The sequence below is a fragment of the Balearica regulorum genome, chromosome 1 (genome assembly GCF_011004875.1).
Source record: "Balearica regulorum gibbericeps isolate bBalReg1 chromosome 1, bBalReg1.pri, whole genome shotgun sequence".
Lineage (NCBI taxonomy): Eukaryota > Metazoa > Chordata > Aves > Gruiformes > Gruidae > Balearica > Balearica regulorum.
The window spans coordinates 49,475,073-49,547,161 of NC_046184.1; the positions used below are offsets into that span (position 1 = coordinate 49,475,073).

The 72,089-nt window shown below is 37.8% G+C and overlaps 1 protein-coding gene and 1 long non-coding RNA gene across 2 annotated transcripts; one reads left to right on the forward strand and one right to left on the reverse strand.

Annotated features, from left to right (window-relative positions):
- Nucleotides 1-3,325: 3,325 nt before the first annotated feature.
- On the reverse strand, nt 3,326-43,744 carry DCN (decorin). Its single transcript, XM_075748502.1, has 8 exons — nt 43,357-43,744; nt 39,046-39,278; nt 22,449-22,561; nt 12,301-12,514; nt 12,001-12,114; nt 10,700-10,793; nt 5,929-6,067; nt 3,326-4,835 (listed from the first exon to the last, which is right to left on the reverse strand). Exons 2-8 carry the CDS (start codon nt 39,248-39,250, stop codon nt 4,641-4,643), a joined length of 1,074 nt encoding a protein of 357 aa, XP_075604617.1. The 5' UTR covers nt 39,251-39,278; nt 43,357-43,744; the 3' UTR covers nt 3,326-4,640.
- A 2,427-nt stretch (nt 43,745-46,171) lies between these two features.
- On the forward strand, nt 46,172-50,851 carry LOC142600052 (uncharacterized). The gene is made up of 3 exons (XR_012833517.1): nt 46,172-46,243; nt 46,588-46,689; nt 49,770-50,851. It is a non-coding gene; the product is annotated as an uncharacterized LOC142600052 (long non-coding RNA).
- The last annotated feature ends 21,238 nt before the right edge of the window (nt 50,852-72,089 follow it).

Genomic DNA, 72,089 nt, shown 5'->3' on the forward strand with positions numbered 1-72,089 from the left:
TTCAGTTTGAAGATGATGCACTTAATATTGAACATCTCACAGCCTGCATTGGCCCTTCAGTGCTGTGCAAACTTGTCACTAACATGGTCCTTAATTTTTTTTTTCTTTTTATTGAATAAACTACTTCCAACTAAATTAGCACCAACTAAACCCAGTGTTTTCAAATTTGAAATGGAAAAAAACCCAACCACCTAGAAATAGCTTAGTAATGACCATGGAAAATAAGGCCACTTTTGAAAAAAAATTACAGAGATGCAGGCCAATCCCTGTAACAAAACTGACTTCAGACCAATGTGTATATTCAGAGAAGATGAGCGAAAACACATCCATGTGTAAAGCAAGAATATTTGATTGTGGACATACAAAAAGGCTATTGATTTCAAAGCTATGCAGACTGACTAAAAAAAAAAAAAATCAAGAAAAAAGAAAAGAGCAAAGCAAACCAGCATTTTCTGAATTTGGGTAGCCTCTTTTCATAAAACCTCATAAACATCTCTCAACCTGGTTTTCACAATTAGTGAACAGTAACTTTGTTATTGTCCTTCAGTGACACTAGATGGCACTTCAGAGTAGTGGTGGGATCAGAAAGTCTTTTGTAGCCTTTTCTAGTTGTTCTGCATATGATATTGTAGATGAAGGAAATTAATGTTTGCCTCAAACAAAAGCAATTTCTCAGCTTTCTGCTAATTTGTATGTATGAATGTGAGGTAGATAATGCTACCTCTTTAAAAAAGTAACAAACATCAGCAGAAAGAGATTGTAACAGAGTGGTTCACTAGTAGGTCAAAAAAACAGGTTATGGGCCAAAGAGCTGTTGCCAGACATTGTGTTTAGAGGATTTGAGAAGCAGTTTGTAGAGGAAACTAAAACAAAATCTTTAAGTCTGGAAATCAGAGCAACACTTTGATGCCAGGGATTTAAGAGTTGATCCTTTCCTGGAAATGAAATTAGGTTTTATGTCATTTATATATCAGAAATCAAGTATATGATGACTGTCCATAACCTGGTGCACTTTAGGAGAAACAAGCCAGATCCCTTCTGGCCTTAAAAGACAAGCATATATGAAGGGGCTAATTGATTTTCAGTCAAGTTTTGAAAAATAACATTCTGTATCAATATATGGTTTTGCTAACAAAAAATGTGTATGTACTTTTGGAAAGCCTAAACCTGAGTGTTATCATTAATTAAAAAAAAAAAAAAAAATTAAAAAACGGGAGGATAGTACAAAAGCAAAATAGTCATTTTACAGTATTCCCATCAAACTGTACTAAAAACTTAAAGAAGTATTGCTTCTTCAAGATATAATTTTTATTTCCAACTTATTTACTCAATTCAGTAGAAAACAGAAAGGGCTACTTCCTTTAGTTAAAAACCTCTTATAGGGATTTTAATTAACACTTTAATAAGATTCATGACTTAAAAAAGTCTTTAAAAAGATACATTTAGATATCAAAAACTAGCAGAAAATATTGGCTATAAATTCTGAAAATCTCTTTAAATAAAAAAAAGGGAAGTTCAAATATTTACTCAGCCATATTCCTAGTAGTGGGATGAATCATAGGCATTATTAAAGACAGCAGAAAATGCATTATTGTCTCTAATTTTATTATTTTATCTTCTTTATCACAAAAAGATAGAATTTTAGAAATATTATTAGAAAATTGGTTTTAAAAGCAAAAAGACATGCAAGTGCTATTATTTTAGTTTGGATTATTTATAATTTTATATTCAGTGGAAGAAATAAGAAGCCTTTGTATGTCAGTTAAATTCTTCCATCATTCTTACAGCTGAGGATCCGTCACTGCACCTTTTTATTCTCATATGTCATGTTTCCATCAGTTTGAATTTGCCGATATTAGGATATGATTTGTTTCAGGCTCCCAAGGAGAGTCTATTCTCACACCTGAGAGACAGTCACTCCCTTGCCTGCAGGGACCCCTCTGTGGCCCAGGGATGCAGGAAGGGATAAGATGTCTTAGACTGCACCAGGAAACAAAGAGTTTATTCCTTTACGTTTTGAGTCCTACAGTTGTGACTGTTTACCATCTTCATATTTTATGCAGGGATTGGAGATGCACTGTTGGACCTAATGGCTTTCTACTTTAGCTGTCTCATTTCTTTCCACACAACTGTTTATCGTTTGTTTGGGTTTGTTCTTTTTTTCTTTATTTTCTTTTTATTTGTTTTGTTTTTAAGTGGAAGAGCCATCTGTTCTGCATTTCTATGAAAAGCAGTTTTAAAAGTATTGGACTTCCTGCTGCTTTGAAGTCTTTGCAGATGCTGTGGGTGGATAGGGTCCCATCAGTCAGACATTGAAGGTGTGGCTGCACGATTTTTAGAAAACCAACAGTGTGTTTACCTTTTGGATTTGTCATGATCTTGCTGAGGTCTCATGTTAGGAGATTTGCTTGTTCTGTTTTATTGCACAGGATTGGGAAGCAGGAAAGTCCTGTTATCTTCGCAGCCCTTGGTTGTTAGCGGGGAATGTATTTTAGGAGGAATGGTTTGTGCTTTAGCACAGAGCGCAGCAAGCTTGGTATGGGATATACCATGGGTATTACAGAGGAGGACCAGGCTCAGATATTTTCTTCTGGATTTAAAAGTGGCTTCTGGTTTGAAAGAAAAGCCTTAGTATGGAGAGATTTTAAAGCCATGGAGGGAGAAATGGGAAGATTGTGTATGTTTATATTTGTTATTATTTATTGTAAATATCTCTTCCTTCAAGTTGTATCTGTGTCTGCTAATCTGCACCATGTACACACAAACTTTGTGGAGTTGTTCAAGCTAAGACAATGTCTGTATTGTCTACTTAGCTTTCTGCATGAAGTCTGTCTCAGAATAATAGCAGATATCCAACCAAGAACCAAAAGGAAAAAATTTAACTGCTGATTTTCTGGAGGGTTTTTCCTCCAGTGACAGAAGGACATCATGTACTCTTAGTTTTATTTAAAAATAACACTCAGAAAATGTGAAACCCAGAAGAAAAAACAGATGTAAAGGGGGGAAATTGTCTACTATATGAAGAGAGCTAACAAGGGTGCAAACACGCTTTTTCTGTGTAATGGCTTTAGTGATTCATAATTGTTTCCAATTATTTACCACCTGAATAAATGACAGCTATAAAGAGAATATATTAATTTTCTAGAAAAAGTACCTATGAGTGTTAGGTATGAAAATGTTTCTTGAGGCAAGAGAATTTCACACTTGCTCTTGCTTTAGTTATCACCATGCCAAAATGTTTAATTTTCAAGACTTAATCATAATTAAAGTTCTGACACATTATATTATGCTATCAAAACAGAAAATAAAGACGAACACTTTGGAGTTTGCCTGTATTACATTATTCTTTAATATAAATGACATATAAGTTTTACAAATTAGAGAGATTGACCTTGGAGTATTAAGAGGCTGCAGAAGATTCTTTTAAGGTGACATTTTTATTGAGTATAAGTTTAGCTTTGTAGATTGACAGTAGAAATGTGCAGCCTACCTTTGATGTGCTTGCTACCCACTGGTACGGGCTGAAGACTCCCAATTTGCAGAGGGCTTCAAATCACTCTAAGATACTTCTATGAATGATGTCCCAGCAATGTCCAGCTAGGCCTTGCAGTTATTTCACTTCATATTCTGCTATACTTATGATTTGTCTTATAATCTAAATTCCACAAATTCATCAGATGGAGAGCTTGCATATCTCTACTTGACAATTAAAAACATTGTTTAAAAGACAAAACCAGTAAAAGATGCTGACAAATGTACAATGCAGAACAAGTGAACAGTGAACTGCTACTATTTTTGGTTTAGATATATACATGGATTGATACCAATGACTAAACCCTAATATCATACTCTGCAAGGCAGTCTCACTGAAGTCATTAAAACTGCTCTCGTGACTAAGGTGAGAAGGATTTGCCCTAGAGAAATTTAGTTATTGAGCTCCAGACATAGGTTACAGGTTTTGTACTGCAGACTACTCATTATTTTGTTCAATAGGATTATGTTAGGCTAATCCTGAATAGCATTGCTCTAGAAGAATGGCAGACTTTAAAGAACTATGTGTACAATATGAATTAATTTTATTTTTTCCAAAAGAATTACATTAGCAACAACTTTATTTGCTGAATAGATACATTCAGAATTAGCTTAGTGTTATAGTGGATATTTTTAAACCTCCAGGGCTTGAAATAAATTTAAAGGAGGTAACTCTCACCTTCTCAAGTCTCAAGATGATTTGAGAGTCTTTTTCCCTCTACTATTTTGTGTGTGTGTGGCTATAAAAATAACCTCAATTGCTATCTTTTTTTTTTTTTATATCATAGCTTGACAAATATTTACCCCGAATCTCATATACAGTGGAATCTGAAAACCTGTAGCATTCAGCAAACTGAAAAATACCACAGAAAGCATGCTGATAAAGAAGGCTGAAATAAGTCAGTTTAAAGCACAGGTGGCAATTCTTTTTGATGGTATACCTGATCTTGTAAATATGTAATGATTCATTTATTCTACATCAATGGATCATCTCCACTTTAAAGTGAAGTTTCTGGTATTTGGCATTAATTGTTAGCAACAATTTTTTGAACAGGCCTATTACAACAGGTACTTTAGCTGAAACACAACCGAACCCCATCTTTAGACATCTATTTGTAATTTCCAATCTGTACTGCAGAGCGTTCATGGATACATCGGAAAGCAGAGGGCTGGATTTCCCAGTACTGCACAGGATTGCTGAAGAGACTCACGCCGGAATAGCTAGCCTTTTTGGTGTTGTAGCCAAGAGGGCAAAAGTCGTTGATACCAATTGAAGCAATTTTGTTGTTATGAAGATAGACCACCTGAAAAGCAAAGAAGTAGAGAAGTGAGAAATACAGCTACTGTGGCAAATAAATGATTTAAAGTCAAATACTTGGTATGCATTGTGCAAAGTTATACAGAGTAACAATACATCCTTTTTTCCAAACAAATGTTTGATTCCGCTTATTTTTTGAAATACCTACAGTATACCCAATTGAAATAATTTCTACAGAAAGAGCAGAAACCGTGCAAGGCAATCTAATAACATTACTATCATTTAATCACACCGTAACCAAAACAGGAGTCAAAGATGTGGAATTATTAATACAGTGCTATGGTTCATAAGCATGTGCAGTATATAAAGAATGTATTTGGTGCTAATTGGTTTCTCTCCAGCTCTGATGCTTTCACTCTCATGAGTGCAACTGTGCAGGACTCAGAGCCAAAGTAATCACTAATGATGATTTAAAATAGCTGATGAATATTACTTTGCTCCAGAGTCACCATTTTTGATTAATTTTGCCAGGCTACATGCAAGTGGCGATTTACATTTGGGAGTCTTCATTCTTTGGGAGCTTTATTTCCCATAAAATCTTAGTCCAAGTGAAGACAGATTTTAATTGGTTCCAAGAGGCCATATTTCTAGCTATCCAGCCACACAGACCTCAAAAATACTGCTGATGTGAAACGCATATTGTGTCTCTTTGCCCTCCTGAAGGCACAGCTTTGTGAGATACCAAAGGGAAGGTTCTTGGGAAAGGCTGCAAAATGTCACTGAGTAGAATTGAAAAAAGTTCAACAGAAGACATGTTCTCTGAAAGCATTTTTTGAGTAAAGAGGAAATCAAAGTACACAAATAATCCCATATTTGTTGCATCCCCTCAGACACACAGAGATAACAAATACACACCTCCAGATCTATACACCTCCATAGCCACATCCACACAAAAATCAGAGTAAGAGTCTTCCTGTTGTATGTAATTTTTCCATGCCTACTCAACAGTTTATGAAACTTGCATCAAGCTATCTTTTGCACAAATACTGTATAAGCTTTTGTTCAAGACAGAATAACCACACAAATACCATTCAGAATCCTTCAACAATTGCTCTCTGAGGGAATATGATAAACTTTACCTGGATATATTTGTGTTCACCCAGCCCACCAGGTACTCTGACAAGTTCATTGTTGTTCAAATGGAGCTCTCTCAGATGAGGTACATTGTTAAGAGAGCCATTTTCAACTGAAGAAATGCTGTTGAAGCTGAGACCCAATCTGAAAAAAACCAAAACAAAATAAAAAGAAAAATGTTAAACTTGCTCACAGAACCATCTTTCTTGGTTCGATTATTTCCCTACACTGCTGTTGAAGAACAGACCAGGCTAATATTCAGAACTATGCGTGAGGTACAGAGTCACCATGAAGAAATAGTTTAGATAAACATATTTAAAAAATTTAACATCTTATGTGAACTGTCATAATTATCATGATATCATTTAACTTGTGCTCATGGTACTGCATGCTTTCATGAGTTATATGATGTGGTGGGTTGACCGTGGCTGGGGGCCAGGTGCCCACCAGAGCTGCTCCATCACTCCCCTCATTCACTAGACAGGGGAGAAAAAGTTCAACGAAAAGCTTGTGGGTCGAGATAAGGACAGGGAGAGATCACTCACTAATTATCGTCACGAGCAAAACAGACCTAACTTAGAGAGGGAATTCATCTAATTTATTACTAGGCAAAACAGAGTAGAGGAGTGAGAAATAAAATCAAATCTTAAAACACCTCCCCCCACCCCTCCCATCTTCCCGGGCTCAACTTCACTCCCAGCTTCAACCTCCTCCCCCCTCAGCGGCACAGGGGGACGGGGAATGGGGGTTATGGTCAGTTCATCACGCGGTGTTTCTGCCGCTTTCATCCTCAGGGGGAGGACTCCTCTCATCGTTCCCCTGCTCCAGCGTGGGGTCCCTCTCATGGGAGACAGTCCTTCATGAACTTCTCCAACGTGAGTCTCTCCCACTGGCTACAGTCCTTCATGAAGTCCTCCAGAGTGGGTCTCTCCCACGGGGTCACAAGTCCTGTCAGCAAACCTGCTCTGGCGTGGGCTCCTCTCTCCACGGATCCACAGGTCCTGCCAGGAGCTTGCTCCAGCCTGGGCTTCCCACGGGCCACAGCCTCCTTCAGGTGCCTCCACCTGCTCCGGCGTGGGGTCCTCCACAGGCTGCAGGTGGAATCTCTACACCCCCTCATCCTCCCTCCATGGGCTGCAGGGGGACAGCCTGCTTCATCATGGTCTTCACCACGGGCTGCAGGGGGATCTCTGCTCCGGTGCCTGGAGCACCTCCTCCCCCTCCTTCTTCACTGACCTTGGTGTCTGCAGATGCTCTTACATCTTCTCACTCCTCTCTCTGGCTGCAAAAGCTCTCTCTAACTGGTTTTCTCTTTCTTAAATATGTTATCACAGAGGCGCTGATTGGCTTGGCCTTGGCCAGCGGTGGGTCCGTCTTGGAGCCGGCTGGCATTGGCTCTATCAGACACAGGGGAAGCTTCTAGCAGCTTCTCACAGAAGCCACCCCTGTAGCCCCCACCCGCTACCAAAACCTTGCCACGCAAACCCAACACATATGACTAATCCCACTGTAAATACTTACTGTGTACCTCCATAGGCACAGGTCTTTCTTTAAAAGCTGAATCAGAGTTTCTTGCATGACTTTAGGAGCACTGGATGTAACTTTATTTGTCAAACTACATAACCCAGCGTGACCAGAACTTTTAAGTTTAAATCTTCACCACATACTTTTAAGATATTTATGTAGTTAGAACCATGTTACAGACTGGAAAGAGCAGATGAGTCATACATAATAATCTGTTCAGCAGGACACAGAAGTGGGATGTACACATTTCTCCTAGGTTCCAGTGTAAAGATTTCACCATAAATTAACCTTCCTGCTCTATATATACATTCCGGGTTTACTAGCACAATTTATGTCCAGTTTGGAAAATCTAGTCCTATATGTGTATTTCTGTCAATATTATTTTGGTTTGCAGTTACCAAACTACAGAATTTTTTCAAGAGAGTCTCCTAAATTACAATGCTCTGTGTTGCAGTAAGGAATTCAGTGGTAATTCTGCAGGAGTTATCATCATCAGGAGTGTTGTCCTTTGAGAAAACTACTTAATCTAGTCTGCTTTATCTTTCTTCCTTTAGCAACCTATTTTTTTTTTATTTTGAGGGAAAAAATGCTCTGAGATTTATTAATAAAAGAATCTATTAAAGAAAATAATATAGGTAATCAGAATCCTTGTGATTAAATAATTTGCTGTGGATGAGTACTTTTAAAGAAAGTTTATTCACAGTAATCTACTACCTGTAATTCATTGTGGCTTGTGCCAGCTTCAAACGTCAGAATCTAGACCTAGTATAAAATAATAGAACTAAAAATTCTTGTTTGATATTTATGGTAGAGATGTTTCCAGAAATAGTGCTTTCCAAGAATGGAAGTGCATTTTATAATTTTTCTTTTAAAATAAACAGTCAAAGAAATATCTTGTTAACTAGTATTATATATAATACAAATAGTCCTATCATATTCATTTAAACATTGCAATGTTGTTGAACTATTAAATGACAAAGGAGAGCTTAGTGAGATCTCCCACTGACATCAACAGGGATTTATTTCACTCAGAAATCAGTTCATAGTATCCCACATCTTTGCTAGAATTTGGTCAGGAAGAATTATCATTTAAAAATTATTGGAACAAAATTCCTTTGAGCAGAGTACATCAAGATTTAGGAAAGCATGGGGGATTTGATCCTACAGAACAATATGGTCTGAAGACCCACAAAATGTCTACAAAGGACTTCAGTGATGGGTGCTCACAGTGAATGTCTTTAAAAGGATTGGGAAAAAAAAAAATTGACAGAAGGCTATAAATTCTTGGTTGACACATATCTAAATATATGCTTGCTACATATGCAGGTCTACCAGCAGATATGCCACATCTAGGGAGACCAGCACCAAAAAAAAGCAGGTCTGACTTTCATATTGGTTTGTTGAAGCAAAAGTAATCCCTTTACACACCATAGGGATGGACAAGATCCAGCTCTGCATTAGCTCATGCAGGGAAAGTCTTTTAGGGAAAGGGTAAAATTGGAGGAGTCTGTAAAAAAGTGGATATAACTCCCACAAGCATTGAAATTATATGTAATTACATCTCATCTAAATGTGTTACAAACAAACTCTCAGTCACTCAGGGCTATGTTTACAAATGAAGTAAGTCAATATTAGTGTGTAAAATACAGGGCGATTAAGAGTGTTAGGAAAGAATATGGTCTTCATCTCTCTTCTTTTTCCCATGGTGAAAAAAAAGAAAAAAAAAAAAAAAAGGAAGAATTTGAAAAATCACTCTTGCTTAATATATTGACATTTGTATTAATGAATAGGTTACATTTTTCCAGTGTTTTAGCTGACCTAGTTCAATGTTCTAAATCATTGAAGAGCACCATCAAAATCATATCTAAAAATTGAAGAAATTCTCAAATATTTTTTCACTTTCTTTTGTCTCCAACATCCTTGCTGGCCAATTTCCACTTTTTTTTTACCAAACTTCATGCTGCTAAACATCATTGTTATTCTAGGCTTGATGCAACTGCCACTGTATGGAGCTAGATCTTTTCAGTATACTTTAATAGGATATAGACATTAGTAACATCAGTTGTGTAAGGTGTATATCCTCTTCTGGAGCTCCTTCCTGCATGTAACCAGCAAAGTCTTTGGTGCCTGCTCCACATTTCCACACCATGATCAACAGAGTATCTTGTTTCTCTGTACAATACAGCCACAATAGCAGCAGCCCAAGGTTAGATATTTTTAGTAGTCCATCAGCACTTGCTGCATAAAACTTTTTTTTTTAATGTCTTTAGAAGGACTGCCAACAATATTGTCCACATGATGTTGCCTGTAGTGTTTTCCAAGTGTGAATGTGAAAAAGCAGAAAAACTCTGTCACCTGCAGGACAGCTGACACACCCCACACCTCCCTCTTCCAGTAAAGGAAATTACTCTCTACTTGAGTATATATGATCTTGTTTTGGTTTTGGAAGTTTTCTTTATCATTTCTTGGAGGATGTTACATTTTATATTAAGCCTCTAACATAAACAATAACTGCTTCATAGTCCCCTAACCTATAATTATGGTATTTTTATTTTTTCATTAAAATCCAGGAGCAGACATTTTTTTGAGCAGGGATAAATTTGTGATCAAATATGGACTTCAAACATGAGTTAAACATCTTATTTTTACAAGCCCTGGAAAGCTATTCTAAGCTTTATCGCTTAGAATTGCCAGACTCGAAATACGTGTTAAGTTACTACATACTTCACTGCACTAAATTGCTGTCCAAGTTACTATAAACAGTGGTAAACTTAAATCTTTCTTTTATTTCTGTTTTCTGCCTTCATTATGACAAGCACAATGATTAAGATGAAGATCCAGGAATTAGATCCAGTAATCTAATTAATGGTCTTTTAGATCAATTACACTTCTATTTTCATACAAAAGTTGTAAAGTATCATAGTATTAAAATACCTTGCAGAAAAGGCTCATTTTACTATTTTAGCATGTTATCTAATGTGAACCAATTCACATATAATTCTGTATGTCTGTAAATGCTCTTTGGGAATTCTCCTTACATTTTCCTATAATTAGAGAAACTTAGTCAACAGCATATTCACAGATTAGCAAGGTGCAATCATTCTGAAAAAAAAATGACACTTTTTCATTTATATTGTATGATTAGTTTTTTTGATAATGCTTATGAAGCCCAGAATGATGTTTTCTAATTGTGTGTGTGGTGGTTACAATTTCAACTAAAATTTTATTTGAAAAGAAGACATGAAATCTTACTTCGCCAAGTTGGTGAGTCCGGACAGACCTTCAGCATCAATTTTGCTGATTTTGTTGCCATCGAGGTGAAGTTCAGTAAGGGATGGAGGAAGGCCTGAAAGAGAGAACACCATCAAATTACCTTTGATTAAACTGGAATATTATCTTTTTTTTAAAAGACTTGTGTTATACTGAGACTTTTTTACAATAACAAAAAGATTTTTACTAAACATGGCCAAGAACAATTCATTGAATGAAACAAGGAACTTTCACAATCAGGGAAATTGAAAACAGCTAGTAACAAATTATTTGGCATGAAATAAGGCCAAGCTCCTAAGGTCATCATAGAACAGTTAATTCTTTAAAAATAGCTAAATTAAATTCTTCTTAGATATGAATTCTAGTATTCATGATTATATAAATGGGACATGTCTAATAGTGTAAGAGAAAGAGTCTTCATTTTGACCAGACGATCAACATACATAAATCTACAAACATTTGGCACCTAGATATTTAAAAAGTAACAGCAGCAGAAAATGAGATTATAAAGATGAGGTAAAATATTTTTAATGTTATTTTAGGTAGGGCACATACTAGTTTGCAAATTCTGTTTATCAGGAAAAAAAAAATTGGAACCAAATATTTTAACTATCTGAGGTCCCTCAAAGGAACATCCAAAACAGGAAATGTGGGAAGAAAGAAATAACAACTAGTTTTAACTTTCAAAAAGTTTTCAACTATTTCAAACCACTCTGCTGGCTGAAGTATGAATAAATCGAATATAATTTCCTCTGGACTGGAACCATTCTGTTTTGTTTTGGTTTAATAGGTTATATTGAAGTTGTTCTTATTTTGTAGAAATTTGCAATCAAGTACTTTTAAAAATAGCAGATGTTTCTGGTTTGTATGGGAATAGTATTTTTTACTTCAAACACACAGACTTGTGGAAGGCGGATTTTATGCTTGTAGAACTTTAGTCATTTCTACATGAGTTTACATCTGTGTAATGTTGATCAAGCTCACCAACCAGAGCTGGAGGGTGAAAACACTCTTCCACTTTATATTTCAGCTATGACACAAGAAAAGCAAAATAACATAAAATGGCTTACTTTAGACAGTGCACCTCTTGTGGAGCTTCTCATAATAGAAAAACAAAATTTTCCAAACCAATAAAAGTTAACTAACCAAAAAATGAAGTAGTCAAGTAGTGGATATTCTAAGGACTGACTCAAAAGTCTTCCATAATCCTTTTTTTCCCAACTGACTAGAAGTCACTATATTAAACCTGTGTAAATCTCTGAAATATTAATTGAATTTCTTACCTTTTGGGATGCTAGTAATGTTGGTGTCTGCGATACGGATGTAGGAGAGCCTCTTCATCCCCTGAAAAGCTCCATTTTCAATGCCTGAACTCTTGATTGGATTGGTGCCTAGTTCTGCCAACAAAACATGGTCGTGAGCTGTGCTGCACTGTAGGTACCTATCCTTCAGGTCAAAGCTAATTTGGAGGTACAATTTATTGGAGCATTTCTTGGCTTTCTACATAAAATCACTGATTGAACCTAAAACAACATCTTGACAAAACACTGAGTTGATTTTCTTATAATTTCTCATGCTCATACCTAAGACAATCACTTGATTCAGTCCGTTAAAGACAGCTTTCCTCAACTTGGAGATCTCATTCTCATGAGCCCGTATCTCCTGAAGAGACTTCGGCATGTTTTCTGGGAGTTCCTTCAGGTTGTTCTTGGACAGGTAAAGTCTTTCCAGCTTCTTCAGAGGAGCAAAAGCTAACGGGCTTATTTTGCTGATTTTGTTGTTAACAAGGATCAATGCCTGTGGAGTAATAATGAAGGAGATCTCAGATGATCACTAGGGAAATTATTTCAGGAATGAAATATTTAAAAATAATTATTCTTTTCTAATGTCTTTTGACATCTTTTGATGACCAGTCTAGTGAGCTGAAGAAAATGCAATGCAGAACTAAAACAAATTGATTAAGAACTTCTGAAACAGTGAAAGATAAACAAGACCTACATAACAAATACAAGTGTTATTTCACTGCTGAAGTATATGCAGCTTCTGTTAACATCCATAATTTAAACCCAATAAGTATAACCTTTTCACTTGAAAACTGTGAAAAACAAGACATTTACATAAAACCAACATTATCAGTTTAATTTGGGGTTTTTTTTCTGATTTTGTTTATTCTGAAGATACTTTTATACCTTACCCATCATCAGACAACCATCCTAACCAGATTTTTCCTGAAGAGAAAATTCTGACTCAATACAGTGAAGGCACAGCCCAGCATAGTAAAAACATGCATATCATCACCTCTTTCCTGCTAGTCTTATAGACCGAACTTACTAGATTTCTGTCTGAGAATAACCTCATTTTTACAGACATATAAGCTAATTTTTTGTAAGCGTAACTTGGTATGGAAGGGGAGCAATTTGAAGTATCATACTCAAGTCCCGCAGTTAGGGATCACGGACCATGTTCATTCTGCCTACTATGTAGGTGCCTAATCCAGTTCTCACAACAATTGTGATATCTAGAGCCAGGGTAACTCTAGGCAAATTATCTCTCTATACAGTCAGGGGACAAAGCCCTCCATGAAAGCTCTTTTACCTGTAATAGGTGGTCTCTTTATGCCTCTGAAATTTTATATTATTGTTAAGTGTCTTATTGATTAACCAACCATGACATAAAAAGGGAGAAGAAGGAAGTCTTATTACTGTCATAACAGTAATGCAGCTAAACGGAAAGGATTTCAGGTATGATACATATCAGAACGAAGTTTATTATTCCGTCTGTTTGCTCTCTACATATGAGACTTACAGTGCTGCATGTTTGTGTAGTGAATTAGGTAGAATGGGCTGTATAAATACAGATACAGTATCTACTTATATTTATTACTAGAGAATAGCTATAGAGCATCTTTGTTCACCAACTCCATTATGCTATTTTCAGAAACAGAAGACAACAGTTACTGCTAAATCACAATTTTTATATTGCATACACTATAGCTAACATTCAGTGCATTTTAATACACTTTTAATATGTTCAGAATTACACTTAAATCTGTTTCTTGGAGGAAAATAGAGCACTCAACTCTTCCCACAATCAGTTAAGCATTAAAACAGTGCCAAGTGTATCAGCATCTACGACAGCACCTCTCCATCATGAAAACTGAGAGGTGAGAAGAGTTTAAAACGATATTTGATGTGTGTTTTCTCCTTTATGGACTCTTCTTGCAGATCATCCTGAGCAAAGCAAGCAGTCTGTTCTGTACATGGTTTCACTGAGTACACGTAAAGCTGAGCATATCTGGTTTTAATTTTGTATGCTAGCTAGCAATAACACATTTGCAAGAGGAGGTAGAAAAGGTCACTCACAGTTCAGCAGAATATTTCCCTAACAATAAGCCTCTCCCAAAATAAATATATTGGTCAGTGGAAGCCATGGCCCCAACTCTCTTTTATTTGAGCCTGAGCTATATGATCTGCCATGAGAACACATGGGGTACACATGGGGTGTAGTTTCCTGAGTTATTGCCAGAATTGTGATACAGATGCTGATTCTGCCCATAGTGTAATACAGCTACCTGCACAGTATTAGGACATGGGAAACAATCCAGTTATTATGAGGGGTACAGCTCGAATTATGCAGATGAGTCTCATTGTTTTTATCATCATAACTGAATAACTGAATGTGCTACTGTTAATCACATTATTTTTTTTTCTTCTTAATTTTACCATGGATTTCTTTTCCACTGATCTCTAAGTCAACATTCAATGAGTTTAGACTCATCTTATCAGCACTTGAAATTTTTATCTTTCATCCTGCTTTGTACTGCTTGGTCATTTATTTCAGCTAAAAGTCTGCCTTATCTTCTTTTTCTTTTTTATTTGATTTGTTTCAGCTTTGTTGCCTTTTAGATAAAGAATGTTTGCACTATGATTATCACAGCTGATGATCTGATGTGAAATATTTCTTGCTGGAAATAGATAGGTATACATTCAGCTAAGCATTGCAATGTAAATATTCTCTGAGTAGTGGATGTTATGAGGATTGTTACAGGTCTTCAGAGCAAAACTGATAGTCCTGACCAAAACCAGAAATTATCTAGGTATCTAGGATTAATCTGTTCTGCTTTGCCAACGCTTTCTCCTGAATATGATCATATTATCTTGGGGAAACACATAGAACTGTTGTTTTATTCAAACATTCAGAAAGTCTCGCACTTAGAGATGATGGCATCCATCAAAGGCATGTTTACAAATACTGATTTCACAGTGGAAATGTAGATATGGTCATATAAGGTGGGAAGGTATTTTTCAACTTTTTTGTACCAGAATATAATTTCCCACTTTTCTGCTCTGCAAGTCCCTGCTCCTGGTATTTTAAACCTGCATTATTTTTCCACACAGTTGTCCCCACTGTAAAGAAGAAAAAATAAACCCACACATCAGAATTTGCAAGAGAAGTTTTACTGTCTCCCAGAGCAACAGCAAATGATGAGGATAACACACCAGCATAGCACCTGGCAAGCCATACCCATGGGTTTCTTTCCCACTTCACAATAACTCTATTATATGCAACACTTAAAGAACTAAGTTCTTTCCTTGGAGCAATCCTGTTTACTCTCCTCAGAATGTGCCCCGTATGGTTTGCATGTAACAAAAGTTTAAACAAAATAAAATAAAATTGAAAACTCGGGGGAATTTAGAGGTCAGTGAAAACAGGAACTAGACAAGAAAAACCTAGGGAAAACATCTGCAGGCAGTGCTATTGAGGAAGGGATGTTAGGCAAAAAACATGCCACATGGACTAGCTATCCTGAATAAAGCCCAGATGGCATGATGGGGTAGTATATTCATCTTGTTAAAGGACATATAAAAAATTTGTACAGGGCAAGTACTTGGAGGGAAAAATAAGGGTCAACCTGAAAATGCTGCACGTGCTGCAGCCCTTGGCCACAGATAGCAATGCTGCTAATATGGAATAGTTTCGCAGAAATCTGACAGCTTAGAACAGAGCCACAGGAATTGACACTTTTATTCAAAAATCGGTTTTCTGCCATGCTTCCATTTTTAGTGGAGGGAAAAAGATATTTCTTTAAAAATAAATGTACTGCCCCCCAAATTAAAAAAAAAAAATTAAAAAAATAAATGGTTGAAGCATAGCACCAATTCCCAATATAAAAAGCTGAGCACATGAATATACAGCTTTCAGCATGGCCTGGTGTAGATGAGAAGATTTTTAGATATAGGTAATTAAAGAGGCAAGAAAGAGAGAGAAAATGAAGAGGCACAAATACATCAAGTATTAAAGACATCACTTAGGCTTAAAGGCAATTTCCTATGGATAAGAGCAAAATTAGCTCCCATCCTCATTTTCCTGAGATAAAGTCTTTTTCCCCTGTCATATATGGCATGTAAACATTGCACGGTAAACATTGACTCTGTTATAATATTGCACTGTGGTTATACCTACAGACCATTTTATCACGACCAGCAGTTTCAGTGGTGCTCAGAGAGGAAAAAAAATCCAAGCTTTGCTTCAAAGATAACTTACTTTTTACTGAAACACCTCTGGTATTAGTGTAGTCAGAAAAAAAAATAAAAAAAATCACTGTATGACAGGAATAGATGCTGGCTCCGTTAAAGTCAGTGGGAGTCTGGCCATTTAGTTCCCTCTGGCCTGGTTTCTACCTCAAATATTTATTCCCAAAACAAAAAGGAGGATTCACAATTCAGGAAAATTTTGGAACACTAGTTGGTAGGCTTTTGTCAAAATACACCCTGCCAAACTGCAGAGGGAGCGTGTGGCAATCATGTAGGAGCTAGCATAGGGTTGTTCTTCTTGGGGTTACCAACCCTTAGAATTTTTGCCCTGTCCAGGTGTAGGGAGCAGGGGATTGTATTTTTTGGTGTAATTTCATTATGTGAGGGGATTGTTCTGAGGGGTTTTCACCCCTTCTTCTGTTCTTCTTAGTTTAGAATAATTTGAAGCGAGAGCCTTGCCAAAATCAGAAGTGAACCGTAAAATGACCAGTAAATTGTTATCAGCCATAATAAGTGGTGATACATCTGTTTTGCCAGCTGGGGATGGTACTCTTACCTAACATCAAATCTTTAATGATGCATGCGTCCTTCAGGGTTTAAACTGAAAAGTCAATCCGCTGACCAGATGGAATTTCTTTAATTTCCTGGGTTATGTATTACATTATTACCTGGTTTTTATTACAGTTCTGCTAGGCACAGTAGTGCCTTAAGAACTGTAAGCTCAGGAGTCAGGCATCCAAATAAAAATAATAATAAATTTTGTCCTTTTCATTTGCCTTATGTTTTTCGTTGCTCAGTCATACTCATAACCTGGACATATAGTCAAGCTTTTCTGTCAAATTATTAGGAGTGGATGTACACTTAGAAAAAAACCTGAAACAACAAAGAACACAAAAAAATATAAAACAGAACTTTACTTCCTTCTATAATTGTGTTATACCAGGAGACAGAATTCTATAAAATAAATATTCATTTAAAATTACTTTTAAAAAATCATAAACATTGGTAAATTTGAAGGAACCAATACCCCTGAATCTAAGGAGGTCTCTGAACAGAATTCCAGGTGTTATGTCTCCTGAAGGGCGCATGATCTACAGTTAAGGCAGAAAAACGAAAAAGATATAAAAACCCCATGATGGTACAATTATTCTTTATTCGTTGTTACTTAAATTCTTTGGTAGGGTTTGATAGTAACCCCACCAAACCTAGGATCAGGTGGACATAGCTAAGAAAGGCAAGGAAAAAAGGATGACATAGAAACAATAGGGAAGAGATGAATGAACTGTGAGGGAAGGAGATGGCGAGGCATTGAAACAGCAGCCAGTTAGTATAAAGAAAAGATGACTGTGGAAAGCAGTTTGATCACATCCACAGTAGCTTGTTGAATAACCTCACAAAGCCAAGGAGCCTGCTGCAGATCTAGTTTTCATGGTGTTTGAGCTCTCACTGGTAACTCTTGTGTAACATGACTTGCACGGATGACCAAGGAGCAGCTGGCTCTACACCTTCATGCTCCAACAAAATATAATCCTAATGTTTTGAAGTTCTAGAGAATCTTTCAACTCTGTCATTGTCTACTGAAGCAAGCACTTTGGTTAATTTATTTTATTGTAATTTACTTGTTTATTTTATTGTTGTATTCCATGAAATTTCCTTTTTTTTTTTTTTATTAGCTTAGTATGCTGACTCCAGAATTTTAAGGACCTCAAAGCATTTTCTTCTGTTGTTTTCCTCACATGAAATAATCTTTACCCTCTGTACATTAAAAATGTTATGCTTGCATGTGGTGTGTTGCATGCTTGTTTCAGTGGAAAATCTCATCATGTGTTAAGCACAATGCAAAGGAGAGTCTGAGGAAATGACAGCTCTCTCAGGGAGAGCTGCATTTCGGAAAGATTAAGATTTTTCATTTTCCTCAGAACATTTGTTAGACATCTACAGCTGCACCAAGTGGAAAAAAAAAATAATAAAATAACAAAGGTATCTCTCAGTCCTGTTAAGAATGTCTGCCATTGATGATAGTGGGAATTGAGTTCAGAGGTAGAAACTGAACAGAAGTAGCTGGGTTTTGTTTTTTACAGTTTGCTGGTGGTTACTGATTCTTCATTCTGTGATTTGCAGAGCATTATGTTTACTTAATTTTTCTTTTAATTATGCCTGGGAAAAGGGAACTGAAGCTGTTATGAGTCATCAGAAGACTGTTCTTTCATTAATATTTTTTGATCTGTTAGGAGCTTTTCTGTAACCCTGGAAGATGTTCTTAGACTTTTCTTCAGTTAATCTGGGCTCCTGTCCTTCCATAGGGAGCCTTCTTTTGATTAAAAAAAAATAAAGTTTTCAAGTGCATGAAACTTTTCTACATTGTTTTTCCACTTGATACTACTACAAAGAGTGTTTCAGTTTATTTGCCTGTACATTTAATGTTTAATCCCTTAGTATGGATATGGTCATAACCTTAAGTCCCAAGTTAAAATCTTTTATCTCTTTTGTGCAAGTCTTTTCTTTCAGTATAAATACAACTGGTTTTAGTGCTGTTGTATGCACAACCATGGCTTTGCATAGTTCTGCCAGCTTAAATTAAGCAATGTTCCATTTGATTTAGGGCCAATAGCGCATTCGTCTTCTTTTGCTGTACTAACACTGTGCCATTGAAAAATTCCTGTTGGAAAAGCATGCAGTCACTATTCTGTTGTTTGTGCTGTTCTCATAGTGATCTAATACAGAGCAGTTTCTTTTACCTCTTTTTCCAAGTGCCAGGCGTTATGCTGTTTTGCTTTGGCTTTGCCACACAGGATGCAACTCCATGTGCTGTTTTTGTAGACTCCTCCTTCACTCTGCATGAGGGCTTACTCATGTAGTATTTTGGATTCTTTATTGTGTCCATGGGGTCAAAGTACTGTACTCTATCCAGAAGTGTCAGTCTGCCTGGAAAATTCTGACAGTTTCATAGAAGACTTTTTTCCTGGTTTTTCCAATAGCACCTCTCTGATTGTTTTGCCACAGGTTTAAATCATAAGCAAGTTTTTTACATCATATCAGACAGTTTTCTGAAACTGCAAAACTCAGTCCTCAGCCCTAAAAAAAGACTGTCTTCAATTTTTTTCCTATTCTCTCAAGTCCTCTGGTAAACAATATATCTTATCTTTCATTTTTAAGTAGTATGAAGTCTCACTGAGTTTTTATATACAACATTAATAGTTTAGCCACTTTTTCCTGGATAAATTTAAAATTGTAGAAATACCAAGTGCACCAAAACTGTTGACTCTGGTGTTTTCTGGCAGGCATCTATTATTTGCAGATAAATATTCCCTTAGTCGCACCCTTTTCTAATTGCTTGCCATATTTCCATAGCTGCAAATTTTAACTGCTTTTCTACCTACTCAGGAAAATTTTTCTGGTACAAAGAGTATTTTTGTACATACTAATTTCTCTTTAATTTCTACTTTTATGTATTGTGCAGTCAGAGCATAAAGAGTTACATTTGTGCTGAAAGAGAAGTCGTGGGCAGGTTATAGGTATATCCTTTCTTTTCTCCTTACTTCATCTGGTTTTAGTAGAAGTTTAACTTTAAGTTCAACCCAACTTGTTCATGCAAATCTCTTCTAAAACTATTACATCTATGTTTGGTGATGTCTATAGGAATTAGGAAGGAATTTAAAAGGAATATGCAAAAGAAATAAACAGAATGTACTGTTCATTTTTTTTCAAGATCTATGAAAACTGGGATTTAAGGAATTGTTCCCTTAAGCAATTACTTCATGCAAGAGGTTAACTGTAGTTGCAGATAATTTTAGATTTTGGAACAATAATACTGATACTTCATGTAAATCTTCCTGGTTTGGTAGAGTATAAGAAGGTTTAGTAAAGAAACTTTTGAACATCACACTGTCAAGTGTAACACTAACACCAGCCATGTTTATCAGGGAATATGATTAAAAAGTATATACATGATATATCACACACACACACACGTATCTCCTTAAAACAAAAGTGACAATGGAGCTCTGTCAACAACAAAGCTTTTGAGTTATATTTATCTAAAAACAATATTCCCCTGTCACTATGACTTCAAAGAATATTTAATTGCAAGGTGGGGAATGGAATCATTCACAGATATTGCACAAGAAGAATGATGCCTGCTGAGAGCAAAGATGGTGCCTAGTTACATAAATGTACTGCATGACTCAATTATTATTTTGGGGACGAGATGAGAGGATCGATTTTTGTTCTTGAGTAAATCCAGGAAAACTGCATTGTTCTGAAGGCTTTATGTTAAAACTTGTGTTACTGTTGTCATTCTTGTGTATCATTTACACTGGTCCCTAAGCATGTACTGGGTACTTTTGGGAGTAAGACAATCAAATAATCTCTTTCCTGAAGAGTCACCTATTTAATTCACTATTAAATTATATCTGCTGTAATAAAAGAAAGAAAAAAATCCATAGAGTTAACCCCAATGAGATGACATAGTTCACAACAGCTTAACTCACAGCAGGGTGTATAACAGAGACCTGTGCTGAGTGCCAAGTAGACAGAAGTTACTAGGGGCAGTGCTTTTCATCTGCAATACCATGCTCTGATTTATTTCATGCAGTGTCATGAAGAAGGACTGTGAAAAGTTAATTTCAGAGACAAGACTTTTCTCTTTTTTAGCACCTTGCAGATGATCTTCTCTGAAAACACAGGACTTCTCTCCAAGGTGAAAGAAAACCAAAACAAGTGGGCAGGATTTAGGGTGTTAAATCTGTTCAGTAGCCAAGTGGAGGAATTGGAAAAAAAATCAGGGGCACAAGTCATCTCATTCTAAAACCAAGTCTAATGAAATGTGATGTAGAAGGACCCACTTTTCTTTGTTGACTGTAGAAGTAATCTATGTAACTAGCTCAAGTATAGACACCTACACTAAAATTAGATGACATAAGCCTCATCATGATTTACTCATGCAACTCCCTCCGCTATGGACAGACTGGCATTGTGCCTATTCCTAGATTTTTTAAAAAACTTTTTTTCTTGATGTTGCATTAAAACAAAAGTTTAAGAGGAAATTTGGAAGTAATTAAGGAGATAAATATTTATAGGAATTATTTTCCCCAAGTATGAGTGGCTGAATACAGATTCTTATTTGAAACTGTGCTTGTTTGGGTGATGGCATTGGCATCATGAATGGATAAAAAGTGGGAGTTGGCTTCTTGGTTGTGAATAAAAACAATAGAATAGAACGAGGCTGTGGAGAGCCAGGAAAGCAGTCAAGTAGTTTATATTGGTTATAATCTAAAAGGATCAAATCGAATAACACACAGAATAAATTGAGTTGGTGAAAGGCTAGAAAAATAATATTTTCAGAAATCTGCCTGAGTTGGGGTATTACTTTCAAAGGCAGAGAAGTAATAACCTTTTTCTGATCTGGAAAGAAAGAGATATTTCAACAAAATTGAGGCAAGACTATGAGGTATGAATTTTAAGATGTTGATAAAAAGTATAGAAATAAGGGAGGAGGACCTCAGACAGAGAAACAGAAATTTGGAAACAGGAAGGTAGTTGTCTGATGGAAACTTGGAAAAGAAGACGTGAACCAGAAAAAAAGGCAGTCAGAGAATCCAGGGAAGGAAAATATTTCAGCAAAGAGGAAAACAGACAGCAGTGTTGGAAGAGACTGGCAGGTAAAGGAGGATGAGGATGGAATTTTGCTAGGAGAAAGTTATTGCAAAACCACAATTTCATTGTAGTGCAGGGGGCAGAAGATTGATTTGAAAAGATTCTTGAAGTACAATAAGTACAGAAGAACTGCTGACAAACATGGTGCATACAAATCTCTGTGAGCTCAGAGGTGGGAGGGGAAGGAATACAGTAATAAGTGAGAGAGGTGGCAGGGTTGAGATCGATCTGCTTTTTAGATAGAAATAACCAAATCACCATGCCAAAGGGACTCAAAACATGAATTAATAGGTGAGAGAAGTTGTGATGGCAATAAGGAGACTGAATGGACAGGAGACAGGTATGGAGAGCTGAAAAGAGATGAGAAACTTCTGTAGTATGAGAAGAGAGCTTGCAGGAGAAGAATGGGAAAAGAAACAAATGGGCTGGGCTGGTGGAGAAATATCACAGAGTATTTCATCATTTTTCCTTAAAAACCTGAGTACCAGGCCAAAACTATTTTTTTTTTTTCCCTCCCAATGCTAATTCATTTATGCACTTACATGAAGATTCTTTAAGTTCTTGAAATCTCCTTCTTTGATTTCAGTGATTTTGTTGTTCTGTAAGTCCAGCAGAGTTGTGTCGGGAGGAAGGTCTCTTGGCACTTTTTCCAGACCTAGGGACAGTGAAAAGAATAAACAATTGACTTTGAAATAAACTTTAAATAGGGGTCAGTACTTTTCTTAGCAGTGTTTACCTTTCAGTAAACACCATTTCTAGAACTCATTTCCTGAATAAGCTTATGAAGACTTATCTGAAAGTATTTCTGTCTCCAGCCAGTCAAAGGGAGTTTTATTTTGCTATGCCAAACCAAAATTTATTTATTCACATTTCCATTCTGCCCTTTTCTGAGAATGCATCTGAGTTATAGCTTGAAGGAAAGGATTGAGTTTGGGGAAATTGTTTCTAACACATTCAATTCCACTGAATTGCGTGAATAAAAATTGCTTTCAGAAAGAGGTATGGTATTTATTAATTTCACTGTGTGTTAGCTTTTGTGGACAGAGAACATTTCCTGCTATTTAAAAGGTAGTAGGCTTTTTTTGAAAGAAGTACAATAGTTAATTATAATAATTTCAAGAAAAAATACTGTTTGTTTGACAGCAACTGAATAACTTGCAGTGAAGTCCACCTTAAAAAAAAAATAAAAAAATCCACCTCCCCCCTTTTCTTTCATCTGAAACTATGTCCAAGTTTTCTGGAGAACAAATCTCTTGGTTTCACTACAACTGCCAAAAGAACATCAGACAGTTTAAATTAAAGACTCTCTTTGGGACTATTTTCTGAATAGCTGATATGTAACTCCGATGAAGTCATGGAAATGAAATTATTTAGTGTTAAATAACACTTGCTTTACCCAGCTTTCCTTTCATACTGTGACTTGGAATAGAGCAAGTCTTCTATAGTCATTCTAATTTACCACAAAATTAAAATGTTCTCTCCTAACTAGCCTTTTTTTTTTTTTTTTAGCAGAATGTAAAATGCTAAATGAATGGTTGGTAGGAAAAATTTATAGACACTAATAAAATCTCTATATGGGCATCAAACAGAAGTGGACTTCTCTGGATAGAACAGTCTTTTTACCAGTAAAGTTTTAAACAAATGTTTCTGAAGCTATATTTGAACTCTCCTGGGAAAGATCTCTCTGCAGGTATCGCCAGTGTCTCCCCAGTATGACAGTGGATTGCATGATATTGTTTTCAGATGAAAGATATATGCCTATATGTATTATCTTTTTAAACCTATTTATTTTAATCTACAGCATGGTATTGCAAACACAGTGAGATATGCTTGCACAGAGATAAGATATACTTTGCCCACAAAAGCTGTGGAGTCTCCATCCTAGGAGACATTCAAAAGTTGTCTGGGTGCAGCCCTAAGCAACCTGACCTAGCTGACAGCAGCTTTAGCGGGGGGGGTGGACTAGGCAATCTCAAGAGGTGGCCTCCAAACTACCAGTTCTGTGATTCTGTGATGTTTAATGTTCATCACAAACATAAGTGTTTTCACACCTGGAATGTAGGTTTCTCTGTCAAAATCCAACGTTAAGCAAAACCCCTTCCCTTTCAATGCTTTTTTAGAATATATATATATATTTAGAGTATAAAAATGGTTGGCTCTTATTTGGAAGGATTATGGCAAACCATGAAAAGAAGTGTATATTTGGTACTATATTTAATCCTTTTAGCCTACATAAAGAGCATTATTCTATAGTTACTACTATAAAACTTTACCATAAACTCCAGAGAGGCCACAGTGATGCGTATTGGAGCTTTTTGCTGCAATTAGTGATGCACTAAGAATTCATTATAGATTTAGCTATATTCTTAAAAATATCTGTGTGCAGATGAAGCCTCCAATTCATCTTTAGATGCCTGGTCTGAATCTTCCACACTGTTGAGCATCTCACAGATCCCACTGGTGTCTCTTACTGCTGTTTGGTGCTTGGCAAATTCTGGAAACAAGATTGCTTTTTAGTTATCTAAATAAGGGTGCAGGAGACCTAAACTTTTGAAAAGTGTTTGCTTCTTTTAATCTTACTTTTGAATTGATAATATTAGGATGTATAGAACATATTCCATTGTCCCACCATTACAAAAGTTTGGTTTCTGATTTTAAAAAACATCCTAGCCACTCTTTCATATTTATTTCTCATCCATAAGTTCTCTAATATTAGCTAAAAAAAAATTTAAAATAATTAGATTTGATATTTATTAAAACTGAGTACATTATAGATTAATATCTGGGTGAGTTTTAATCACACCAGCATCCAAAAATTTTAAAAAGAACAATCATCCAGTCTGGGATGAATGAGTAAAATCTTCTACCATATGTAAAATGACAAGACCCAAAGCTCACATCTTATCCTGTTTACCTTACTGATATTCAGTGCATGAATATATGATACAGATTAAGATTCTTCATGTTACTAAAATAACCTTTCCTCATTCAGGCGTGGACTTCATTTTTACTGAAAGCAGTTGCAAAACCCTCATTACTTTCAGAAGTGTAGGACTAGAGTTCCAAATATATAAAAATGTGCTACCGTATAATTTGTATGTTGGTTGTCTTTGGACAGTTTCTGTCCTCAGTGGACAGGAATGATGTCAGCAACTAAAAATTCTTTCCCAAAAATCACTACTTTTTCAAGATCATAATTTTGTTATAAGAAGTTCTTGCAGTCTAGCAACTTGTATAGCATTTTTCACATATAAATACAGAAAAAGTTTTAATTATTTGTATTCAAAGTAATATTACTGTGTTCTGGTTGTCAGTACATTTATATTAGTAGACTGCTATCTGTAAATAAGTGCTTATGGCAGAAACCAGGGCACAGGAGAGCTGTACAGCTACCATTTGTGTGACGCCCTTGGAACATACTTTGTAAGAACACTTGGATTACCACTGAAGGTATAACTTGCCAGAGACTAAACTTCAAACTAAATTTCCAACTGTACACTTCAAGCTTCGCATGTCAGCTTCTAAAAGCTCGTTATCCCTCAATAAGGTAGAACTGATAATTTCTGAGACCAATGAAGTTAACTTTAAATGTTTCATATAATAACAAGACAAATTTAATAATCAGATATCCATTTGTGAAAAGTGATTTATAAAAGCTTCCTATCTTGCACTAGAAACTAGAAGGATGTACAATACAATAATTAGCTTTGCATGCAAAGAATATAATTGCCACCCCTTAAAGTGTTAAACTTGCTGTATTACCTATCATCTCATGTATATTCTGTTATGCATTTCCTGAAGCTGTTTTTTAAAAATTTCAGAAAACAGCTATAGAAATTTTTTTTTTTTCCTGACTTGTCTGAGTGTTGAAGAGCAAACCATAGAGGAGTACAGGATGCACCCTGGGCACTGGAGAGACATTGCATTACCATTAAGCAGTTTAGTACATCCTCCAGCTGCAAGCTACATCAACCGGAGCTCTCCAGTGGAGGAAGAGTTTATAAATGGGTGGATCTGGACACCGCCTTGTAAAATCAGCAGCTAAATAATTCAGGACTAAACTGTGTTTGAGGTGTGGACTGGATCCTAGCGTTTCACCACTTGTCACATCTCCATTGGCTTCAAGAGCTGTGCTTCAGCTTGCAGGTCTGGGTCTCTATACAGGTAAATGTATCTCCAGATAGATACAAGTAGGAGGAGCATTGGTGTAGTGCAAACTGTTCCCTGTGATGGAGATTCCCTGCCTGGAGAGCAAACCTTCAAACCTTTCTGGTCAGGACAGGTCAATAGACAGCCAGTTCAGACGAATGAAGGAGCCTGAACTAACATGACAGCATGACAGAATTTGAGCGGAATCGAGAAAATGGTAATCCCACTAGAAGCTGAAATGGCTCTTGGCTCCTGGGACAGTGTTACTATTTCCCAGGAGCATTTTTTGATTCCTCTGTCTGGGAGACTGAGAAGTTTAGAGGGGAGTTGTGGGGTGTCCTTACTACTCATTTCTGCAAAACTGAAATGATGCCCATATACTTCTGAAGCCATGTGGTATAGTATGACTGCATGTCCATCTACAAGTGCCTTCCAGTTAAATTTATGTAATACCACCTGAAAGGGGAACTGGTGTCAGAAAATGTCACCTGAGTCACCTCTCAATCATTTTAAGAACAATTTACATAAGTATTCCAGCTCTTGGCTGTGACTTTTTATACATTAAAGCTTCCTTCTTGAAAAGCCAGATGAAAATCTCTCATAACAGTCTGACTTTTTACGTGAATAATCAGTGCTACACAGTTTGGTATTCAGTTCCTTGGAAATATCTCAGGCCTCTGGTTCCTATGGTTAACTTATAACTGATTAAAGATTTAGATTCTTCTGCCTTTCCCACTGCACGTTAAATTGAAAAGACACATGTCCTTATTTATTTTGGTGGAATAAAAAGTCAGTTATTTAAGTTGGTAAATACATTTTTTAAAATTCTACTTGTTCACAAATAAGTAGAAATGGTATAGCTCCACCCTTCCAAAATCCTTGTTTAGACTGAAATTAAGAACCTAAAGATTCTGGAAATATAAGGGATTTAATAATCCAGTTCATGTATCTTTAGTCATAAAGACTACTTCTATTTGTAGTGAAATATTTCTTTGGGAGAAAACGTTACTTCCTTCTACAAACTGAACAGTCATCAGTTCCTGCAGCACAGGTCAGATCTGTGTTCTCTGCAGATTTCTATAAGTAGAAATTTTCTTCTGTTCTCCATTATCAATCTATAGCACTCAACTATTCCCACCAGCGTACATGTATGCATGTAAAAATGCATGCATATGAAAACACATAAAAAGCAGAATATGCCGTAGAGTACAAAATGGGGAAAAAAGTGTGTAAGTAAGCTTGAAATATTTCCTTTGGTTAGTCAGGATCAGCTGAACTTTTATTGTCCCTGGCAGAAGTTTTCAGTTTTCTTAACTTTTTCTTACACTAGTCGCTACACCACAGATTTTTGGAATAACAAACACAATCAAAATGTATTCATCAAAATCCAGCAGAACTGGATGATCAACAGATTTCCTTCATGCAGACAACAAGGGCCTACACTTACTTTTGGAAGCACTGAAAGGCTCATCTACAGTCACCTAGAAGATGTTTGGTGGGGAGAGGTTAACAGGACCAGGGATCCCTCCTCAGTGGGAGGATGGAGAAGAAGTAACTTTGCAGAAGTCAGGCTTGTCTCTGTGGGATCCTGTCTGTGTGGGGTGTAGTTTTTCCTCATAATTTTTTGAGCAAATTACAGTGTCTGGCTGTTTACCTGTGATTGTCTCACCTGCTGGAGAGGACAGAAGGCTGATGGGTCTGGAGATTTTATGAGACCAGAAATTAGGCAAAGAGCCAAGGCTGGTATAATTCAGCCCTTATCCAGTCCCTGGGAGAGCAGCAATCAGTGGCTGGCCATCTCCTGCGTAGCACTGCACCAGCCCGACTAGCATTTGCTGCCATTTAGCCAGCCAAACAGGTGTAGGAGATGTAGCGAGGATTTGGGAATAGTGCGAGGACTAAGGGAGATGAGGGGTTTTGGTATACAAGACAGGCTTTATTACTTTTGCAGCTGAGGAAATAACCTGCTCAGCTACAGGAGCTGGGATCAAGCGGCCGTGGAATTGTTTAACCCACAAAAGCAGAAGGGTGGCTTTTGAATCCTCCTCGCTATGAAGGGGTTTCAGTCCGCTGCTCCAGTTTCTCAGAAGTGAAAGCCACAAGTTAGTCTGCAACTTGGCATGGAGTCACGTTTCTGCTGAAGCCATACGACTACGCAGAAAAGGAATGCAAGATTTATGGGGCCAGAGAGGGAGACTAAGCAAATGGCAGTCTGAGTCTGTAGCCCAGAGATGAGGACACTTCCCTGAGAACTGCATCCTTGCAACACTGAGACCACATAGTCAAAATAAAAAATACGAAAACTGTGCCAATTATAAACTTTTAACAATGCAACAGAGCTTGTGGTTTGATTTTTTTGTTTGTTTGTTTGTGGTATTTTGGGGGTTTTTCCTTCACCTATGCATTTTACAACAAGCAGGGATAAAGCTTATTCCCCTGAATAAACCTTCCCTTCCCCAGCTGAAGAAAAGGGGCCAAAAGGCAGAGAGACATCTGAACGCTGTAGCTCAGATACACGTGCTGTTACATTGCAACACTCACGATTATTATCACAGGGGCCATAAAATGGGGCTCTTTTCAAGACTCCTTCGGTTTCCACAAACAGCTGCTGCCAGCTGAGGAATTTGGGCTGAGCTACATGTAATTCCCAACCGTGATCATCAGCGGCTGCTCCCCCGGCGGAGGCAGCCTCTCCGGCAGCTGCCTGCTCTGCCTGTGCACGCTGCTGTGTGCTCTCCCCTGCTCCAAGTCCGGCTCTGTCACATCCCACTAACGGGCAGCAACCCTCCCGGGGGGGGGGGGGGGGGGGGTCGGTGAATGCCCTCAGTAATGCCCTGAGTGGACTCTGGGATGAATGAGGTGAATGGCAAGCTGACGGGGTCAGGATACTTAGTCATGGAAAATAACGGGACTCAAGTACTGCTTTCTGGAGGGACGGCAAGGACCTTAGCACAGCTTTGAATGCTTTGACTTAGAAATGGTCACTGATGCTTTCCCAGGCTATGCACTTCAGTATTTACTGGAAATTTGTTCTCTGTTGTGCGGGATTTGCAAATAGGAGTAATTTCATCATTTGCATCCTACCATCCATAAAATAAGAAACAATTGTCTGTCTTTACAGAGAAGTGCCTACAGCCTCCTTCTCTCTCCTGCTTTCAAAGTAAAAGTTTGTTGTCCACCTTCCCCTCACTTTCTATGAAATCAGCAGTAATAATTAAAAATATAAAATTAAAAAAGACTGAAAAAATAGCAAATTATTTATCTCAAGTGATTTTTCTAAGAGATGAAAAAAGCAGTGTCCATTGGAATGCATGAGATTCTTAAAATACATCTTTTAAAAGGTATTCACAACCATTTTTCAGCTTTGTTTTCTGCTCTACAATGTATAAAAGCCATGTCCATTTGGACTATTTTTTATCAGAGATTATTATTTTTGTATACCTTTGACCCTTCCCATAGGAAAAACCAAGAAACTGAACTCCATTCCCTGCTGAGGTGGCCTCTCACAGAGGTAGACCTACTGACATGTTACTACACTGGGTTTTTTTCCAAACATTTACAACATTGCTTCCCAGAACAGAGCAAGGAACATGGTAAAATAGAAACAAATTCTCATATTATGATCCAATGCATAATTCTCCATTATGATTGTACTAAGAATTATAAAGGCCCTAGTAAAGATTTAAAAATGAGTGCATTGCTATAACTGCTCTTTTCCATTTCCACCCACCCTGTGTCATGAACACATATTTCAAAGTAAAATGGATATTGCAAGCTACAGATGTTATGAATTATTTTTCAATGCTAGTTACATTTTTGGTACAGATAGATTCAGCCTCCTGGCTCCAAAAGCTAATACCTAAGCCTAATGATATATTCTTGAAACTAAAAATCAAATAATGTCCATTTCTCTGTTCTTTCTAACTGACTTTTAATTGCAAAGGTCTAGAAGGTCGATGAAATAATTGCAAAGGTCTATGAAATAATTATGAGACTTCAGGGATTAAGACATTTAGTAAAGAAATCAAATATGAGTTTTCTGAACTCCTAGAATTGCCAACTTTACATTTCCCATTGTCATGGTTACAGACATAAAACATCCTGTCAGAGAACAGCAACTGTCCCGTGTGATTCACGCAATCTGCCAGCACCATGTGCATAATGGCTTTAGTCAAAGTGGATGCAATGCAGATGTACTACCTATGAGTACTCGTGCATTAAGGTGAAACATTTATTTCTTAGGAGTATTTACAGTAGTCAGAAGAGAGCATTTCACTGACTCAGAAAAGTGAGCATTGTCTAACAAATTACGTTTTGAATGATCACTTGGAGTAATATAATTTGATGTTTGCCTGGTTTGCAGTTTAAGCAGCAGGCAACTGATGCCAATTTAAGGATAGCTCCCTCAATCTTTACTTTGGGATTGAGCAGAATTAGCACTAACATAATGGAGTAGCCACACAGTCTCGTTTGGGGGGGGGGAGGGGGGGGAACTTCCCTTCTTTCAAGTAAACTTACCCCTTCCTGTTCTTACCACATGGTCATTGCACAGCCCTAGTTTTATTATGACCTGAGGGCAGAGATATGTTCCTGGTTATTTTGGGTACTTCCAATCATAACATGGCCATTTTTCATAAATGTTGTAGGATTGTTTTCAACCTACTTTCATGCAAGCAAACAATGGAGGGGGCCACTGTGACTGTGTCTGGACATAGTGAATAACATTTAAATAAATGCTGAGAGAGAATTTCCTGACTAAATCAGGAAATCTGCAGTCCTGCTAGTTCCCTCTTTCTACTAGATGATGTTGTATATATCTGTGTAACTCTTAGATATTTTGGCTTTGTTATTTATTTTGTTGGTCATTTGGTGATAGGCGTTCCTCAGGTCAGCTATCACTGTAACATCTCCTCCAGCCCAGGGGATATAGTCTCCATCATAGAGTGAGAGAATAAAGAAGATAAAATAAATTTTTCCCCCTAACTCTGGAAATAGCAAGATTTTCTTTCAATTTTTAAGTTCTTGCTGTATCTGAAACTTTCTGTACATGTCCTTTTCTAACCATTTCTGTTATAGCTTCCCTTGAAAAAGCAAGATTTTTCCTTCCATATTCATACTACCCCTTCTCTTCTCAAAAGTGTTCCTGTCATGCCTATCTTCCTGGTTTTCTTCCATTGGCTTTCTCCTCTTTCATTTTTATTCTACTATCTGCTCTGTATTATGTATCTGCCTTTTTTCATTTTCTGAGCTGCTGCTACTGTAGAAACTTTGTTAGCACTGTTCACTTTTCCTTTCCCATTTTTACTTCACAGTGGGAAAAAATTAGTACAATTTTCCCAATTTGAAGGTGTGGAAATCAAAGCTGAAGACCTAATTGAACTTAGAGAAAGAAATGGCATCAGAGCTGAGTGATAACATAGCTTTTTTAGTCCTGTTTGACTAACTCACTTATGTCTCTGCTCCGGCACCTTTTAGGTAGAGACATTCAGCAAAGAGTTTGGTTATTGCACCACTACAAACACTCTTCTTCCATGTCACCCCAACATATGAATTCATTGAGAGCCTGTTTAGTTTCTGAGGCCCACACTGGAGAAGTAGAAGGGAAAACACGCACTCCAGCACAGAAACTGAGGTCATCCTAGGCTTTCACATTTTAGGTGTTGCAGGAGCTGTAGGCAGAAACTGGTTCTGGGATGACCTATTGCAGAATTCTATTGTGCTGACGGTGTATTACAGAACCAGACTGTAGCTGCATTTACACTTGCACATGTTTTAAATGTGCTGTAGCATTTCTATAAATAATCTGTCTATTTGTCATTTTGCCATTAAATCCCTAAGGCTGCCATGAAATTAGGTGGGCAGTTAGGTAGGTAGATTTCTTATTTTCACTGTTTTTTAAAATATGAGTATTTATTGCATTCCTTTTCTTATTGAAATTAAAACTGCAAGTATCTTCTCCTTAATAGATTTTTGTAGCAACTCATAGCACTCCAAATAGATCCCAGGAAACAAAAACAAAGCTGGTATGAGATGCTCTCCTGGATGTCCTCTCGCTTAAAAGCATGCATGCAGAGAGCACACAAATTCATTAAATACTGCTTTTCACCTTTTTCATTCCCTGTTGACTGCCTAAGAAGTTTGCAGTAGAGTTGCCTATATAGCAACTGCAAACCTGCTAACAACAGGGTCATTTGTACAGAGCTGTTCGAGTCCCGTAATTGGTCCTGTAAGTTGAAAACTACAACATAACCCCCTCACCGCTCAAAAAACCTGTGCAGGCATGGTCCTTGGTCTTAAGGTGCCTTTGTGTCTGTGTCACTGTTTCCATCTCTTTCCTGGCGGAGAAGCCAATGAGCAAGTTCTACGCCATCTACTTTGCCTTCATAGTGTAAAGGACAATAATGCTCTGTGTGAATGAGCCCTTAAATATAATACAACTGAAGAGACCTAAAATTACAGCATTTGTCAATATTGCTCGTCAGGGCAAGCATGTAAAGCAGGAGAAATAAGGGGGTTTTTAAATTTTAAAGGATATATTCTTAGATTTGAACTTTAGGAAAAGACAAAAGTATATTCAGAAAAATACTCTTTTTTTTCTGTAACCTGATTATCTTCTTTTGGCCCACTTCCTTTTAATCACATGACAGACCCAGGACATGGGTAAAGCAAAACACAGACCAGTGAGCTGAAAGTTGATAAGGAGGGTACACTCTCAAATCTGGGTTAGAGAGAGGTGTTTTGAAAAGCTGGTTAAAACTAGAATCTTTTCTATATACCATGGCAACTGGACTCTGCAAGCAGAGTTTTCCTGAGTAGCAGGAGGCTAGTATTGGCAGTTGCTTGCTGTTATCATTGGTGGCTTCACATAGGACCCGAATTCCTAGGTCTCCTCCCTGTTTGCAGTGGGTTCTCAGTGAACATTGGGAGGAAGCCTTTGGACTCTTTAGCGCTTCCTAAGACTTGGCTGGGAACCTTTCTCAGTTGAATAGCACAGGCTTTATGTTGTGAAAACATGGATAGGTTTTAAATAGTTACATGTCTTACCAAGTTAGACACCCTATAAAGGTGTTAAGAACATAATACATATACTATAGATGTCCATAACACTAGTAGGTGTCAGCACAGTACGTTTTAACCACTGTAATCACCTGCCATGACTTATAATAATAGACTCACATTTTACTAGCTATCAGCTATTTATTTGTGCACTGAGAAATTTTGGAAATGAACCCTTGTCACAGTGCAAAACAGAAAACAGTCACTTCTTGTATCGCTCGGACTTGGCAGACAGGATTTCCATTCCTGCCACTAGGCTTTTTTAAATGGCATTTCCTTGTCTGAAGCAAGCAAACAAATCTAAAAAAAACCCTAAGAAAAACAAAACAAAACCAACACACAGAGTTGGTAATGGTTACCTTGGAGTAAGCACCTAATAAATAAGGGATGTATTTAGAGTAGATTAATTTTCACCTAGAATCATGTTTATCAACTAGAACTGGAACATCAGCAATTCAGGTTGCAAAGCAACAAGGCCTGTCTGTTACTGTTACACTGGCAAAAGGTAATGACTTTTTGTTAATATAAAGCAGTCTACATCCAAGCCAATTTTTTTTTTCTTGACAACTTTTCAAAAGTGTTTTCTAATTATTAGGTTCTTGGCTTAATAATTTTTCAGGATATACTGAGTACAGGGCTTTAATTCATGCTTTCTTTAACTTCCAAGGCATCCCAAAAAATATATTTAAGCAGAATAGATATAAAAATGTTAATATTCCATGGCAAATTTATTACAAAATAATGCTGGTAACCTCAGTTTATTTTTTCCATGCTTTAGTTTTATCACACATAACTTCATTAATCTGAAACTAAATTGTATAGCCTTGAGTGGTCGTGGAGGCCCTGTGTTAGCAGTTTAATTCTCCAAGTGTGATGTATCCTTTCTGTCACTGACATCCAACTCAACACTGGATGAAGTCCCCCATAGCGCAGCTGCCTAACTCTCCCCATGGCTGTGAAAGGAGCCCAGGTGACTCTTAGATAGCTAACATCACCTGAGATCACTGCTATATTACAGATAATACCTGTAATACTTCACATAGATCCTCCAGTCTGCTCTCCAACATCTCAGAGTATTACAATTCACCCAGTTAGCATGTGGAAGGCCCAATGACCTGTGTTTGATGACAGCATAAGTTATGTTTGGCTAGAGACTGTTGATCAAAAAGGCATTTAGTCTTCAGTTGTAAGGCCATGGTATCATGATGCAGAGGCTACTCTCAGTATAAATGATAATATAGTTTCCCAGATTTTATGGTTCCATTTTTATTGATAATATTTTTGTTAAATGATCTAGTTCCATGAAGTCAGGGGATTTCATGAGAGTCTCAGCTTCCATTAAACATAAAAGGAATAAGTCTCTAGTCCTTATTGTTAGAAGGAAAAAAATGCATAAAACATGGAATAACTTATCCTAAAGGGTTAGTAATTACAATGTAAATTAACAAAAACTTAGTTATTTAAAAATTATATTTGTTAATGTCTGGCCATTTAAGGATCCATGCTTTCTCTCATTGCATCTTTAGAAACCTGTAAAATTTTGAGCTAAACATTTAGCTTTAAAAATTATGATTTTGAAACATTGGTAAATATTGAAATAATGGCAGGGATTCCAAAGTTAAGTACACAGTAGTAAGTAATCCTATCTGTTTTCCTGAACTCATAAAAATGACTGAGACTTATCATCAATGAGGTATGTATTATTTTTCTTTTAAAAGATTTTATGTTGACAACAGAAGTTCAAATCAAGGTATATCCCAAAGGAGATAATTTCCTTTATAATGCGAGATGAGGTTACCAAATGGAGTCACAATCAGAAAATGGGTGTTCAGATGTTTCTGGAAGATTTTATACAATGAGATAAATCATCTTTTGTCAACAAATAAATTAGCTGTTATCACGTTACCATGGTTCAGGTGTTGAAGAGCCATCACTTAATACAGTTTAGACACTATGTGTTCAGATAAATTGCCTCTTGTTACCAGATCCCTGGAATAATGCTTTACATATCTGTGAGCTTTTCACCCACTGTTCTCAAAGTGCTTTTCAAACACACACTCCAACAGCCATGCTGAGCTTCAACATATCCTTCTTTACTTTACAGCTGGAGAAAACCTGCATTTGTGAGCTGTGAGTAAAATTCCAATTTAAGCTGTAATACCGCTTGAACTTTGATTACTGACATCCATCTCTCACACACACCTTTTGGAGACCACAAAACCTCCATGGATGCTCATGGCAAGAGGGCTGGAGGGACCCCCCTACGTCCTGTGAAGTCTCCAAGGAAGGAGATCTCATTGCATCCTGCACACTGCTCACTTCATAAGGGGCTGCCAGACTTATCTGAAGGTGAAATAAAGCTCTGACCACCACTTCTGAACACACTTATGGAGCATTCTGCATCCACTGCAGGGCTGAGTAATCACACATGCGTCCTCCTGCCTACCAGGGTGCTCTGGGAGGAACCTTTTCTTGAGACTCCCTTTGGGAGGATGAGACTTTAAATGGAACAGTTAACCCTTGCTAGGGCTTTTACAAGGTACGTTTGCCTGGCCAACTGACTGCATATCTTCCCTGTATTTATTATTTTAAAACGTGAAAAGCTGCCTCTGACCAGCTATATCAGCTACTCCCCACCTGTAGTGTTTGCTAATAAGATATTTGTGATTGCTGTGGACAGTCTGGCTATATCATAATAACGCCTTACACTGGGGCATGATTAAAAAGTGAACCTGTGGCTCCCTTTTAGCAACAGGAGGCAGATTCAGAAAAGGCAGCACTTTTATAAAGATACGGCAGTGGCCTTCCTTGATGAGATCATTGAGCCTGTTGCACAAAGGTAATACATCTCATATAAGGTAGGCACATGGGGCTCTGCTCTCGATCTGTCAGTAACCACAGCTCAGAGAGAATTCTTCTTCAGGGTGTGAGAAGACAGCCTTCTCCATCCTGCTAGCTCAGCTCTTGGCTTGGAGGCAAAATAAATTAATTCAGAGGTATGTGCTTAGGAAGATGTGACTGAAGCTTAAAAGTAGAGGAATGCAAAAATTCAGCTGACAAGTGTGTAATTGGACCACTGGGCATATTTTTAACTGTTTTTATTGAATTTAGATTTTATTTTTTTTTATTATTCCCATCCAATGCTCATGAGACAAGGGGCAAATCTGATCTCTGGACCCTGGATGTGATAGTTGTCCTGTGGTTTATTCACATAACTCTGTGTCAGACAGTTGGCTTTTTCCTTACGAAGCAAGAGTTTACAAATAGCAAATGTCCCTTTGGGCACAAAAAGAAACATGCTGAGGAAGAGAAGACCTTGCCATAAATAGCCGACGTTAGGGTCCTCCAGGTGCCTTGCTCCGACATGCCCTCTGCACCCAGGGGCTCGTGGCTGCAAAGAGCCCTCCTTCCATGCCAGAGAGCGAGTGGAAGAAAGGATCCTGATCCTTTCAGCTTTCCTTTGTGGAACTTAATTTAGTAAGATCTCAATATATCCTTGGGAGGAGTGTTGTTATTGCCTGCAGTTTTTCTTCAATTAGTGCCCATAGGACTAGATGACTAAATTTGATAATTTTGGGGGAGGGAGGTAGCTAATTTCGTTGGGTTGGAAACGCCCAGAGCTGAAGGGACAGGCAGTGCCAGGAGTGGTGGTTAGAGGGAGGTGGAACTGTCATTGCTGGTTTCATGGCTCCTGTGTGCACATTGTCTTCCTGATCGCTGTGCCCCAAGCACCCTTCATCCCACAGCCCAGGAGCATGCTACGTCATCCTGGCAGGACCTCCACCGTTTGCAACAAAACTTTTAGCTCTTGGGGCCAGCTCCCAGCTTTCTTCAAAGTCAGTAGGTAAATCTGACCTTCTCTGAGTCTGAGTCACACATAAACAGACTCAGGGCCGGAGGAGAGGAGAGCGGAGGACAGATTTGCCTGTGAGCAGGCAGCACATAGAGCTGTCCTGTCCCTGCTCGTAGGGGCGGCCACCAGACCTGTGCCCTGGTGAGCCTCCTACTTGGGCCACAACCCATCAGGGGCTGGCGTAGCCACATGTGACAAGGATGGATGAAACTTAATGCCAAGGCTGGGGAACTCTGAATGATTATTACTTCCCTGAGCTCTGCCAGGGAAATATTTATTTTGCAGGGCTGCATATTTTAAACCCAGGGAGATGTCTCTTCCTTCCTGCCCAGAGGCTGGATGTTATCAGTCCAGCCTCTTCAAAAGCACAATCTTTTCATTTGAGTATCTGCAGCATGTGGGCTTAAACCAAGCTCAAAATATCTCTCTCTTTTATCACCCCTCTTGAAATTATCTGGGAAACACAGACCTGGGGCCTTAATTTTGAGTCTCCTTGTCAGTATGGGACTCTATTAACCCAGAAGCATCTGTAGGCAGTGAACTGTAGTGCAACCCTTTGGAAGCCATGTGTGTGAAGGGGAACTGAACGAACATGGGAGCAAGTACAGCAACAAAGGGTCCCTGTGTGAATATCTCCACTTTTTTACCAAGTGAAAGCTCCTTACATTCTGCAGAATTGAAGCAGACAGGGAACAAGTTCTCAAAATAATTTAAATTCCATCAGCATTAGCCAGTGTAACAACAATAAAACTTAAGACCTTCATTGCATGTGGGGCAACCTCCTCCTCACTCCCCACCCAATGTTTGCTACTATCTGGCACCTAAATGGTAAAAAAAGAAACTATCTTTCAACAGGGACAGTACTATGAAAGTTTTATGAATGCATGGCTAGGTTAGTTTGTGCTCATTTGTGCGACTTGGCTTGCATTGTTCACTGGGTCTTTGCCAAATGTATCATCTATTGCGTAATTATGTGGCTTGCTTTAATAAATTCACAGAAGTTTCTAGGGATGGAACTAATGTTTCCCCCTCCTTTCTGTAATTATACGACACCCACCACAATGAGACCCAGGTCCTAATTGGTGGATTTGTGCCATGATTTACAGTAATTATCAAAGACATGGGAAAATAGAAATAACGAGCTATACCTTTAAACAGCTGAGAGAAGATTTTTTTTAAAAAATAAACTTTATAAAATCATAAGAGAAGTTATTTGTCTGTCCACTGAATAAATTTCCTAATTTCCTTGTGAGCAAAACCAACTTTAATTGATTTTCTGCACTACACACTGACTTAGACTGAATAATACTGGCTTAAACCAAGAGCAGTCTCACTGTAGTCAACTTCATTACTTGAGATTTCTGCATGGGAAAGTCAAATACAGTGATGGCAAGCATGGCTTCACATCCTGCTGGTCCGACTGTGCAGACAAGCCTTTGTACATGAGGGACTAAGGGGAGTTTGTGAGAAAGGTTCTCATGGTTTCAGCGTGAACAGTGTCTAAGAAAGATATTTAATAAGGAGCTCCAAAATGTGTTCATTGTTTTGGAGTGTTTCCAAGCTCTTTCCTCCAAAGAGCTGGTTCCAGCATATATGATTCAGGGTTGGTTATTCCATGCTCATGTATTCCAATGGAAATGGGATGATTTCTATGTTGAGGTACTAGACAGTATGATTAAGGGTGTTGGAGCTTGGACCATGCAATTTAGAACCTTTTAAAATGTTTCCATCCCCACGTCTGACCTCACTGAATTTATTTAACATGCATTTGAAGGAATAGCCTTGAAAAGTTATTTTCTCTGCAACAGAAATCTGTGGTCTTTCAAAGAACAAATGAAACATGCATAAACAAAATACACATTAAAAAAATCAAACATTTTTCATTGTCACAACAAATGTCCATCTTCTCAGGGCTTTATGGCCTGCTTTACATAGTATTTTCTAGTTAACAGTAGCTGTAGCATATTTCTTTGACAAAAACCCAGTTATGGAGAGGCAGTGTATAGCAGCCTCACCGTCTCAGCTGCAAACCCATGTCTAGAATGTAAGTATATACCCTATGAAGATACTCTTAGACTTACCTAGGTCAGAGCACTGCACCACGCGAAGATGGCACTGGCAGCGGAAGGGGCACACTGGTCCAAATCCAGATATGACGGGATCGTCCGTTGGAGGCATGTCGGCCGACCCTTCATCCTCCAGCATAAAGTCAAAGAGGCCCTGCTGGTGGAACGGCTTGGCCAAGCATGCTGGCAGCAGTAGGACGAAGAGAAGAGCCAGCCTCATGGCTTAGTTCATCGACTCCAGGCAGAACCTAAGGATCAGAGCAGGAGATTTACAACAAAAGTAGCAGTTTCCCATAGCTGTACAGTTCCTGCTGAAGGAGGTCCAGCACATCCACCAATTGCATAACTGTTCCTTTCAATAAATGAAAACTGAATTATGAAAATAGGACAGTTATGTGATAGGAGTCTGGTAACTGCTTGTCAATAGGTTGGGTTTTTTTTACAGAGCAGTTTAAAGGCAACTGTAAACACATCTGTTTGCATATTTAGGGTAATATTTATTAGGAACAGGCAGCGCTGTCAACTTTGTTATGCAAAACAGTCAACACAATAAGCCACATTTTCCATGTGTCTGCTTTCTGCCAACCTAACAGTCTATTTGATTTCATTAGCATTTGTTTCATGGCAATGAGTTTGTCCCCTGGGGACAAACCTGAGGTTCCCAAACTCACTGTAATGCAGTATTTCATGTCTTGAGAAATTTTTTTTTTAAAGTGCCAGCTTGCTGTGTGTTTTAAATTATAGCCTAGTAAAACTGACTGAGAAAGAGTAGAATCTAGTGACGGGGTGGAAAGAGAGGGGAAGATCTTTAGCTGTTTAAATGAGCTATGCTTCTTTCCTAGTTTAAACAGCACAATAAAATGGAATACAGTGTTGTGTTATATTGGATATTCTTGGGTTTTTTCAAATTTTTGGCTAGGAGATTTTACGATATCAACAATGTACCCTGAAAATCCTCTGCTTTGCACTGCATAAGCATTTGAACTGATGCTTGTAGTATTGTCAGCACACTTTTTAATGGGGCTTCAGGGCCTCATTCTGCAGACTTTAATGCTCAGGAGCAACTTTATGCAAGTGTGTATTGACATAGATATTAACAAGGAAAACTGATTAAATATGTGATCTCAGGACCTAGGCCTAAATGCATTTCAACATACTGTACGTTGTGCTACCTGTATTGTTGTGCACTAAGGAAAAATTACAAAACAGCTGTTTGCAGGTTTTGTATCAAGGCTGTATAGACCAGCTAATTTTCTGAAAATTATTTCCTTTTATTATTTATTTTATATAAGGAAGCTTATCTTTTACAAACCTTCATGGGTCTAAAAACAAGTCACCAAAAAAAAAGTATGAAGAAACCTGCCTTCAAGTTGCCAAGTGACAGAAAGGTAAACTTGTCACTTATTTAGGAGCCTTTTCTTAAAATGGATGGCATAGTCCAAAATACAGATGTTGCTCTTTGTAATGAAAGCAAAAACGTCCGCTTGCTTCTTCAGGTCAATAACTTCCCAAATGCCTTGTCTGGGCCCTAGCTGGGATTAACTTTTTTTTAGCAGAAGTTACCTAACCATTTGGGGCGTGGTATAGCATTTCTCAGGTCCATATTGACTAATGGAAAGATAAAAAACCTGGGGGAGAGGCAGAGGAGGAGGACTGTCTCCCTCTCTACATTGACATATGGAACTACTAACATGGGCAGCTGATGTTAGGTGACTGGTATACTGAGGCCTCTGAGATCTCTACCACATCCAGGTACTCTAACAGGAGTGGTTAGTATTAAAAAAAAGCTAAATAAATAAAAACCACAGGCCTTGAATTAGATATAATCTATTTTGTGCCAGGGTTCAATTTCCTTTATGAATTTCTACCTACAGATGCCGATAATGCAATCCTGCAGAAACCTTTAGGGCTCAGTCTTGAGAGGATGATAAGGTTAACGTATAAATTATGCTAGTGTTTTAAAAATCATAGCCTACATTTCTGTCCTCTGCCTAACCGGAAGACGGGTATCTAACATCTTCAGATGTCCCAGACTTCAAAATGAGTTCACATGGAGTAAAACACTGTTTCTGTTGCTTCTTTAAGAGACATAGCTGGTTTCCTAGCTGGACCTATTCCTGGAGCAGACATATTACCTACTGCCTGCACTGAGGGGTTTCAGACCCCAGTGTCAACTGGAAGGCTGGAGCATTTTGGCATGTCCGGTTAGCCCGACTCAGTGCTGTGCAAACTCGTGCCATGTAGCAGGGGCAGGCTGCGTCCCCGCGTGGGCCATCCTCCCGCACTCCCTCCTGCCCTGGCCCCACACCGACACTGGGGCTGCGTCCCTTCCCCAGCAACACCCCCATGATGCGTGCAGAGTACACACGACTAGTAGGGATGTCACAGCAATACATGTGAATACATGGCGGTGAGTTCTTACCACGGTTTAATCTAAAACAAGATTTTTGAAATAATCATTATTATGTACAAATTATTGTAAAATAACAATGCAATTTATTAATAGTCTGAAACAGGAAGGCAAATTTGCTAAATCATCACCATTCATCGTAATAAGCTGCCTCGTGAAAATGATCAATAAAACATTACTCCAGTACAAACTATTTTTCAGAATGTATATTAACATTAAGAAACATTGGGAATGCTGCACACCAACCCTGGCATGGCACTGGCAGTCAGGAATTTTTAAAGAGCTTCCCTGGCTCTTTTTTACATATTTGTATATTTTAAAAATATTTTTAAATATTTAAAACTGCTTGTATTCCCCCCCCCCCCGCCATGGTAACTGCTGAAGCACCGTCCATCCCAAGAATGCAGAGTCAGGATCTTATCCTGGAGTTAACTCACTACTCCTCGAAAAAAACCCAAAACCCAAAACAATGCAAAGGCACTTCGGAAGTGTTTTCACACTTCTTGTTCACATTCATATTGATGAATTCACTTATCTCAGTTATACCCTGAAGTAGGCCTTTTCCTTCGGTCCCTGTTTGGTCAAAACTATAATAAAATCAGCAAGAGCTGTGAATAAAGCAAAGCTGTAAGGCAACAAAGGATATAAAGGATCTGATCTGAAGACACAGCAGAGAAAATAGCAGACACAAGCTACATATTAATCAGGAAATAGGAACAGATCTGTGTCTGCATATCTTTATTCATATACATATTCATACTACAGGCACACATATCTCTGTTCCTATTGTTTGCATGTGTAAATGAAGATAAACAGAGAAAAAAATGTATACAAAACTGCACTAGTAAGAAATGTTTACAATTCACTTACAAAAAAAAAAGGGGGGGGGGGAATCTGAATTCTTAAAGGTCTGTGACACAATATTTATGTCTGCAGGACATAACTGTTTAAATTTGCTTTAATTATGTGTTTACAATGAGGAAGACTTTTCCACAAACAGAGGAAACTATACCATAGGCTTGGCCACATTTCAGTTTAAAATACCACTGGAAATATGCTTCATCAGTTCACGTCACCACTGTATTGGTGGTCTTCTTGTCAGTTTACCTTAATATTAAGTTTTAAATATTAGTTCACCTACTGTTAGAAATCTCTCAAAATGCCACAAAACACAAATTGAAAAATATGTGCAGTTTCAAAAAAAAAAAAAAAAATCCCCTTCATTATATGTTTTACCCATTTTGTGTAATAAAGTTTAGATGTGCAAACATAGGAGTTGGAAGTTTTAAAGAGATTAAAACTCTTTTAACAGGATTTTCAACTCCAAGAATTTTCTTTTCTACTATTTCATTCATAGGAACTTTCTTTAAATCTGAGTCCCTTGTTTGTATACTGTAACATAGCACTTTCTAACATTACAAAGGCATACACTGAGCCCGTTTAACTACTACATTTTCTTTTTCTCTGAAATTGAAATGATATTCATTAATGTTTGGACTATATATGAAGAAATCCGTATGAGAAAGAAATCACAGAGTGCAGTTTAAAACAGAAATGTAAGAACTCACACATTTTTTAGACTCACTACATCACCGATTCTAAACACTGGATTGCAAACAGAGAATATACTGCTGCAAAAGTTTACAGTAAGGAAAAAAGAAAGGTCTATAGCAGTGCTTATACAAATCAAAACAAGAGACAGAACAGTCAAATAAACAGTAGGAAATCTGCACAGTCCTTGAGAATGCGTTCTCATGTTCCCAAGAAACAAAAGTCCTGGATACAAAACTCAACATTGCTAAACATTTAGTAGGATTTTTTCCTTGCTTCTCTTAAAATTCAACTAGTTCTTGCCGTAGACTTGCCTGAAGTTTTATTAGTGCAGCATAGTTCAGGAGAATTACTGAAAACCGTACCTTTTAATCCAGGGATTTGCAACAGGAGCTCTCAAAGCTGAGATGTAATTAAACTAAATATTCAACCCAGGCAAAAGGCTTTGCAGGTGTGGAAAGGAGGAGGGGGTAAGTTCAGCTCAGTGACTGTCACTTGGTGGAAAACCCTCCTGCTTCTATTCCATAGCACAGTTAAAAAATAAGGTTTCTCTCAATGAACACAATCCAGGCTGACACCCACATTAGATCATATGGTAATGATATGTCTCCTGTATTGTAGCCAGAAACTTTATCAGCTCTTTTGCTTTCTTTTCCTCCTTTTTCTTTTTCAATTGCTTTATTTCTTTTTCATCTGTTTAGAATCCCAAACTACTTGTACGTTGTAAGACAGATGCTTAGCTGTAATTCATCTTACTTATTTTATTTATGTCCCTATAACATATATTTAGGAAAGTTTTCTTGGTTTTAACAATGTTTTTTTTTTCTGACTCATTACTGAGAAAAATGTTTGGCTTTTCCTCTTGTTTATAGTATTTGTAATTCAGGGAAATGATATAAAATTAATCTTGGAGTTAGTCAAAGTGCAGATTAATATCAGAAAAAAAGGGTAGCTTTAGGTAAAACTATTTAAACAGATATCAACCTGCCTTTGCTTATGCCATAATCATTGTCAAACCAAGTAGTATATAGTGTAATATACTATTATCCTGTCTAATAATAGAGTTTTTATGTATTTCTTCAAACTACAGCATGTTTTTGATATATATGAAAATCATGTTTTCATTAGTAGAACGACTCTAACATTTGTGGTTAGAACTGCTTTATATAAACTTCGCTTTTTTTTTTTTTTTTTTTTTTTTACTGCTTTCTCACCAGGACAGCAAAGCAGAGGGGAAATTAACTTTAACTGGTATTTTTGGGGTGGGTTTTTTTGGGTTTTTTTTAGAGACAGTGGAGATTTTTTGAAGCATGAAAGGAAAAACATATCTGACTCATTGTTCAGATTTACACTTTATTTTAGTAATTTCTGTTTCATGCAAATATCAATGGAAGCTAAAATGCAGTTTCTCTATTCCTGCACAATTTTAAAAGTCTAGCAAACTGAAAGGAGAGCAAATACAATAATTACTATTTATTTAGTAATCCAAACACATTGTGAACATGTGTAGCTTCCCTGTGCTGTTAGCTGTCCTGTCTAAATACTGGAGGCTTGTCTCTCTGTTTTGACTTGTACCCTTTTATTTCTGCCCCTAGGCTAAGACCAGGTGCAAATCTGAAATTAAAGCCTGTAAAATGTGAAATGATGTTTAAAAGAAGTCTGAATTTTTAGAAACACAATAAACTCTTGAAATTTTAGCTATTCTCTTCATTTAATTTCAAGAAGAGCCATTAAAACAGCTCTTATAACTGTTCTCCTTTGGTGGATGAAAACATGGTAGAATAGTTGACTGGGTTTGGTCAGTGTAGCACAAAGGTGTCATCAGACGTCTTACATTACAGCCTCTTTATAAAGTTCACTCTAAAAGTTAGGGATCATTTATTCACCCCTAGTCTTTGAGCTAACTTCTTTCCCCTCTTCCCCCAGCCTCTCCACTGGACTCAAGACTGCTAATGATTTTTATTCTGACATTTTTCTACATATGATTAGTGGTGTTCCAAGCTTTCATGCTTACAACAAAGCCTTATCTTTGTCCAGAAGTGTCGCCATGAGGCTTGCTGAAATCTTGGCTGCATCTTAGTAATGTCAATTATTTGAACCTTGGTCACCAGCTGCATCTGGTGTTTAAAAACATTTCAAAGCAAGATTTTGATGAGGAACAGGTCAGGGTAAACTTCTTGTCAGTTTGCTTCACAAAACCCATTCATATCCTTTCCCAGTAAAATCGTAATACATTTGTTCTGATATCTGTTATGGGGTTGAAAGGTGTTATAACTTAATAGCTTAGTCATCTCTTTGGAGGCACAGGAGGGGATGGGCAGCCACCTCTCATTTTTTTGCCTTAGGCAGGAGGGAAAATCAAACAAAAACATCGAGATCAAGGTGGGAACAGGTGGAGCACAGGGTGCCTGCCTGGTGGGCTGGGGGCTCCCAGACTGCCTGCAGATGAACTGCTGCCCGTAGAGGGAGAATTTTCTTACTTTTTTTGTAATAAAGTCCATCTCGAGAAGCTCAGAGGGGAAAAGATGTTACCACCTTTAGGAATTATGAAAACACTTATGCCTGCAGAGATAGAAGGGGTGTGTGTTAGGCATGCAAGCCCTCCTGAAATAAAACATGGACTATGTGTAGGACTGAGCAACTGTAATGGGAGAGGACTTATGACACTGAATATTGGGGCAGTACCCTATTAATTGTTTTTGAGTCATTTCTGTGCTCTTAGGGGAATGTGGGATCCTTTCTGATACAAATATTACTTTAACCTCAGTCTTTTCCCCCTGCTATTCGCTCAGAAGATAAACAACTTTAAAAAAAAATCACACAACCCAAGAACAATATTAAGTGATTATGTAATTTTAAGGCCCATGACCATACACAAGGTCTAGCATTGATAAGCTGTCCCCCTCAGTCTGACCTACTTTGACTACAGTTTAGTCAATATAAAAAATCATGATTAGAAAAATCTTACTTTCTATATGATTTTATTTCTCCAATTTAACAAATTTATAGGGCTACATGCTGCTCCAAATGCTGATTCCCAGAAAGTTACAGGCAACTGCATGTTAATGTTATTTATGTAACCGCCTTTTTATTAAATTTTGATGGATAGCATCTGCTTCATTTGCTCACAGCTTATTTTGTGGACCTTTCAAAGGGCAGCAGTGGGAGAAAAGACAGGAAGCCTGCCTGCTGTTGACTGCTCTGCCTGGATCCAGTGGAAGTCTCTGCAGGAAGGAGATGAGCAGCTGCCCTGTAAGGAGCAAACATACCCTGGGGGAAGAGCTCCTGACGCGCGGGGCTGAGCTGGGAGAGAGGCACGTCCAGCAGGCACCCAGCGCTGCCAGCACAGGTTCTCCTCAGAAGAATGGGGAGCCAACATAATCTGCCCCTGGAGTGGAAATAAAGAGGGGTTTTTTAGGGAGCCTGGAGGAAAAGAGGGTAGTGTTTATTGCAATCCATAATGGTACTGGAAAAAAAACAAAGTAGGAGGACAGGATCTGTCCTGCAGGAACATGGTGGCCCACAGATTCAGGTTCTACCTCATTCTAAGTTTCCACTACTGAAAAAGACATTTTTCTTGGTCTTCCTTCTAATAGATCCCAGCTTTGATGATCAAAGACTGGTTAGCGTTGTTGTGGTGGTTGTGGTAAGGAAGAGGGGCGGGCAAATCTGCCTCAAAGTCCTCATGAACCAGCTAGGTAAGTGCCAATCCCCATCAGGAAGGGATGAAACCAGATCTTCTGTTTGGCTGCCTCTCAGGGGCCCTCTCCACCTCCTCTATCTTTACATCTCACGCCTGGGCTTTACTAGCTCCCTAGCATGACATCCTCCACTTTCTCTAATATACTACTGCCTGTCTCTCCTCTTCTTTCTACACTATGCATAATAATTTCTTCCAATTACCTGTAGTAAACTGTTCTTTACCATGGCAATGGAGTTCCTCTACTAAAAATGTGAGTAAATATTGACCTAAGCTTAGTAAACATTGATCCGGGTAAATATTGACCCAGCCTGACAAGGTAGCTAAAGAGACAGAAATATAATTTCTGGATATTCTGAGTATCAAAGTTTCCTTCAGTGCTCTGTGACCTCAGAAATGATAGTCTTGAACTTCTTGACATTTCTACAGATCAAAAGCACCAATGTATGTATGTTTTGTATGTATGCTACCAGTAGCATTGTTTTTTCTGCAGCTGTGAAAGCACTTCTTGTATAACTGTTTTAACAAAATGCAACCAATCTTCAAAAGAGAGAGCCTTCCTTTGGAGGAATAGTCTCTTCCGTCACTGCCTGCCTTCCCTTCTCTCCCGCTCTGCAAAAGCATGTACTGTGTGCACCTCACAGTCATCTCCCTGCTCTCTTCTGAAGGGAATCTGTGGGGTCTAAAGGTCACTCAAGGAAACAAATCCAAATTGTCCTCAGCTGAAGTATCTGACGTGGGATCATGTCCTTTACTTTGGTCTTTTTTTCTGGAGAGGACAATCTGTTCCTGTACTCGACACTGGCTTTCCTTTCTACTGGCATTTCTGTTCTCTCCTGAGTCAAATTGTTTTGCCTAGGCATATCCAGCAGCTGCAGGAGCTAACCAAATATCAGTGTAGCCTTACTACTCTCTATGATTTCAAATGCTCTGAGCCTCCACTCTTGAGGAGGAAGCCTGTCCTAACTATTCCTCACAGTTTCGTAGTGTAGACGTACGTTTTGAGATCACAGTTACCTCTCTCCCTCAAAACTGCAGCAAATAGGTAAAATTAGATTTTGTACGAGTCCTTCCAGCTCCTAGTCATCCTTGAAACAAAGAGTGAGAGAAAAGTAAAAGTGATCATGGACCAAAGGCTCCAGAACCTCACCTTGGCTTTACCTCTTCACCTTTAATTAATGGTGAGGAAAACATGTGCGAAAACATTTGCTACCATGCACACTGATATACCTCTATATTAGTACTCAGGTGCTCCATTTGCTGTGTGTCAGTGATAGACAGCATTACATTTTGTTCCTGCCTGGCTTCTGTGCCAGTGTCAGCTGTCTCATGCCCTCTGGAAAATCTCTTACATGAAGAAAAGAGTGTGCTGGCAGATGTGCCTCACCAAAGGTACCAGGAGGCTACAACTCCCTGTGGAAGAGACCTTCCCAGGAAAGAGTGTCACTTTGGAAGTGTAGGCCACAAAAGAGGGAGTGATCACTGGAAAGGAGAGAGGATTAGTTTAGGTAACAGAAGATAAAATTTCAAGTGAGCAGCTGTTTCATCAGATTTTGGCCTTTCTTTATATTTTGCAGTATCTTGAGTTGGAGTCCAACCATTTTCAGGGTTCAGATGAAAAATCCAAACCTTAATTCTCATTTTGATGGCCCTTAGATCATGCTCTGGACAAGCTTCATCATCCCAGCTGGATTACACAATGCCCTAGAAAAGGATGACAGTAATTCATGCAAATGTTGGAACTATACTCCTTGCTTGCATGTCCTCTGTTACTCAGGGGTTATGAACCAGCATTCAAAATGAGACACATCCTGTGCAGCTCTGAAAAGACTATTCCCAGATTATGAAAAACATGTGAATAGCCAGGTCATCCTTGATTTCCAATTTAGTCATCACAGAGAGTAAACTTTTTCAGGGGAAGCTAGTGACTGCACTACTGAGGAAAGTCCTGAAAAAAGGAGTGGAATAGAAAAACAGTAGGATTAGTGTCTGTGTCCTCTGTATTAAAATGTTCATTTTTGTATGTTAGCAATCTGCTGAGGAAATAAATAATTTCTAACTTCAGCTAAACATACGAAACGGTGACTTTGAAGATATAAGCAATGACATCACAAAACTTAGCAGTTTTATTTGGATTGTGTGACCTCACTGTAGAGAGGAACTGTTGAGAATCTTAAGGTAGATGGTGATGAGTTACATGAGCACCAACCCTGTCTAAACAGGGTGTGCCCTGTGGGGTTCACACAAAAAGGATGTGCTTTTCATAACTCTTCAACCCTTGAAGTAACTCACTGCATTGGAGTAAATTAAAAAACATAATAAAGAAAAATAATGATGTGGGAGCAGAGTCCAAATAGCATAGACGATATCAAGCATTCAGGATGGAGGAGTGACCATGAGAACATTATACACTGTACTCAAATTTTACCTGAACACATGGAAAAGTGGAATACAAGCCTCCTCAAGAAGGGTGAAATGGAAGTTCATAAAAAAGGGCAGTAGGAAACTTTTAAATTCATTTTCACACTATCATAGCTCAGAATTTATTAAAAAAAAAAAAAAGTCTTGAATATTTTTTAAATCTTTTTCTATCAATATAGAATAAGATTACTTCCAAGAACACTTGGAATTAGCATCACCAGCCATTAAATACTTGCAGATTACAACGTTGTTCAAGGAACAGTCTTCAAAATATCCATTGCATTTCATTAAGCATTTGAAGAATTGTTCACTTTAAATTGCCATTTACCAGATATGGACTTTCTTTTGACTGCTGTTTAAAACATATTCTACTTTTATTCTTATAAATAAGCTCTTCAAAAGATTGCTCTGAAAGAGTCATTGCACTGATGTTCCTCAACAGTAATTTGCCATGGTCAACCTGGATAAAACATAATGAGGTTTTCTAAACAAAACAGAGTTTAATTCTACATGTAAAAACTTTGAATGTGATGGCAATTCCTTCAGTTATTGAATGACAATGGAATGTTTACTCTATTGGTAATCAGAAAAAATGAAGGATAGCCTTTTTCTACATTATTCATTGTTTTATTTCCTTCTTTATAACATGTTTTTCAGTTACTTCTTTGTTCCATACCGTGTTCCTGGAGCAACCTTCTGTTCCAAAAAGATCAGCTACTTTTTAATTTAGAGGATAACACACATGTCCATTGTGTTTCAACTGAATGAAGTTAAATTATACTTTGATTATGATGACTCTCGGTTTGCATTTATTTGTCTTTGGTTTTTTTGGTCATTTTTTTTTTAGATCTGCAAACGTAATAGATGAATTTATGAGCATGCTGGGACACACCCCCAGGAAACATAAAACATACTGACTTATTGAAATTGCAGCATCCTATGATTTATGACATTTCAAAATTTAGCCACTGAATTTCTTGACTCATCGTCATCTATCATAATATACCAGGAACCCAAACCCTTAGAGATCTAAGTCAAGCTTTGGAAAAGTGACTAACAACTTTCCAAAATACCTCTAATAGATCTGATTTTCAAAGAGCAGTTTTTGAAAATCAGGTATTGCGTAATGCACTGGATGATGGACACAAACAGCCAGGCACCCACACCAACTAATCACTTCTGAAAATCTCAGTATGTTGAACTAGTTTGACTCTATCAACTAAATTTAAGGATGGAGTTATTTTGCCTTACATGTAAAAATTAAATACGATGTTTCAAAATGAATGTATCAGCTTTTTATAACAAGATGGAAAGCTTGCCTCTGAATAAGCCACACATATGCTTGCAAGCAAAAATCTATTCAGAGACTGTTCTTCATTTATAAAACCAAAACCACTGCAAACTGGATCTTGAGACTTGGACAGGTTGGAACAGTCATTTATCATGCTGTTAAAGGTCTTCCACCGTGTTCCTGCATCCTGTGTCTCCTCCAAATTGTTTGAATCAGCTCTGCAAGAGGAATTATCTTTCAGTCACAATTAGAAAATTCAGCTCCCTGAGGAGGAGTTCACACTGTATGTAACCTGTTCACTGTTAACCCAATGGCCTGCAATGTCATTTTTGTGTCAATTTAAAATGAGAAACATTTGGCAAAAGAAGCAATGGAATTAAGTCACAAAAATAAACAATTATTTTTCAAATTATAGGATAGAAGAGAGAAAAACAGGTTTTAAAAATACATCCAAGAAAATTCTAATAATTTAGATGACTTTGTAGAAACTTTCAGGCCTCTACAAAAGCCTTACTTTTGTGGCTTTATTGTTTGGGATTTTTTAACCTATCTAACTGTGGTTATAGTTTAGGTTATATTTTAGCCTAAAGGACATCTGCTATTTAGTCTGAAATGTCTATCTAATGATCATAATCTATTTGTCAAGTGCACATCCAGGACAGAAACCCATATGGTTTACAAAGAGTCTATTTTCAACCTCACTTCTCCTTCCAGGTCCCTGAGATGCAGCACTCACCTAGCTCCTCTGGATTATAGATTACAGCAGTCTTGCAAGGGCAAGTTGGGGATCCTTAGGATTAAGATTAGTTTAATACATTTTTGGTTTGTTCCATGGCCTTGAAGCGCTAAACTTGAAGTCACCTGAAGTCACCGGGATCTCTGATACCCTTCCTTATACTTGTTATGAGGACATGCAGGAGATGGCATTGCCAGGCTGAGAGGCTCAATCGTCTGACCAGTCTGACGAGCTCCAGTATTCAACTATAATGACCACAAAATGTGTCATTCTGGGGGTAGATCTCTCTTTCATCCCTTGCCATCACTTTACATAGCCTCATTTCTCAGTATGTTCTGACTCCTCTCCACAAACATTGCTAGCCAGGAAGTTTATGTGAATTTAGTACAGAGTTATGGAGCTCCCACCATCTACTGAAATTCCCCCTCCTTTCCTGCAAGTCTCCCCACACCCTCTCAGATTTTGTGTTCGTCAAGACAGTTTGGTGCTATTTTCCAAAGCAAGCAGCTTCTTCATATAGTTTATTTTTCAAATAGTGAATTGATAATTTATTACAGTATGTTTCAGATTAAAGGAGAACAAAACTGGTGGCATTAAAAAAGAAATACAAAATGTGTGAAATGTATCTGCCAAATATGCTGGAGACAGCAAAATGGTTTTTGTAGTTTTCAAAAGTATTCTTTGAATCTTGAAAGAAGGTTCAGCTGGTCTGAGAGTATTATTTTTTTATGGCTTCTCTTATAAGATTATAGCTCAGGATGTTTTATTTTTTAAAAATGAAACCATAATATGACCTTCTGTTTATAATAAAAGATTGGTGGCTGTAGAAGATGGAAATTCACATTCTTATATTTCAAGTCTGAAGCTTTTAAAAATAATGTCAGATATCTTTCATCAAGGAAAAACAGAGTCAAATTACTGCTTTATAATGAAATTTTGCACAATACTTATTATAGCTTGAATTAGTTTCCCTACTAGTCTGAGAATTGTTCGGCCTGTTTGGAAAAAAAAAAATGCATTCTGCCTTTTACATATTCCCATTTTTCACCAAAACAAATGTTTAAGTGTGTATTTTCTTCTTGTCCAGTTAAAAAGTGATGTGCGCTTCAGGATTTGCCATTTTGTAGTCTAAAGGAGAAGGAATTGCCATTTGATACTGAGGAGAGATAAGCCTTGTGCTGGGTGCTAAGCGGGACTACAGAAAATATTGTGATGACCCTATGATTCCTGACTATAAACTCTTGAGTCAGGGCAGCTAGCAATTATACAACAAATTAGTACAAAATGTGACTTAATTAAATATGACATTTCTAGACTTCTAGAGTACTTGACCCTCTATTTTTCCTGGTTTCATTTTGTTTGTATAAAGCTGGTGAACAGAAGTGACTGATGTGACGTACGCAACAGCTTTGCCAATCTCTGACCTACAGTGTGCCCTTTGCCCAGACTTCCTAGGCCTATCTTAAGCGTAAAAGCTTGATTTGGGTTTAGATCTACTGCTTAACTGAATTTTGGATTTCTGTGTTAGCTTTTCTGAAGTCCAAGAGATAGTCCAAGACCCATCAACTCATGATTACATAAGACACAGAAAACTGCATCAGTTTCTTAATTCTTCCAGTCTCTTTGCTTTTGGAGAACAGTGCGTTCAATATAGGCAGTAACTGAACACAAGGATATTCTCTATCACCATAAGCAATGGCTTTAAATCCACAAGTATTTTTACTTAGAAGCTTAAGAATTAAATTATTTTATCAGAATATCCTTTTTCTTGTCTTTATAATCATCCAGCTCTTTGAAGAGAAAAAGACCCAGAACCATCAGATAGGAAATATGATTGTCTGCATTTTGTGTATGAAAAAGTCCATAAGTATTTAATAGGAAGCAAAATTGGTTTTGTGTAGTATTTTTAAAATGGCCAACACAAATGGAAAATTAGTGGAAAATTATATTCTTAGTATAGAGCTCTGTTCTACATCCTGTTCCATGTAAAAATTCTTTTGAAAGAATCTCATTCATTATTTGGTTCTCTTGGGTTTTCAGTCATTTCTATAAAAGCACATTTATTTTATTCCTATTTAACTCAATAAGATTTTTCAATAAGAATGACTGTAAGCTGGAGACCCACATCTCTTTTATTTAAATGTACATTAGTCATTAACCAGCTATATATTACATAGTAAATATGACATAGTGTTTACAGGGTTGCCAAGCATAATGGAGTGGTTTCCTTCAGTCTTGATGAATTTCCAGGAAAAAAAAAAAAAGTATATTCTATCTAAGGTAAGCTAACACAATTAATTTGACATGTGTCATGGGTTGTGGGTATCTAAAAACTGTAGACAGAAGTGTGACAAACACTCTTTTGATGCTGAAATGTTTTTGAGCTGATAACCCAGCAGCACTTTATAGTCTAAACTTCACACTACCTCTATGAAGCAGAAGCTCCAGCACACATTTTCTCAGTAGCGGTATTCCACTGGAAACTTGTTACGAAGTGCAGCATGAAATCACACTAATAATAGCAATGTAGAGCAGAGAACAGAGACTATTTAGTCCATCTTCCTGCTATGAGGCAGCATCAAGTAAAACACCTCTTGGAGATGCTGATTCTTCCCCTGTGGCTGTTTCTGTTCCCTGTGTCCAGGCAGATCCAGGAGGGCTTCACTCTCCAGCACTGGATCCTGCTATTCAGCTCTACTGATGGGTATTAAAGCTTTCCCAATATCAAATATGACTCTCTGCTGCAAATTAAGCCAATTACTCTCTGTTCTACTTCTTGCAGGAAAACTCCATCACAGTCTTCGTCATAGCAACCTTTTGCATACTTGGAGAGTGTCATCATTTCCTTCCTAAGACTTCTCTAAACAACTGCTGATCGTCTAACCATTTCTCTTGTTACATTTTTTTCCCAGTCCTCTGATGATTCATTTATTCTCCAACAGATTCTCTTAATTTAATCTTAAAATGGGGTACCTAACACTTTATATGAGTTTCACCAGAGCCTAGAAGAGTGGACCAATCATCCTCTGTCTTGTCTGCTACACTAGAAAGTCTTGTGCTTTTATCTCTGTGGAGATATTTATTGACAGTAAAGAATTTTCAAAAGGATTGACTCTTGGTCTGGTTACTTTTTGCTTGAAAGTGACTAAATTGCTTCTTATTTTTATCCTAAACAAATTGAAAGAAAAAACGAGTTTTAGACAAACAGCCCTTCTTTTGAACGAATTGTTGTCACTGTGTTATGTTCTCTTAGATGTCTTCAAAATATATTAAAAAGAGAAAACCTCCACCTTCATATCCAATACAAAGGCACCATACCAGTTACCATGTGAAAACTACAAATTATTTCAGATCACTTTATCACTTATAGCTTGGTTTCTCTTTTTGTGGAAGAATGACGACACTGACCTTCTATGAAAAGAAACTCTTTAGTACTCTTTCGCTTGCCAAGCTTTTCTACATCTTGCCGGCATTATAATCACATTTTAACGAATTGTGAGGTGGATTATTTGAATGCCTGGCCTTCCCTCACAGTCCGTAACTACCTGACTTACAGTAACAAAACAAGATCTATATCCAGTGGATAATTCTCCTACTTCAGAATCCAACAAAATAGTTCGCAAATCAAAAAGAACAGCTTCTCTAAAAACAAAGGTGACTACATATTCTGAAACGAGAAGGAAGAGTTGACACATCATCTTCTGGTTAAAACAGCGTTAAAAAGTGACCGTCTTTAATTTCTTGCTTTTCTGTAGACTTCGGGATTGGCTGAATCAACAAACATGAATTCAGCTGTGTAAAGGCTACTTTCTAAATACCCTCTTTAGGGCTGACAGTGAATATCAGTGTCAAAGCTCTTAAAACTATCCTAAAAACTTAAAACTACGTAGGGGTAGTAACATTTTATTTTCATTGCTTTTGTCTGGTTTTGGGTAGCGCTTGTGTGGGCACATCAATTAATGGAAGCAGAACCCAGCAAACACAGCTCTAATCAGACTGGAGCCAAACTCCATTGTGTCTTGGAGACAGAGTAAAATATCAGCAACAAAAATATATGTATAATCTGGATGTTATTTCTGAACACTGTTCTGCATTTAACAGAATGAATGAAACTGGACATCTACTTCAAATGTCTGGAGTAGCAGATCTTTCTGGACTGTGCAAAATAAGTCATGCATAAAAATTACTGTTTTCCTTGATTGGATTTCTTCAGTTTGTCTGGTGTAAATATTGCAGATTACAATTTAATATAAGGCTATGTTCAACCGGGTTTACAGGAGTCATTGGAATTTGACTGATTTAACTCTTTTTACCATCGTAGAGATGATTTTTAAATATTTCATAGGAAGTACATATTATTTCAGTTTGTTTAATTTGGTCCAAAATCTTTTAATCTTTTAATGTGTCTGAAGTAAGAAATTATGGAGTAAATTTACAATGCCACTGAGCCTGGGTTTTCCTCTTCACTGGTACCGTAAAAATGTGTATGCAAATTTTATAGCAACCCATTTCACATGAACCAGTTACTGAGGGAACATATTAACACTGGGAGACACAATGATGTGATTTGTAGACATGAAAGAATATCCAGGCAACTTTAAAATTGCAGTTCAACAGGACTGTAGAGTCGTATTGAGACAGCAGAGTTTTTTCTGGCACTGAAGAGACTGTTTGCAATCCAGATATTTTCTTGTGAAAGCCATTCTTGGAGGGTGGATATGGAAAAGGCAAAGTAGTTATATTCACTATATTTTGTATTAAATGCCACTAAATGTAAGACATTCCAGTATGCAAAAATGTGTTATCCCTTCAATATCTGAAAAGTTTATGCTGTAGCACATATTGCTATAAATAATGAGTGGTATCTGGGAATGAGCATCTCTCGTGAAAAAAATATGTCACTCGAATAAGATGATTGAATAAAAGTGTTAAATAAATTAAAGGGGGAAATCAAAACCAGAAGACAGAAAAAGGGGGAAGGAGAGTGCTAGATGGAGAAAGATTAAAATTCAAGCTACGCCTATTACTTGCCAGACTGAATCACTTAAAGTTTTCCTCCCCTAGCACATATATTTTTCTGACATCTTTTCCCATTATTCACCAACAAGACTTAAGAAATATGTACGCTTGAACACTCCCACAGGGTTGTACTTCTTACTACTTTCTCTCACGCTGAGAAATTTCTTCAGTTGCTTCTAGAAGAAAGGAACCTGTATTGTTACAAGGCAAATTCTATGTTCAGAGTTTCTTAATTAAAAAAGTGGGCTTCTTTAAAATTTCTAAATGACAGGTAGGGTGAGTTGAACACAGGAATAATATCATTAAGCACTTGACTCCTTTCAAGCTTGTATGTTGCACAGAGGCCACTGAAAGCAAATCTGGCTGCTCACTGACCGCTGCCAGACAGGGCTTTACCTGAGTATTCCAGCTGGGCTGCCCTGGTGCAGTTCTAGGGTTACGCAGAGTATGATAAGAGCAGAAGAGCAAAGGCTGTCACAGCCATGTCGGAAAGCTTCTGTGGCTTATCTAGGATGGGCCCAGAGGGAAGCACAAGGCTCATGGGCATTCATAAATTGGCAGGTAAATCTGTTTACTAGATATGCACCATATGTTTGTTTTTTTTCCAAAGGTTTGGTACTCAAATATTTACTTCTTTATTTAAAAAAAAATTATTTGCTTTATTTAAAAAATAATGCTGCTCTTTGGAGCAAGTTATTCAATAAGTGAGGTTTTTTCTTCCAAATTCATTCAGCTTTGCACATAATTTAAAAGGAAATTTCTTTTTTTTCCCGCAAGAAGCAGGAAGTTCTAAATGCTTGTTTAAAAGAGGGCAATGAACGCTTCCCAGTATGATGTAAAAGTAAAATAAATATCATTCTCAGTCACATATTGTTCAGACAGACACAGTATAAATAGATTATGTGAGAGGCCGTGAGAAAACTGCCTGCATTAATAGGCTGAGATATGAAAATAATTCGAATAGTGTTATTGTAGTGCATTTACTCAAGGGTATTTTTATTATTCTCCAGATACACCTCTTTTGCCTTATGGTAGAACATTGAAAAATAAAAATTATTTTTCTCACAAATAGTTTGGAAGAAAAATTCTGTGTTATATTCTGAATAAGAAACATTGACATACATAGATTTTTTTGCCACTGTTCTTTATCAAAAACCGTTATGGTAGAAAACCAAACTTTTATACCAAATTCTGCTTTTTACATTTTAAAGATTCTTTTGACAAACTTTTGTTTGAGTGGGTGCCTAAAGTTAAAGGACTTAACAAACTCCTTCATCATGTTGGATATGACCATAAACAGATAGGTCAATTTTGTGCATCAACTCAGTTGTGTTTGCTCAGTGGGATATGTGGGATATGTGGGAATTCAGCACTTCTAAAATGAGACCACGTATCTAGATACAAGTATGTATTTGAGGAATTGTATTAGAAAATTTAAGCTACTGTGAAATCATGTATGAATAAAACATTACGGGAAGAGTAACCAGATATTTCACGTACTGAAAAAGAAAAGTGTTGGCTCACATACACTTTAATGAAGATTTGTATTTTACTTCTGCAGAACACATTTAGAAGGACCACTAATTTCACTAATATGGACTTTGTCCAGACTACATTTTTCTCTACTAATGGTAAGAAATCATTTAGCATTTCCCAGCTTCAGTATCTAATACTTTACTTTCCCTTGTCATGGGATTGGTCTGACGTTCCTCATGTAGAGAATATTTGGGAAATAGCATGTAATATACTGCTGTGCATTAGTTGCTGCTGAGTTTTGGGTTTTTTTTACATACATGCAGAGTACCAGAGTCGGCAGAGTACCAGGCACTGCTAGTGAATTAACATTCAGTGTATTAGCCAGACAGAATGCGCAGGCTTCTTGGCCAGCATTCCTCTTCACTAATAATATCACTTATAACTTTTTAATGTATTAGTACTTCTAAATATCAAGTAGAATAGCCAGAAAACATATTTCTGCAATCTGAAAAGTTGAAACAATAGAATGAGATGATTGCAAAGCTTTTGATTCTTTGACTAGAAGTGTTTCGTATCAGGTATTTTTCTAGTGACAAGAAAATAAGGCTTATCTGCTATTTCAGGTCTCTAGGAGCTATGATATTATTCTTAATATTAAAATGATATGTATTTAAGTGACATTTGAAAGACTGATTTTTATGTTCCATCCGTGCAATCTTTTTGAAATATGCCATTTGTTTGCACTTAGCAGCACTCATGGAAGTACAGGGATGCTGACAAAAGCAGCAACTAGAAAACAAAAATCACTGATCTCAAGAAACATTCTTGGCAAATAACTTGTCTTTCCAAAATGGAACATTTCTGCCTTTGAATTGTTCACTGTCAGTGATTTTAAGATATATTGATGATTGTCGTAATTTCTGCTGAGCAAAGGGCTGAGAAATTATTTGAGGTAACATTCAGATATTCATTTGAACCACTGCCCACATGTACCTAAGTTCATTAAAAACAGATACACAAACCACAAGGAAAATAATTTACAACTTGTTTGAATACTTGAAAATATTCTGCCATCATACACACACAAAGGTAGTGATAACTCAGAACTCAAACCAGTTTAAATGCTTTTTACTTACAGTAGGTGTGTGAAATTTCCAACTCACATATTTTCATACAGAGATTTCTACAGACAGGTGCTGACTCTTTTCTTAGGAACAACTTCACATTTTCTAAATATGCTTACAGCTGTTTGCGATTTTGGATATGATTCATGGAGACAAGCAATCTCTAGAATCCTACAGATAAATTATTGCTTGCATTATTCTGGGTTAAAATTATACCTTATAGATGGTCATAAATATTAGTCAACCCACTAACTGTAAATATTAGGTAGCATACTGGTCTTGACATGTCCATTCATATTTCTTGATACACCTTGTAGGTGCATCCAAGAAATGTGGATGTAATATGGAATTGAAATTGTTAGCAGGGAATAGTTTTCTTCTCCAATAAAAGACATAGCTAAAACGTAAACCACCTAATATTAGATATATTGTCTGAACTCTTAACTCAGCACTGTTTTGCTCATTACTAAATGAACCTGCTGGACCAAACTCTTGAAGTCTTCTTACTGAGCACGATAGCCAACAGTAAATAATAAGAAGGGGCCAAGAAGTTAAAGGGCCTGTAACAACCTCATAAAACCTTTCCGATCCAGGCATTGAAACATATCCCAGAACTCCTAGTTATGAAAAAAATAGGAAAATCTTCTTTATACTTGAATCTTTGATGTTATTTCTTAAACAAACAAGCATCATCACTTACTAACCATCCATTTATTTTGTACAATGATTCCTGGCTTGCAGGTGAGTACAGTAAGAACATCACTGTTGGTTTAAAAAAGGTACTCTGAGTAAAGAACTGAATTTACACCCAGGTCTTTAACATACAAATATTCAGGCTGTGTACTGCTGGTAGAGATATGAACTGTCAAGTTCTATCTTACATCTAGAGGCATTTTATTTTTGACAAAATTTGTCCAGTCACAATTTTTTTCCCCCCGTTTCTTTCAAAGTCCTGTCAAAATGATGAAAGTTGAAAAGGTAAGAACCAGGTGTCTTCCAAAAAACCGGATTTCCTGGCTGTGCAAAGAGCAAAAGAAGAAGTCTGGCCCAAGGCTCAGCCGGGGGCTGCTCCTGGGAGCAGTGCGGATGCCCTACGCCTGGGCACCCCACCATCAGCATGTGCAGGGGGTGCATTCAGCTGCAGGGCGAGCGAGGGGGGCTGCCTGGGGTCACCTGAGCCGAGGCCGTGTCCGCAGAACGTGGGCGAAGTGAAGCTGCTGCACCCGCAGCTGCGATGGCGGGTGGGCGCTTGCAGCACGGGGCGCAGCCGGGGCTCTGAGCCTCCACCCCAGCCTCGATGGGGTCCCTTCGCAGTCCGGTGAAGCGCAAGGTACATCCCCAGAGGATTACAGCCTAATTCACACTTTCTGGGCAATTAGGAATAAGCAATTTGGAAAGTTTTGTATTCATTTTTATTGGGTGCCAACTGCTTTTTTACAGCTCTTTCAGAATGATAGCCCACTTCCATAGGCCATCTGAAAAATTAAAATCTAAAGAATGTGAAAAGACAGATGGAAGGCTGCAAACCATTCACGATCTCATGAAATATATGCCTAGATAAATTCTGCTGATAAATCTTACAGACAGTAACATAGATGCCTGGCTTAACACCTTTATAACATAGCACTCTGCACATGCTGTCTTTACAAACTTCCTTTAGAAACGTTTTGCTGCTAATCCTACTGAACCTGCATGAACATCATTTGTAAATGGACACAAAAGGAAAGTGCTTGGGTTTACTAGCTAAAATTATGTAAAAATTCTGTATGCTCCCTTAAAACTAATTAGAGAATAAACAGCTGACAAGCTAAACATAAAGCTAAAAATTGGGAACTATTAAGAGGGGGCAAATGAAAGGCAGTTTTACTCCTCTCTGCTAATCAAGAGTCATAAAATACAAATAGTACTATGACAGTGGCTTAAATATTTAGCAGAATAATGAAATTTATGCATGAGAGAGTATAAATATAAACATAAATATAACTGCAGTTGGAAAATTGTACAACAAGAAAAAAACTGAATTTAAATTTAAGCCAGAAGTATGCAGTTCTTCCATTGTTCTCTTTTCCAGTTTGGGGTTGTTTTGCATGTACGTATTTCAGCAGGGGACCTTGGCCTCTCCATGGGTGTAGGGGTCTGCCCTGTTTTTTCATTTTTAGGCCTGGTGCCATAGGAAGTGAGCTATTTCATCATTTGTGTCAAACACTTTTGATACTGATAGGTGATTCAGAGTTCTCTGTCACTAAACACAGAATTTTATCATTTCACCTTTTCCAATATGTATGCACAGAAATCTTTCCATTGTTTTGTGTTGCTATGGGAAATGGGATAATTTCATTTTTCAACTATAGGAAAAGAGAAACAAGAAATTAAAAATTGCAAAGCTAACAAAAAAGGAAGAGGACTGAAATTTCTCTTGACTTCAAATGTCACAATGTCAAATGTTTGAAGTACACTTCAAATGAATATTGCTTCTTTAATGCCAATTTTTTTCCTTATGTCAGGTAAGAAAGAGCATTAATAGCAGTTAATGTAGTGAAACAGTTCTTGGGCTTGTGCTATGTTCCAAGTGAGTATAATGATCAGAGGTTCGATTTCTCCCTTATCAAGAAAGGAGTCAAGATAATAGCACTACTACCCAAACCTGAAAGTCTGAGTTTGCTGCTCAAGAGGAGACTGGAGTCCCATTCCTGGGGGTGGGGAGGGAACACGTTATTAAAAAAACTTTTGTCACAGCAAAAGTGCTTCTTTCAGAGTAAGGAGTAAGGCCAAGGGCATATTTGAGCCTGCGGTAGCAGGGGAATGCCAGCAGCAGTGAGAACCACCGTATAAACCCTCTACCCGCCGTTCCAGAAGAGTCAACTTCGGTTTCCTTTGCAGTTATCTCAGGCTTCACATCTAATTGCACAGCCTTTTCTTTTCCTTTCAGAAAAACAACATAGTATTTTGTTTAAAAAATATGTGAACTGAGGACAAATTGGCAGCCTTAATTATGAATGTTCTGCCTGTCTGTTTATTGGTTTAAAATATTTCCTGATGAAAGTATAAGACATTTTGTGCCTCAATAGCATGAGTACAATATTCATTGTTTTGAATGACTTAGATGTCGGACGATTGTCTGAGCAGCTGTAATTTGAAGAGCATATGGGAAAGCACTCTCCAAGGAGTAACATGATAACTTTATACAAAAAGGTTGTTTCAAATGAAACTTGCAGCTGATTCCTGCATACTGGTAGTCAGATCTCAAGCCAGTCAGTAGATGTGAAGGCAGAAAGTCCAGTAAAGACAACAGCATAGGCACGAGTTCTTTGTAAACCCTGAGTTGTCCAAAGCCAGATGGAAAATGTACTGTTCTCACTACTTACACAGCATTTCAACTCTTAAAAAAGCTAAATAGCGCTGTGGTTCAGAAGCTGCACTATCATCAAGCAGCTGAGTGTGCAGGGGTTTTTGTACTGAAGACGGCGGTGTCTGTTGCTGGTTTTAGGAACACCCTCTCATCTGTTTGCTTATATGCAGTTGCTGAGCTGTGAGTCTCAAAAGGAAGTTTTTTGATGGAAAACTGTTGAAAAATAAAGGTAAGGCTAACATGTCAAAAGAGAATACGAAAAAAACTTGGTATAAAGGCAGAAACTCATAACTGAGGAATTCCTATTTACTTGGTCTCAACCCAAAATTTATTCTTATCAGACCTGAATTTGGATTCACTATATTAAAGTCCTTGGTCTAAGTAAGAAAGGATATTGGTGGCAGAAAGGAGCAAATCACTGACACAGGAACAGACTGTTGATCCTCGAGCCAATCCAGGTACCTGTTGCTGTGACATGAGGAGGAGGCAGAAGATGAAGCATCTGTGGTGCGGCAGAATACCACTCTCCAAAAGCTGTGAGGAAATGAGGAGAGTTGTTAGTGGAGAAGTGTGTCCTCTAAATGCCCCAGAAGCCCTCTGTTGTATTATGCTAAGCCTCACAGCCTCATACTCAGAAATTATATTAGATGTGGATAGTTGTTAGATACTCAAAGACAAGAATTTCCAAGGTGATAAGCTCTTATTGCTACCAGCTGACTTCATAGGACTTGTGGATGCTACACGGTTAAGTGAAAAGGAGTATCAGATTAAGCAAAATCATCTATAAATAATAAAACATAAATAATCCCCTTTGAAAATGCAGCCTTTACCTCTTTTGCCTCATTTCTCCAGGAGCATAAGTAGAATCATATCTACTGCCCTCTTTCACATATATCAGTATGAAAACAATTACCAGAGATATGCTTGAAAAGCGTGTCATGTGAAGAATGTTGCATTTCAGTGTCAGAGATCCTTATTCTGTCTTTAAAAGTCTATTAAAATGTTTTCCAAACAATGACACTGGGGAGTGTACAGGAACTGGGAAAAACAGAGGAGAGAAAATGAGGAAAAGATTCATAAACAGGCAGACAGTCACACATTCATTATTAATTTACTTCTTGTATTTTTAATTAATTTACAACTTATTATACTACCATTTCCTCTCCTGTCAGCTAGAAGTGCCATTCTTGGTAAATAGATTGAAGGGCATTAGTTTGCTCAACAATTTTCAGTCTTCTTGCTTTACTAACTTCTTTGACTACTTTCTTAACATATTCTACCAAAACCAGTTCTCTAAAATTGCTAGCTTAGGCTTCAGCTATTGCTTTAAAATGACAATGTCTGAAAAAATGTCCAGTCTGGCTGTACTGCCTTTCTATCAGAAGACTAGTTTTGAAATTTATTTCCAAGTATCCAAAAATGAACTTTTCTGTAAGGATTAAGTGAAGCAAATACGAGGACATTATTCTTACTGTGATTAATAAAATACTAGAATTTTTATTTTCCTTTTTTAGCGCCTCTTGTCAAAGAATTTTACTAGTCATAAAGATAGTAACTGCACATATCTGCACAGATTTGGGCAAAGCTGCCTACTAGCAGATAGTGTACTTGCCTGTCTATATAATTTCTGCAATATTCTTCTATCCTAAACTGTTATTCCTATCTGTGTTGTTTCTGAGTAACATCATTACCATGGTTTCTTTTTTCCCCTTGTGCAGCTGTGTGACTACAGAGCCACAGGTATCCAGGTACACTGCTTACACTATTGAATGACATTTAAATGATTACATTTTAAAATGTACTTCAAACTATCTTTGCAAGCAATAGGATAGAAGAGAAAAAATGCCAAGCCAAAAGCCTTCTCAGATCTTTCAAAACTATATGCAGAAGTGTTTGTAAAAAATAGCTGATGTAGGAAATCCAACAAACAAGCTTGCCAAAGAATCCCTCTTATAAAATCAAAATATTTAAGCTGCTTAGTTCAAATAGAAGAAATTATTGGATGTACATAATTCTAATTATTTTATTACTTTAACTTATAATATGCATCTTGCATAATAACAGATTGATATTTGCTCCTGGGATGTTACCAGATTCCCCAACTCAGCCCAGCATGATGACCTACAGAAGTAGTAATGTGGCCCCTACCAGTTCTTTCGGGTAGGCAGGGAGGAGACTAACCTAGGTGTAGAGCAGATACTGGGTTTTATTTAGCATCCAGGAGCTGACTGTACACTTTTAACATAGAGATGCAGAAGAGAGACCCCATCTCCCCAGGAAGGTAAGTGATCTGCTCAGCAGTACTTGCAGTCACTGAGATCTCAGACGCCTCGTAGCTTCTCCATCCAACTAAAAATGGTTTACTGGAAAGGAAAAGTACCTCCAACTCAGTCTTTCTGGTAGGGCAAAGCTTTAAGACATGTCCTGGAAATCAGGATAGGTAATCTTGAATCCCATAAAACTGAAGAGCATAAATTAAGTCTTCCACTTCATGGTTGGGGAAAAAAAAAAAGAAAAAAAAAAAGGCCCAACTTCTTGTTGGACTCAATAATATCTCTCAGGTTGCTCAGAGCACACCTACCAGGCTGGGTTTTCCAGAGACACCTTTTTCTAAGTGATAGTTGGGTTTTGACATGAGCTAAATTTTGAGAAGTCACTTCAGCCAAGGATGTCTCTGCACAGGGAAAGCACATTCTGTGGTATCTAAGCAACTTCTGTATGTTGCTTGGTGGACTTTTTATATCTATAGTCAGATAGGGCACTGGCCATGACAGGAAATCCACTGTGAATGTCCCCTACATTCACTTCTCTGCACCCCCAAGACCACTGATGTAAACAGAGTGAAGAATAAAAATATTTTCTCTTTTCTGAAAAGCTATTTGTGGTAGTTTCAGAGAGCTATTTGACAGGGTAACGCTATGACCAGTTGTAACTCTACAACTGAGATAGCACAGGAGAGGAATTAATGATCAAAGGCAGTACACAAGGGGTGGGAACTTCTCATACTGATTTTGCAGCCATAGCCACCATCTCATGAACCTATAGGCTTGTTCCTGTAGTAAACTTTGCCCTTAATGCTATCCATTTCTGTTCAAATTTCTCAAAGTGCAGACCCTGCGTGCCCTATGAAGATTTTTGGCACAGAGCAACTCTCTACATGCTGTCACTGCTAATTAGAAGAAGATAACCCTTTTTTCCCAAAGCAAAACCAAGAATATATCCTACAGCTGCTGATATTCCAGTTTAATCAAAAAAAGCAGACATGCCACTCAATTTAGCCCATGTTCTTTGCATTAATGCACAAACCATCTGTCACTCAAACCTTGAATTTTGTTTTCAGAAATCTCTGGAATTCCCATCTGCCATGTCCACATCTATGAAAACCAAATTTCTCATCCACAGCTGTAGGATAATTTTCAGTAGTCTTCTGATTAGTTTTTAGGAGTTAGGAACAATTCACACCCTGAAAGTGGACATGCTTCTACAGGGAAAATTATTTTAAGTAAAGATATGTGAGATTTGAGATATATTATGTTTATTTCCCAGGTGATGGTTGGAGTATGTAACTAAAAGTAATTAGATGAATTACATTACCTTTAGGTTTAACGTGCTGGAAGCAGAAGAATTTGGCCACAAATGCTGTATAGAGACAATCTGGTCACAGTCTGGCTTTTGGAAGAAAGTAATATGTTAAATCTGATTCCTGTAGTTTGGGATTTTCAGAAGTTGTGAGACTCTAAAAACAAGAAAATATGTGGAAAAATTAAGGAACTCAGATTCCTTTATTTAACATGCTAGCAATCCTTGAATGTGAAGAGATAGTGATAAGTGAATAAAGCAATATGGCACTACAGTTCTTGTGCCCTTCCTTCCTTCCTTCCTTCCTTCCTTCCTTCCTTCCTTCCTTCCTTCCTTCCTTCCTTCCTTCCTTCCTTCCTTCCTTCCTTCCTTCCTTCCTTCCTTCCTTCCTTCCTTCCTTCCTTCCTTCCTTCCTTCCTTCCTTCCTTCCTTCCTTCTTCTTGCTACAAGGCAGTAGTGGTTTTGATTGACCTTGGCTAATTTTGTTTTCACATCAAATGCCTTGGAGTAATTCATAGTGTCCTGGTTGTTGACAACTGCAGATTAATTAAAGTTTTGTCATAATTAGATACTATTTTAGTGCATCCATTGTTCCCACTGAATGCTTAGCGACTTTTGTGAAGTGCCCACAAAGAAGTATACAATACACGGCACTTGCAGGCACTGCATTGCCAAAGCTGCATTCAGCACTTATAAGCATCTCACAGTCTAGAAGTGGAATACTTATATCATGTTCTGCACCTTTGCCCAGGTCGGGGTAGAGACTGTAAAATGACAGAGTTCTCTGAAAGTCCCTACTTCTCAGAAAATTGCAGCTTTGAACCTAGGGTAGGGCAGTGCTGCAGGCATCCGCAGTAGAGCAGGCTTGAGGCTTCTCTGATTGCTAAGATGGATAAAAGCATTTCTCTTCCAAACATTCTCTACCTATGCTGAGTTGGGGGTCTGGCCTTTATTTGGAAATCAAAAATATGCTATTAGTTGGGGTCTGGTAGAATGCCCAGAACTGTCCATTTTATCCATTTCAGTTCCTAGTTCTAATCTCAAATATACTTATATGTTGAATCAAAATGATGGTATCAAATACACCAGGCACTATAATTGTATGCTATTTTAGCAGTGTAGCACTATACTGCTTTTCTCATGTAACTTGGCAACAGATACACTGTGTGAGACAGGTCTCAGCCAGTGAGCCCTATAAATCCCAATAGTATTGCCTGGAGCTTTTGGCTAATATATGCCTCCCTTGAAAACTGAGAAGATCACTAGACTGGAGTGAAAGAGTGAAGTCATCACCAAATCAAAGTTTCCATGGTTAAAAAATATTTACAGTTCATTTGCCTATATTCAAATATACTACTACTTCCCAACCAATAAGACATTCTGAAATAAATGGTAACTTTAAGTACTAACTCCCAAACCTGCAACAACAAATTTATTAAGAGAAGGGAAACAGTGGACGGTCAACCTCCACATTAAGAAGTGTACTTGGAAAATTGTCTTTTCTATTATTTCATCTCACCTAACTGCACTAGCCATACAATAAGGCACCCAAGGGGACTCTGGAACTGAAAAAAAAGATTAATATCTTGTTTATTGATTCCTTGTTTATTTATGCGTTAGCAACGGAGAATAACTATATATCAGTGTCAACCTAGAAGGCAGCCCTGGAAGAATCACAGCTGCAGCTTGCTGCAAAAAGCATCTACTCTAAACAGGCAAGATAGATAGACTCCTGAATGGGTTTAATGCCACAAACACGACCGCTGGAGCGGCAGCAGACATCAGGCTGGTGGTAGCACCAGGGAGAGGGGCAATACTTTGGAGGAAAACACTAAGTAGAAGGAGAAGGGGCACATTGAAAGGAACAGGGCATAATGAAACAGGGTAAGGGAAGAAGGCAGTAAGAGAGGAATCTGTGGCTTGGAAGGAGGTGAGATGTGCATGGTAGTTACAGGTCCAAATCTCCTGTATGTAAGAAGTTCTTCAAATGCTCAAAGAACTCTCCTTAGGCTACATCTGGAGCTGCCTTTGTAGCTGAAGTTTCTGACTGGATCTTCCCTCTGAATTTCACCCTGGAGAATGGGTAGGAAAAGAGGAAGATGGCCTGAATTTTAATTTTCCCAAAACTGTCTCTTGCATGGTTCTGGGATCAGAGTGATACTTGGGAGAGTAAGAGTTACAGCTGGATCCTGTCATATCCCTTCTCCTCCAGGACAGCTGACCATGCCATCTGGTAGAAATGTGGTTTCTACCTCACACAAAGTCTCTCTCTCACCACACAGTTACTACAAGGCCTGTTTATTCCACTGTTGTAGCATATTCCCTCCATTGCATTTTTCTGTTCCCACCCATCATTTATTCATAACAGATGACATCGTTGCTGGACAAACATATGTCGAAGGTGTATTGAGCCTGTGTAAAAACTCTAAAGCATGTGTAGAAAGTCCATTGACAGACTCTTCATATTTATTAGCCTAGGTCTGTAAAAAGCCCTCCCCCTCTGCCTTTTATGGTTTCCTTTTGCTTGCTTTCCAAATAACAAAGTCTACATAGACGTAACCCAAATATTTAGGACCCCAAGCTCTCAAATGCAATCCATGCCTGTTCATTTGCTTTATGGAAAGAAAGGCTGTGATTAGACATGAAATAACTGTAGCTAATAAATCTGCTCCCAAGGACTGAGTAATCTCATTACAAGTGGGAAATGACGGTTTATTCATCAACATATGGAGTGCTTTAGAAGTGTTGGAATAGCCAAACTGATGTGGAGAGACGGGGAAAGTCAGCTTGAAGAAAAGGAAGGAACCTCCAGTGATGTTTTACATATGTAGCGACTTATGTGGGAAAGAGTAATGTATCTCATGTCTACCCTGGAAAATAGTTCAGACTAATTGTAAAAGTAAAGATCTTTGGGGTGCAGGGCCTGCATAAATGTTTCCCATTAATATAATAGGTTTATTTGAATGCTCATAATAGAGATGAGAACATATGTTATATGTGGTGGAAAGGAGGTATAAGTGTCATTTTCTTTCTGCTTGGAAAAGTCAATAGACCTCTTTTCTGGCATTGTAGACCTCATGGTGAGGTGTCGGTCCGGTGTTATGTGAAATGCAAGACTTACTTCCAAAACCTGGGATCTCTTTTGAGCTAATTTGTTGTTGCTGGTTTAATTCAGTTTGGAAGAAAAGGGAAGCTCTGCAATTTTCCAGAGAGAGAATCAATCTTTCTTCAGGGCTTATTTCTTCCTTTCATGATTCAATACAATGCATATAATGACAGCTGTTTCCACAGAGATGGAAGCTGCAATATCAGTCCAAAAAAGCTTGTAACTGTTGACACTCAGCATGGTTTTAAGAACCTTGATTGCCAAATTAGAATGTTTAATTATCACATTTTTTCTCTTTTCATCTGTGAAATGTGTGTGCAATTTTCTAATTCACACAATGAAATCAGAACAAAAATCAGGCCCTAACTGTCTTTTGTGTATTTTTTTTTAACTGACTGGGGGAGGTGTTTATTTTTGAGGGTCAGAGGTGGTATTCATTCATCAGCTGTGGATGAATTGAAATGTTTAACTTTTCCATTGGAAAATAAAGCGCTATGAACATCTCTGTTGGAGCTAAATTAAATGCCAGCTTTATACCTGTCAGCCTACATCTTTCATACACTAATCACAAAGATGTTCTGGAGACCTGCCAGCAAATATGTTTATAAGCCATGAATATGTGAATTGTTCTTCATTCTGGCAAAACAGAAGAAGCTGTTGAGCTCCTACCCAGAAAAGTCGACTGGCACCCTCAAAGCCAAAGCTCCAGATGTGGGCAATGTCTGAGCAGAGCTTGAGTAACATGGGTGGAGCTCTCTCCACAAACTGATGAGAGTACAGAACTGGGCATTTTTTGGTTGAAACTGGCTGCTTTGTCAGAAGCAGATAGAAATTAAAGTCTGGAAACAGTAAGAGAAACAAGTGTGGCCTGAGAAGGTGCTAAAAGAGAAAGACTGAAAGCTTGGAAAATTTGAGCAAGGAAATAGTCTCCATCTACCTCTTCTTTTCCAAGCAAATGGGACTAGGTATTCATTATAAATAGACTAGATTGTGTTAAAGAAATTTCTGTCTCATTAAATCACACTCTCTTTATTGGGGAAAAATAAACCAAAACAAAAAACAACAACCCAAAAATACGCAAAGCCCTGAATATTGGCTAACTGCTCAGATTTCATAGGACAATAAACATTTTTACAGAAAGTAGTAGAGTAATGAAACGATGTTGTCTAAATTTGTACATAACATTTCTTACACAGCTGGAATAGGGAAATAAATAGAATACCAAAGGCCAAATGAAATTTAGAGAACAACCATCAGAGAAGTTCCAGTGAGCACCCAAATAAATTCTAGGAGAGAGAAGGAATAGAAAGCCTTGTCAAGAGGGAAAGGAAATTGTTGTCCATATTTTCACAGAATCACAGAGTTGCTGAGGTTGGCAGGGACCTATGGAGATCATCTAGTCCAGCCCTACCAAAAGCAGGCTGTTCAGGGTCGTGTTCAGTCAAGTTTTGAATAACTCCAAGGATGGAGATACCACAAGCTTGCAGAGCACCTCTCCAGGCTACCTCTGCTTTTTAGCAATACAGACAGGCTGAATGAAGCAGACAAGTGTCAAAGTGAATATTAAAAAGGACCTGTGACCCAGGACTAGGAAAGACAGTTAAAGATGTAGGAAAAATACTTTGACATATCCACACGTGGAGCTTAAAAGAAATAAAAATTCAGAAAAAAAGTCATTTTGTGGCCTTACAATATAAAGATATAATTAAGGCCATAGAGAATAGGCTCTACCTTTTGCAAAATAAGTCTAATTTTTTGAAGTTTCAAGGTAAATATGAAACCTTGGTTCCTCTGTAGCAAACGGCAAAATTTTCAATTACTTCCAGTATAGAAATATATCACCCTAATGTTTGAGAAAATATACATTAAAAGGTAAAAATAATGTAGCAGTGGTAAGGCAATAATCACCAGAAAAAGGAGTTCATGCATTAAAAAAAATTCAACCAATTGAGATCAAATGAAGAATGGATCAAGGCAATATTTTAATAGCTTCCTGTTAAGCAAAGAATTGGGGACACTTTAAAGCAAGGAAGTAGACAAGACAATGTCATCACTATGGCAGTTCCAAAACTTGTCAATAAGAAGTTCCAGATGAAGCAGAAAAAGGAATAACTCCAGGGACAGAAGGAAACTTTCCAAGTTGCATCTCAAGATGTAGACTAGCTGATGTAGCTAATACTGCAGTGAGGTTGCTTACAGCACCCCAATGAGCTTTCCTTGTCCATGCCATCTTCTACCCCAGATTAGGAGAGGGCAGAATTCAAGCACGGGGGAGAGAGCCATGGGGAACTGTGGCAAAGTGCGTATAGCTTGTGTTAAGACACAGTAAGATGGGTTTGAAAGAGAAAAGGCTCATTAACACCATTGCATAAGGAAATTCTTATCGGATCCACCTCTGAGACACCTGAATACCTGACATTACGTTGTCTACCAGGCTTTTATGAGACATGGTCATCATAGTATGACAGGTTAAGATATCAAAATACTCCTGAAAGGTTCAGCTGTGCTCAGCTGAGCTAAAGGTGAAGGGAAACCGTAGTATATTCCAGGTGTCGCTCCACTCTCCTTTAATGGTCTGTCCTACTATTCTTATTCTTCATAGTGTTGAGAACTATTGTCAAACCTATCTCACAAACAGAAAACCCTCCTTTCCTCCCTGTTGCAAGTATTGGCAGGGAAGTGAACATTGACCCGAGTGACCAAGCCGTTCAATGCCATGGGAGCACAGTTAGTAATAATATAAATCCAGGAGGCCACGAAAAAAGCTGGATGGAACCAAGCATCTGGAATACCTGATAGGCCTTGATAATAAATGTATGGCTGCTGAGACTCCAATCCTATTTCTAAACATGAAATTGCCAGTGAAATGATAGATACTAACAATGAGAGGAAATCCAAAGCTGGATCCACATTTATATGTTTAAAGTCTCACAATTTCACACACGAGCATCAAACTAGCACCCACATTGACTGTGAGTCCAACAGATGACTAAATGTCCAAGCCTTAAATGAGACACTGCTGTTTATTCATAATATATGTGAAGCTGAATTTGGAAAGACCAACCAAAAAGCAAACATGTTCATAAACACCTTGTAGAAACTGCACATTCCATTGTGGTGTGCTACTGATAAAATTTAATTTTTTTCTTGTTAACTTTTAAAGAAAAAAGTATCATTCCCTTTCTCAAGGGCATGGCCATAAAATGGCTGATACCACTCACACAAGAGCAAGGAAATTGCAGTGGAGACTCAGGGTTCACAGCCACAATTTTTAAGAAGAAATACTAGGTCAAACTC

Excerpts from the sequence above, each read along its gene's own strand:
- DCN (XM_075748502.1), bottom strand. The coding sequence starts at position 39,250 with ATGAGGCTGGCTCTTCTCTTCGTCCTACTGCTGCCAGCATGCTTGGCC. Across the intron at positions 12,515-22,448 it reads AGAACTTAAAGAATCTTCAT|GCATTGATCCTTGTTAACAA; the intron begins GTAAGTGCATAA and ends ATTACTCCACAG. Across the intron at positions 6,068-10,699 it reads GGACTCACCAACTTGGCGAA|ATTGGGTCTCAGCTTCAACA; the intron begins GTAAGATTTCAT and ends GGTTTTTTTCAG.